Here is a 72,089-nt window from a genome sequence, read left to right on the forward strand (position 1 = left end):
AAGCAATTTTACGAACAAAACACCCCAGAGGAGACAGAATTACAAAATCTCAAGCAGTGATAGTCATAAAAAAAAAGTGTTTCAAAAGAAAAGTGCAAGATCCCCATAGTTAACAGGTGTTTGGAGAGAAAATTAGGCTTTTGAAAAAAGAAAACAACCACCGGAAGATTTTTGCAAATTTGGAAGTGCAATCCAAAAAAGCTTGAGGTAGAAGTATAGAGTGGAAGAACGGCCAAATGGCATCAGATCCAGGGCTGGCATGGATCCACCTAGTTCTGGAGCTGTAGCGGAGGATTGTAGGGCTTTGAAAGTAAAAGATCAAACTTTTTCAGATGCACCCTAAAAGTGCCATTTTTATGCTGGTTCAATTTTGAAACAGACAGTGGGCTAACTCAGGATTCTAGATCCTGAAGAATAAAAAGGAAAGAAAGAAAAGGAGAAAGCAGAATATTATATGGTATGGAACGAGTGGTACAAATGGCTAGAGGAGAGGTGTAAAGCTTAAGGAAAGACTAAATGAAGCACAGGAGTTAGAAATTAGCAATGTATAGGTAGAGATGAACAAATATGTATAAATGGAAACGGTACATAATGAAGGATTGTAAATTAAGGAATGTATGTAATAGTATCATATCTACAGATATAAAGAAACTGAAATGCGGGGGGGGGGGGGAGAAGTGTATTTACAATGGATGTATACCGAGGTGGAAATGTTGTACAGAAGGAAATTGCAAAAAAAGAGATCTTTTTTAAAAAGAACTGTTTAATAAAAAATATTTTTTTAAAAAAAAGGATTTTAGATTAATAAGGAACAAAAGGAAAGGAAACTCTCCATCTCCGACTAGCAATCCCCCAGTCTCCAGATGGAAGTCTGGGTTACATTATGCTCTGGAGCATCTTCTACATTTGAAACCTAAAATCTTTAAGTGATTTCAGACGTCTGTGTTGTATCTTACAAAACTTCCATAATGGCCTGCTATTTGTCTCTTTTACTCAGTGGTGGGTTTCAAATTTTTTTCAAACCTACTCTGTGGGTGTGGCCTCCTTTGTGGGAGTGGCTTGCCGGCCATGTGACCTGGTGGGAGTGGCTTGCCGGCCATGTGTTTGTTTTCTTTCTTTCTTTCTTTCTTTCTTTCTTTCTTTCTTTCATTCTTTCTTTCTTCTTTCTTTCTTTCTTTCTCTCTCTCTCTCTCTCTCTCTCTCTCTCTCTCTCTCTCTTTCCTTCCTTTTGTCTCTCTGTCCCTTTTTCCTTTTTTTCTTTCATCCCTCTCTCACCTTTTCTTTCTTTTTTTCTTTATTTCTTTCTTCCTTTCTTTCTCTTTCTGTGTGTGTGTGTGTGTGTGTGTGTGTGTGTGTGTGTGTGTGTGTGGTGGGTTTCAAAAAATTTTTGGAACCTCTTCTTAGGTGTGGTCTGCTTTCTGGTGGAACCTCTTCTAACCGGTTCGGTAGATTTGACGAACCGGTTCTACCGAACTGGTGCAAACTGGTAGGAACCCACCTCTGCTTTTACTGGACTTATTTATTTATTAAATTTATATTCCTAAATTATTTTCCAGCAAAACAGAAACTATAAAACTCTTCAGCTTAACACACAGTGCAAACTCTTGTTAAGTAAGTTGCTGGAGTGAAAGTTCATCTCAATAAATGGCAGGATCTGGTCAGCGTCCACTGTCCAAATTGGCTTTTGGAGGGACTATGAAATCCAATACTAAACCGAGAGGCGAGGTGGTTTGAGGTCAAGTTCAATGCCTTTATCCCCAAAGCTAAATAAATGTCATTTGGGAGAGCCAGAGCAACCCTGGAACTCTGTGAAAATCGAATTAGTCCAGAATCTCAGATAGCAAAACCTATATCATGTAGACAATTAAATAAAACAATATTGAAAGACAACATATATGGCAGCCAAAATGTATTCACCGGTAATAAAAAGCGGGAAAGAAGGAAATGTTTTATATGAACAATTCAGATAATTACATGCTTTATAATAAATTTGAAAGACAATATAAATACCTAAATGATGGAAGCCACTGAATCAGATAGTTCAACTGCTGAGCATTTCATCTCTGCTCTTATATACCTCTAAAAGAGAATTTGATAACTAGACAGATTATTTGGGTAATAAAGTTTCTTTACCATGTGGAATGGGAAAAAGGAATAATTACCCTTAAGATTAGTTGATCTGTTTGCTCCCCCTAACTAAAACAAATGAAACAGGATATTGGTAATTGAGTAATGAATGTCCTGTCTCTGTTTTGGGAAATTGTGTACGAGATTTACATGACACAGGAAAGCCAAGTACTTTGGGATGATCGATATGTTGGCTAAAAGTATAAAAGACTGTAAACAACTGCCCTTCGGGGTTCAGATTTTGCTTGACCAATCGCTACTGAACCTTTGCGCGAATAAACCTCTCCCTCTGACAAAGAGCTGGTCTTGTCTCATTTTCTGCTACACCTCAGTTGGGAGAGAAACTATTTTCATTCAGGCACATCCTGGCCTCAAACCTGTTGCAGGATGAGCACTGTGAGGAGGTGTTTGAATGCAATTCTCTTCTATATCAAGAGCCAAGGTGGCGCAGTGGTTAAATGCAGCACTGCAGGCTACTGCTAGATCAGCAGGTCAGCGGTTCAAATCTCACCGGCTCAGGGTTGACTCAGCCTTCCATCCTTCCGAGGTGGGTAAAATGAGGACCCAGATTGTTGGGGGCAATATGCTGACTCTCTGTAAACCGCTTAGAGAGGCCTGAAAAGGCCTATGAAGCGGTATATAAGTCTACTGCTATTGCTATATTGCTATATGTCGTTCTGTAGCTATTGCTTTTTTATTCACTCCCCTGTCACTTTTTAGTTCTAGATTTTCTCCTTTTACTGCTCCATAGAATTCTTATGGCAGCTCCTCTGAGGTAAAAATATGGTGACTTGGGCAACCTACAGGAACTCAGACTTTATAGAGTCCCATACGCCAAACACATGTCCATCAATACACACAACTGTGTTTATATTCCTTGGCCCAAGTATAGCTATAAATTTGATTTGCATTTCAAGTTAACAACTTTAATATCTGGCTGCGAACCAATGCAGTATGAAGTGGCGAAAATAAATTGCATCTCTATCAGAAATAGGGCATGCGAAGTGAATATACGGTATGTTCAGGGGAAGGTATAAATAGACATGAAAGATACTAGATTTGGCTGGTACACTAGGAAGAGCAAGGAAAAGTTAAACCAGTTCATGTTTTTACTGTTTATATGAAGAAATCTACGTTTTGTATAGAATATATCAAGAAGGACTTAATTTTTTTAAAATAACTGATGTTTGAAATAACTAAAACTATTAGTATTTTCTCTATCAGCATTGGTGGGAATGTTCTTATGATTAGGCATTTATTTACTGAAATTTTGTTTGTGTGGTAGTTCCTTGAGTGCTGTAATATATATATATTAGATTTTTTTTTACAACCCCTGGTAAGCCCCAATTATGGGATGAAGCTAACTGCTTCCATCATCTGTCAATCGGCTCGTCACAAGAGTCCATCACGACAGAAACCCAATATTTTTACTGTTGCCTTTGTTATATTTGTGTTTTTTTTAAATTTGTGCTGATAAATAAATAAAGGGAGACTAGTATAGATCTATTTCAAGCTATTTAGCTCTCATCAGCTAGCCATACCCTTACTGGGATTTGAACCTGGGCTATATTACGGATAACGGATAAGAGCCTGTGGCCTAATGGCTAAGAAGTTTGCCTAGGATGTAATATAGCCCAGGTTCAAATCCCAGTAAGGGTATGGCTAGCTGATGAGAGCTAAATAGCTTGAAATAGATCTATACTAGTCTCCCTTTATTTATTTATCAGCACAAATTTAAAACACACACACACACACACATATATGTGTGTGTGTGTGTGTTTGTGTGTAGATTGATAGATAGATAGATATAGATACAAATTGGTTTGTCAGACAGGTTCATGTGAGGCTCTTTAGAGCTCACACCCCCCATGTCTGTTCAGCTGAAGAACTTCGAGTCTCCTCCGGTATTATTTACTTCTTGATTGTCAGTCTAATGTTAATTCTGGTGTTAATCTCTGCTCAATCAAGGAACTACTAACTCAAACAAGCCAACAGTAAGCAACAACCTATTCAAGGAACCACCAAGAACACCCCCAGTCTCCCACCAACACTGACAGGGCAAGCCAAATGCATATAAAGAGAGCAAACCCCATTCCCTTCTAGCACTGATGTTGTTATCTAGTTTGGTAACAAAACGTCTGCAAGAAAACCACCAAGCTGAGAGAGCCTCAAGGCCCCCACAGTTCAACCCTAAGATACAAATATTCTCTTCCATTGATAGCTAAAATTAAATTAAAGGTGTTGCTAAACATTTGACCAACTGAATTGGAACCACTTCTGTCAAAAAAGAAAAGGATCATTCCAATCACCTGCACTAGACCTTAAACCTGACAGGAAAAAAAATGGATATTAACTGACATTTTTATGATTACCATAGCACAAAAGAACGAAGGGAGCCGTACCTTCATAAGCATCGCAGCAGCTCTGCCTGCCAAATTTGGCCACGGTTCTTTTAGATAAATAACTTCTCGGTGACGTGCTGTGCTGAAATTACATAAACAGCAGAAATTACTAAGACCCAGGCCCCAGGGATTTGCGGGTTTCAAGATTTTCTGCAATCAATATTCTGACATCTGCAAACATTTATCCCTAAGAGTTGATGCCAAAAAGCTGCAAAAAATTGAAAGAAATGCCATCACTTCACTTGATACACGGATTATTTTGTCGCTTTGTACACATTATTTATTCTGTAGCTGAATTTATATAGAAAGGAGGACGGTGCAGACTTGATTCTAAATTTAACAGAAAGTGTTATGAAGAGTGTTACAGGTGATAGCATGCATTAACACATATATAAGAGCTCTCTGGCAAGCCAGCTTATGAATTTATTAATATCTATTGCATACAATTATTTGCTAGAGTTATTTCCTTGTTTTTCCTTTAAGAACTTGAGAGACCGCCTGCTGCCGATCACCTCCAATAGACCGATTAGATCCCACAGATTAGGCCTCCTCCGAATTCCATCCGCTGGCCAATGCCGTCTGGGAACCACCCGGAGGAGGGCCTTCTCTGCGGCTGCTCCGGCCCTTTGGAACGAGCTCCCCGTGGAGATTCGAACACTCACCACCCTCCAGGCCTTCCGCAAAGCCCTTAAAACCTGGCTATTCCGACAGGCCTGGGGCTAATGAGTCGTCCCCCCCCCTCGAATGGTATGGTTGTTGTGTGCTTTTAAACTATGGTATTGTTTTGTCTGTCTTTTTATTCCTTATTTATACCCTTCCCCCTTGACTTGGGTTGTGAGCCGCCCTGAGTCCCCTTCGGGGAAAAGGGCGGCATAGAAATATAATAAATTCAATTCAATTCAATTCAACTCAGAGCAGCTTGCATAGAAAGGATTCATTTTATTGCAACCCTGAGGATAAGTGACTCAATGAATATCTGTGACTAAGAATGACTATGAAGTTGGGTCTCCTCAGCCTTGGTCCATCATTGTGGCATCAGACAGTGAAGTGTTTTTCTGGCGAGACCAGTCTATCAGGGCAACCTGGTCTTTCCAGTTATGGAACGGAGAATATTGCTACCAAGAAAGTGGCATAAGTATGTCCATAAAATAATGAAGAGCTGAGCTCAACTTGAAGGAAGCTTTACTTTAATTATTAATTTACCTACTATTGCTTGAAAACGGAACTGTTGATCATCGTATCCTTTTGGGGTGGCTTCAGAAATTGTTCTGGCTCTCCTCCTTCTTCCAGGGCCACTTCCAATAGCAATAGCAGTTCGACTTATATACCGCTTCATAGGGCTTTCAGCCCTCTCTAAGCGGTTTACAGAGTCAGCATATCGCCCCCACAGTCTGGGTCCCCATTTCACCCACCTTGGAAGGATGGAAGGCTGAGTCAACCCTGAGCCGGTAAGATTTGAACCGCCGAACTGCAGATAACAGTCAGCTGAAGTGGCCTGCAGTACAGCACTCTAATCCACTGACTGGAGGGATAGAGGGAGGGAAATTCAGCCCACCATCCCTACATTGTGGGATGGCTGAGAGTTCTTCCTCCCTATTTAATTTCTACATGAAGTCGTTGGGTGAGATACAGTATCTCTATCCCAGGCCCTTTGAACGATGCTGTGGATGTCCTTATCCCAGTATCTGGGAGATGTTGGGGTTGAATGGGAACAAATGGGCTGGGACTCAAGCCAAACAAGACCAAGCTATGGTTATTTAGATCCTCCAGAGACATACAAGGTTCTTCCATCTTTGGCTCTGGATGGAATTGCACTACCCTAGACAGACCCGGTGTGCAATCTGATCATCCTCCTGGATTTGCAGCTCCTGCTGGAGTAGTGGGTGGCAACTGTGGCTAGAAGGGCTTTTGCACACCTTCAGATGCTGCACTGGCTGCGCCCTTACCTGGACCGGGAAGCCCTGCTCACACTAACTTATGCCCTTGTAACATCTCATTTAGACTACTGTTAACACATTCTACATGGGGCTGCCCCTGAGGATCATTTGGAAACTTCAACTGGTGCAGAACGTAGCTGGGTGGTTAGTAAATGGTGCCAGACACATGGCACATGTAATGCCACTTCTGTGTGAGCTGCATTGGTTATCCGTGTGTTTCCAGGTATAATTCAAGATGCTGGTGGCTACCTTTAAAGCCCTATATAGCTTGGGATAGAGACACCCGAGATTGCCTTTTCCCCAACCAGATCTAGCAGAATGAGCATGCTGTAGATCCCATCAGCCAGTGTTGGCTGGTTGGGACTAGAAGATGTGTGTGTGTGTCCTGCAGTGGCCCCTGCTCTATGAAGCATTCTCCCTTCAGAGATTCAACCTTCCTCAGCCTTTGTAAGGTGCTAAAAACCTGGATGCTTCTGAGCTTGGGGTGTTGCATGTGTTAAAGACCCCTCTTCCTGGCTGCATCACTTCCTTGCCAAGTATCTTGGCTGCTATGTACATGTATTAATTTTGGAAGTTGCTATTATTTGTAACATGCTTTTAGTATTTTGATTTTCTGAATTGTAAGCCGCCCAGTCATTGACTGAGATGGGCAGCTATAGAAAATGAATGAATGAATGAATAATTCCCCATAAATATTAGATTTACATCCCACCTTGTATGTATTAACCGAGACTGCACATATAGTTTTGCCTTTTCTAATTGTATCACCCTCAGCAATCCTATAAAGTGAGTTAAATTTTGAGACGTATTGGCTAAGTTTTGAGTTAAGACGATAAGCTTTCACCCTCGACTCTGGAATTGAACCTTATCTCGTACCTTTTGGGAATTACTCTAAATTAACTGTTATTAATCTTTTTATCTTTCAATTTAGGAAACATTTTTTTCCATTCTATACCAAAAAAAAAGTCAGTACAAATCTAAGAAAACTAACCTTCTAGCTTTATTTGAAAAGAGATCTTGGAAAAGAAGTCCTTAAAAAAAAAGATAAGCATAGGCAAGCCTCTTCATTTCACGTTGCAGTAAGATTTGACTCTAGTTTTGCCATGGTTACTTGAATACAGAATGCTTCTAATGCAGATTACTGTTCTCCATGGGCGTCAGAAATGTATTCTTATTTAGCAGAGCCTAGACTTACATATAGAAAACACATTTTTATATTAGAGGCAAGATAACTGAACGTTCATTCCAATCATACTTTTTTTTTTAACTCAGAAGGGATATTATATCATTCTAATAAAGTATGTCTACCTTGCTATCTTATTATTGTCTTGGAAAATTGCTCCTTTCACTGGGATATGTTTGTAATTTGTAGAGATTACTTTTATTACAAACATGCTATCTTTTGTCTGCAGACATCGTTTTCCAAATCAGCATTTCTTACATTTTATACAATGGCTTTTATTTTATAAAAATAGCATATTATTTTGATCATTCTAATAAATGCATCAAAAAATTATTACAGTGGTACATACCAATCAATAAACTAATGCTGTATCTGTACACTGTTTTTACAAGAAAAAAGATATTGTACTCTATATAATGAAAAGATAACAGTTCCAAAGGAATATGAAATAGAAAGTAAATGATATCATATGCTCTTAAGAGGAAAATGTTCCAGGTCGTCGGAGTCAGTGTTTTCAATACTCCTCCCTAGTCATAAAATATACATTCTTGAGCAATGCCATAAGTTAACTTTTACCAATATATACCCCCTACTATATTAAGATTAAACTGTCAGAATTCCGCACCAATTCTGTCAAAAGAACTACATACATGTGTCTTACATTATATCTAAAATGAATGTTACTTTTCTTCTGCTGAAAACAAACTATGTAAGCCTTTGTCAACATCTAGCAAAAGTTACAAATCATAATAATCAATTCTCCCAGATCTGTGAGACTAAAATATATAAATAATTAATTCATTGTCTACCAGAATAATTCATTTATCATAGCTGCCCCCAGCCAAATTTAAACCAAATATTAGGTTTGTTACATGCATGATGTAACAGGATTGCTAAAACCCAACCCTTCTCAGATTCCAATCCCATTATATAGATTTTATGTTGCCATTTCTGAACACACCACAAAGCGGGGAAACAAATAAATGCACTTTGAAGTTGTTTAAAAACCTGCCCCCAAAAAACAGAAGCATATTTACTATTTTAGCTACACCTAGACCAACACTGCTCTGGAAATAACATTTCTCAGATTTTTGGTTTCATTTTAAAGAGTGACCAATTCTAATATTTTAACACATACACACACACACACACAATAGAGTGTCAAGTCTTTTTATTGCTTCACGTTTCTGAAAAAGGGATGCAGCAAAGCCTCCTTTGCTGTCATTCTTGTAGCCGGACTTAAGTCCAATAGTTTATCAAGGAGATCATAGGCGCTATTAGGAACTCTATCCCATCCTTTGGGATCAGATGACTTTTGTAAAGTTTTCTTTTCTTTACCACCATCTTCGTGAGTGCTTTGTTTTTGATATTGTATGTGCTTTTTGGATGCATGAAAGGCAGAATCTGACACGTTGCCTATTCCAACTGTTAAAGGAAATTCTTGAGAAGGATGCATCTGTACATCACCTGCCGAGTTGTCAAAGTTGGTAGTTTTCCCCCTCAGCCTTTCACAGAGTTTCTTTAAATCCTGTGCTGGGATTTCTTTGCTACACAGGATTGATTTACCTAAATGAAAAGCACTTGTTAGAAGGTTCTTCAGAAGGCACAGCCATTTTTTTTACAACAGCGTCCAACACACTTCAATTAAAGAGTTTAAATAGCAGCCGCTGGTCCCTTAGTGGAACCAAGTTTTTAAAAGTGGAACATTGATTTTGCTCTTCCAAATTTTACATGTATAAACCTGAGATGCAGGCAATTGATTTTCCAGACTGCTATTTCACAAGGAAATTCAGAACAGCAAACATTGCTAAGACAATTTACATTTACATTTTACATTTTATTATGCATTTATAGGCCGCCCTTTTCCCCGAGGGGACTCAGGGCGGCTTACAATAAAAGGGGAAGGGGAGTGTAGGACAAGTACAAAAAGAAATGTGAGCAAAAATAAATTAAACAATAAAACACAACATTCACTCGACATTCGGGAGGGGCTAAAGTAAAGTCTTATCCCCAGGCCTGACGGGCTAGCCAGATCTTGAGGGCTGTGCGGAAGGCCTGGACGGTGGTGAGGGTGCGGATCTCCACGGGGAGATTGTTCCATAGCGTCGGAGCCGCAACAGAGAAGGCTCTCCTCCGAGTAGTCGCCAGTCGGCACTGGCTGGCGGATGGAATACGGAGGAGGAGAATTCTTATAGAATTCATTGGAAATATTAGATACACAGCTATGGGTAAGTATGTAGTCAATAGTACAAGTGCATTGTACCAGACTGAGACAATATCTCTATATCAGTGTTTTTCAACCTTTTTTGTGCAAAGGCACACTTTTTTCATGAAAAAAATCACGAGGCACACCACCATTAGAAAATGTTAAAAAAATTTAACTCTGTGCCTATATTGACTATATATAAGGTGTTTTTCCCACGGCACACCTTACACTATGTCACGGCACACTAGTGTGCCGCGGCATAGTGGTTGAAAAACACTGCTCTATATAACGTCACGGAGAGAGAGGGAGAGAGAGAGGGAGAGGGAGGGAGGGAGAAAGAGGGAACACATCTCACATCGTTATTTATGTATTCCTGGAAAAAATAAGTGATGCTGTCGAATTCTGGATTGATTGTCCTGCATATGTTGGTCCCACTGTGCATGACTGTGAAGATACAGCAGCCAAGAGTCGACTTAGCCAGACCTCAACTATGCAATTCATGGCTGCACTCACCTCATCAACTGGAAACCCTTGAAACTGTGTTGCTAGAAATGGATGTGTTCTTTCACAGCCTAAACAAAGCAGCCTGTTCTATTCTGTACCTGTGCCTATAAAAGTCAGACCTACAAGTTTTTGTTTTAAGTGTGGAATTCTCAAACCAGCTGTTTCAAGCTTAAAATATCTTTGAGCTACTTTGCACTATCCTATGAAGGAAGATGCAGAAGACCGATCTACTGAGCAATTCTAATATTAGAGGCGCAGAAGACACTACAAGGTGACACAATACCCAAGAGCAAAGACTTAACTGTCACTATCAACAGTGAGTCTGTACTTTTTGTTGTTGCTTTTATGGATATGGGGGAAATCTATTGTTGTGGCCCACCAGCAGAGCTGGCAGCAGATTCAGAGGTTGGGGAGGAACATGAGGAGGTTGGAGAGGAAGATGGGCCAGTCCTGGAGTCTGGGGAAGGCTCTGATGAGGGCTCTGTGTCGGAGGCAGAGAGGGGGCCAGGGCCGTATGCCAGTTTTGAGCTGCTTTCAGAGTCAGACATTAGTGAGGCAGATGAACAGCTGGAGCCTGTTCCCAGTGTGCGCATGCGCAGAATTGCCAGACGAAGGGAACAGCTAAAGAACAGGGGTCGACTTGGGAGTAAGGCCACAGGTGGACAGTGAATGGCTCCTCCCAGAGGAAATAAAAGAGGAGCGAAAGAGGAGTGGAGTTTGCAGGAGACAATTAGTTTTCTTAACTGGCTCATGACTCTCCGAGACTCCTTGCCAAGTTTTGCAGATATTGGCTTGGCAGGTCTCAAAGCCGGACAAGGTATGTGATTTTAAATCCCCCTTGAAAGACTTTGCTGTATGTGAATGAGCATAATTCACAGTAAATTAATAAAAGGGTTTTTTGTCAAGACCAGGCGTTTGCTTCATGCTCTTGGGAAGCCTAGGTCAGAACATCTATAAACCTTTTAATTTGGTGAAAAGTTATTAGCCCCACATATCTGAAATGAATTCAAGCTGAATATCTGTGGCTCTTTGGAGTGCAGCAAAAGCAGCACTGACACTATGGCTTTTATTTTATCTGTTTAATTTTCACTGCAGTGCCAAATATGCACTATGTTTACTGAATTGCTGATTCTGCCTTAATAGGATTTTGTTGACAGATTTAGAAACATTTTCCCCCATCATGATCTTTGTGGTAAGCTAATGTTTGGTGCAAAATACTTTGCACAAATCTCTCTGGATGATTATCAGATAACTACAACTAAACACCTTAAGTAGAACGGAAAATGAGGAACGTCAGCCAGGTGAAGGAATCCTGGGAATTGAAGTCCTTCTGCTGGCAGTCTTTCTGTGGAGAATGCAAGTAATCCTCGACTTACAATTCATTTAGTGACTGTTCAAAGTTACAATGGCACTGAAAAGAGAGTGACCATTTTTCACACTTATGTTGCAGCATCTCCATGGTCACATGAGCAAAATTCAAAGGCTTGGCGACTGACTCCATTAATGACTTTGTGGCTTTTGTGATAATCTTTTGCGATATTCTGACAAGCAAAGTCACTTGAGAGACCGCCTCCTGCCGATTACCTCCCTTCGACCTATTAGATCGCACAGATTAGGCCTCCTCCGAGTTCCATCCGCCAGTCAGTGCCGACTGGCGACTACGCGGAGGAGAGCCTTCTCAGTAGCAGCTCCGACCCTTTGGAACGATCTCCCCGTGGAGATTCGCACCCTCACCACCGTCCAGACCTTCCGCACAGCCCTTAAGATCTGGCTATCCCGTCAGGCCTGGGGGATAAGATTTTAATTCGCCCCCACCCGAATGTTGAATGAAAGTTGTGTTTTATTGCTTTATTTTTTCTTATTCACGTATTGTCTTATGTTTTTGTCTTGCACTCCCCCTCCCATGAATTGTAAGCCGCCCTGAGTCCCCTCAGGGAAAAGGGCGGCCTATAAATCACAAATAAAATCTAAAAAATCTAAAAAAATAGGGGAACCAGATTTTTAGTTTTAGTTTTAGTTTTATTGCAAATTTATATGCCGCCCTTTTCCCTGAGGGGACTCAGGGCGGCTTACAGCAATAAAGGGAAGGGGGTGCAAGACAAAACTTAAAAAGAAAAAAAATCGTGATTAAAGGAAATTGGTCATAAAAACACAACATTCACTCAACATTCGGGCGGGGTGAGAGTAATCCTATCCCCAGGCCTGACGGGATAGCCAGTTCTTGAGGGCTGTGCGGAAGGCCTGGACTGTGGTGAGGGTACGGATCTCCACGGGGAGGTTGTTCCATAATGTCGGAGCTGCAACTGAGAAGGCTCTCCTCCGCGTAGTCGCCAGTCGGCACTGACTGGCGGATGGAATTCGGAGGAGGCCTACTCTGTGCGATCTGATGGGACGCAGGGAGGTAATTGGCAGGAGGCGGTCTCTCAGATAGTCAGATCCACTACCATGGAGCGCTTTATAGGTGGTAAGTAAGACCTTGAAGTGCACCCGACGATCAACAGGTAGCCAGCGCAGCTCACGGAGGATTGGTGTTATATGGGCGAACCGTGGTGCGCCCATGATCACTCGCGCGGCCGCGTTCTGGACTAGCTGAAGTCGCCGGATGCTCTTCAAGGGCAGCCCCATGTAGAGCACATTGCAGTATTCCAGCCTAGAGATCACAAGGGCTCGAGTGACTGTTGTGAGAGCCTCCCGGTTCAGGTAGGGCCGCAACTGGCGCACCAGGCGAACCTGGGCAAATGCCCCCCTGGTCACAGCCGACAGATGGTGGTCAAAACTCAGCTGTGGATCCAGGAGGACTCCCAAGTTGCGGACCCTATCTGAGGGGAATAGATTTTGCCCCCCCAGCCTGATTGATGGAACGTTAACCAAATTTTTGGGAGGAAAACACAACAGCCACTCGGTCTTTTCCGGGTTGAGTACCAGTTTGTTAGCTCTCATCCAGTCTTTAACAGCCTCAAGGCCCCGGTTCATCACGTCCACCGCTTCATTGAGTTGGCACGGGGCGGACAGATACAACTGCGTATCGTCCGCATATTGATGGTACTTAATCCCGTGCCTCCGAATGATCTCGCCCAGCGGTTTCATGTATATGTTAAATAGCAGGGGGGACAGAACCGAACCCTGCGGCACCCCATAGGTTAGGGGCCTCGGGGACGATCTCTCCCTCCCCACCAACACCGACTGCGACCTGTCCGAGAGGTAGGAGGAGAACCACTGTAAAACAGTGCCGCCCACCCCCACCTCCCGCAGTCGTCGCAGAAGGATACCATGGTCGATGGTATCGAAAGCCGCTGAGAGGTCAAGGAGAACCAGGATGGACGCATAGCCTCCATCTCTGGCTCTCCAGAGATCATCGGTCAATGCGACCAAAGCGGTTTCAGTGCTGTAACCGGGCCTGAAGCCAGACTGGAAGGGGTCAAGATAGTTAGCTTCCTCCAAGGTACGCTGAAGCTGTAAGGCCACCACCTTCTCAACAACCTTCCCCAGAAAGGGGAGGTTGGAGACTGGACGATAGTTGTTAAGAACTGCTGGATCCAAGGACGGTTTCTTCAGGAGGGGCCTCACCACCGCCGCCTTAAGTGCGGTGGGGAGGTGTCCCTCCCGAAGAGAGGCGGTGACAACCGCCTGGATCCAGCCTCGTGTCACCTCTCTGCTGTTGGCAGTCAGCCAAGAGGGACACGGGTCCAGTATACAGGTGGAGGAACTTACAGCTCGCATAGCCTTGTCCACATCCCCAGAGGCAACATCCTGAAACTCAACCCAGAGATGGTCTACCAAGTTATTCCCCTGTGTCCCGGCTGGATCTGCAGGGGTGGAGTCCAGTTCCGATCGAAACCGAGCAATTTTGTCCGCCAAGAACTGACTATATTCCTCAGCCCTTCCCTGTATGGGGTTCCCCGTCTCCCTCCTATTTAGGAGGGAGCGGGTTATCCTAAACAGGGCGGCTGGGCGAGACTCGGCGGACGCTACCAAGGAGGCAATGTGTGATCTTTTGGCAGTTCTCAGTGCCCAAATATACTCCTTGGTGCAGGCTGTCAACAATGCTCGGTTCGGTACGGACCTATCGGATCTCCACCGGTGCTCTAGGCGTCTCCTCCGGCGCTTTATCTCGCGGAGCTCCTCGGTGAACCAAGGGGGTCTCCGCGAGCCGCTGACCCGGAGGGGCCGTAGTGGCGCAATTCGGTCAAGAGACTCTGATGCCGCCGAGTGCCAGGCCGCAGCAATAGTCTCCGCCGAACTGTGGGCGAGAGCATCTGGAATGACCCCAAGCTCCGTCTGGAACCTAACAGGGTCCATCAGTCGCCTGGGGCGGAACCACCTGGTCGGTTCCTCCTCCCTACGGTGGGGGTTTGGCCTCCGGAAGTCTAGCCTCAGTAGGTAGTGGTCTGACCACGACAGGGGAATGGTCTCACTTCCCCTCAGACCAAGATCATAATTCCACTGCTCCGAGAGGAATACGAGGTCGAGTGTATGTCCCGCCAAGTGGGTAGGGCCTCGAATTACCTGGGTCAGGCCCATGGCTGTCATGGAGGCCATGAACTCCTGCGCTCCATCAGAGTGTTCGCCGAGCGAAGGCAAATTGAAGTCCCCCAGAACCATTAGTCTAGGGAACTCAATTGCTAGCTCGGCTATTGACTCGAGGAGCGCAGGGAGGGCCGCTGCAACGCAGTTGGGAGGCAGGTACGTTAGCAGCAAACCCGCTTGACCCTTGAGGTCCAACTTCACTAGCAGGGACTCACACCCGACAAGCTCCGGAGCAGGGATCCTACGAGGAGCTAGAGACTCCCGGACTACAATAGCCACACCGCCACCCCTTCCCTGGGCTCTCGGCTGATGAAGCACCTGAAACCCGTCTGGGCACAGCTCTACGAGGGGGACTCCTCCCTCCGTGCCCAGCCATGTTTCAGTAATACATGCCAGGTCTGCCCCCTCGTCTACAATCAAGTCCCGGACGAGGGGAGCCTTATGGATAACAGACCTGGCATTTAGCGACAGCAGCCTGAGACCAGGGTCCTGATCGCTCACGCCATCTGACCTTGGAGTGGGACTCATAGGGCCGGAAGGAGGGATCTCTGCAATATAGCGAACCCTCCTTCCCCTGTTACTAAGTTAACAACTGCAGTGAGTCGCTTAACAGTGGCGAGAAAGGTTGTAAAATGGGGCAAAACAAATGTTTCACTTAGCAACAGAAATTTTGGACTCAGTTGTGGTCATTAAGTCAGGGTCTACCTGTACCACTATTGAGAAATGGAGCAAAAAGAAGTCTGGTTTACAATTCCGGGAAAGGAGAATACAAAGCTTGAGGAGGAGAGATTCAGAGCCAATAACGTTGATTAGACTTAATTAGCCTCATATTTGCCTGCAGTCTTTTCATTTCACAAACTGAATGCCGCTAATTTAATTTGTATGTTTGTTTCCTCTGGGATTATTTAGAAGCCTGACATGATTTAAGGAATTTGGTCCTGACATTTAGATGAATGAATTCCAATGCTATTTTATCTGAAGCTATGTAGAAATCCATGAACATAATCCTAATTATCTACATATAGGCAAATAATACATTAGTTACAAACAGGTTCGAAAAAGAATAACAAAACCTGCGTACCAAATGTTTTAGCAGCTTGAATGGTTTCTCTGGAGCCACGAATAGTCATGATCTGTGCCAAAGCTGTTAAATCGTCGCTAGCCTTGTAAAATGGATACCGACCACTCAACAGAGAGAGAAATATAATTCCTGCAGACCACATGTCAATTGCTGCAAATAGAAGCAAGGCTTTAGTAACAATGACTAGTTGTTCCAATTTATTCCCAATGTTAAAAAAACAATCTAAGGAGTCAAAGCATATTATATATAGTATGTTATATAGTTAAATATAAGACTGCTGTCTTTCCCAGGATTTCTTTGGCTTTTCATATTTTATAATCTTTCCCAAATGAACTTCAGGAAGAACCAAGCAAGGACAAAGGATCTGCAATTATAAATATTCAATGCAATTTATGAAGAGAAAAGGGTAAAACAAGCCGTTGCGGAAAGATCGATGAAGGAATTAGTTCAAAATTAAGTGATAGCAAAATGTTTCTCATAAGCCTGAATGTATATGACTTTTTTTTTTAGGAGGAAACGTGGCCTCCTCACTATCCATTTCATTGCAATAAAAGTATTGATCCTAAAAGACATCAATAGACATTAGACATTACTGTTTCAGCAGCAGCAGTTTTTTTTTAAAAAAGAAAACATATTGTAGAATTCAGATACGCTGACTAAAACAGCATCAATTTAGATGAGGTTTTCTGACAGACAGGTGGAGGTAATATTAATATTCCCAAAATGCTTAAGTTCCTTATCTAACAGCTAGTTTCCATCTGCTTAAAAATAACAAATATTTTTGTCAGTTTGAAACTCTAAAAAAATCTGCCTGCAAGAATATTATAATTAAGCTTGCCAGCATGCTAATGAATGCTATATATTCAGAACTAGGGCTTTAAAAAAGTCAGCACAAAACTAAAATCACTTGAACTTTCTACTTTTTCTCTTTTGTTTAAAATAGAAACATCGTAGTAAATATTTTGGATAGAGATAGTTTCCATCTAAGGTTTTTATTTTAGTTAACAAGTTTTAACAAAACAACATTTTAACAGCTTTAATAGATTAAGTAGTTTGTGTGATTTATTGTACCTGTAGTTTGATTAGGGCACTTTGTTAATACTTCTGGTGCTCTGAATCCAGGAGTACCTGCCCTTGGGGCAACCTGCTGACGTCTTGGGGTTAAATAGAAAAAAATTAAAAAGTAGTAGCATACAATTAGAACATCCCATAACCAAAGTACTTTCTAGATCAGGCCCACTCTACTCATTGAGGTCAAAGGGCTGTATGGATACATTAAAAATCCTCATGGGCCACACAAAGAAATTACTGGAATGATGATAATGTAGTTTGGGGAACAGTGGAAATTCTGGAGCCGCTGGTGATAGAATGTTGTTTGTGATTGCTGTAAGTTTACTATTTTTTATTAAAAAGGTCTACAGGCCACACAAGGCTGCTTGGTGGGGCACATGTTACCTGTATATTGTGCGGGCCTGATCTAGGATGTACTTTCACATGGTGTTATTAGACATCTAGCAAGATAATAGGACAGATTTCCAACATTCTGCGATTCAACTCCCGAATTCTCTGCCAGCACAGTCAAAGGCCAATTTGGAAGCCTAAAAATTGAACATGTCACACACCCAGAGGCACCATGTTAAGGAAGATTGTTCTAATATCTTGCTTTCTGGCTGCAACATTTTAAAATGTTTACTTCTCCTATATTGGGAAATTCACCACGTGGATGACTCTGCTTAAATGTTTTTAAAAAGCCTCTAAACAAAGCGCCCTCTGCAGGAGGAGGCGAGAGAATCACGTGCCTCGTTTGCATACGGAATTTTTCACTTTTTAACCCTTGCTTAACTCTTAAAAGGCGAAAAATTCCTTATGCAAAGGAGACCCATAGTTCTCTCGCCTCCCCCTACAGTTAGCACTAAGCAGACTCAGAGTCACTGTGACTTGGAGTCTGGCAGCAACTACCTTGGCCTTTTTAATTATTTTAAAAATTGTTTTCCTTTTCCTCGTGAGACTGGTGAGGCCCCGCCTCCTCTGCCCCCAGTGACTGCACGTCCCTGTTGGGAATATATACATACAGCTCACACTTCTTTACATAATATTCATGAATAGAATTGCAAAATGATTTGCTCTGTAGTTATAGCATTATGATTCTAGAGAACCTATCTCTTTAAGCTTATCCTAGATTTTTGACGTTATTTTTTCTACTGTTTTATGTCTACGATTGTCGTTTGATACTTATATGAACTATCTAGCTGATACCCCAAAGGTGCTTTTTCAAGAGGCAACGGGACTTTCTGGTTTTTCTTTGAAGATGTTTCACTTCTCATCCAAGAAGATTCTTTAGCTCTTCTGAAACATCAAAACCAGAAAGGCTTCTCGAAAAAGCACCTTTGGGACAACTATGACCTGGATTACTGGGAATCTCCACAGATATCTAGCTGATACTAAATCAGTTTATATAGAAAGGAGTAGCAAGTAGATAATAAATCTACTTTTCTATACCTATGCGTTCTCTATCTGACATCCTCCCAAACTGACATCGCTATAATGAAGAAATGGAACTGAAAGGGGCTCAAATCTTTATTGGTGTTTAGAATTCTTGTACGGAAAGTGTACGCCATTATAAAAGCATGTGGGTGAAATAAGTGTTTGATTCCCCCCCCCCCACTGTTGTATTTCAAGGTTCTAAATGTAGCCTGTGCTTAGCAAAGCCACTAATGTATCCATAATTTTAATGCTGCTTGGCAACAGAGTGAATATTTTTTTCCTGCATCAAAAATGAATTACCTTGAAAGACAAATGGTGCAGACGCTATCTTTTGCGTAACAGTCACAGGTCAAGTGAGCCTGGGTGCTGCTAGCGGCTTTCTTGCCTAAACCATTATTCACAACTGAAGTTGCCTTCTTCTTCACCGACAGTTTCCTCACTGGAATATCCATTATCCTGGGTTGCTTTACAAACAGTAAAATAAAAGTTGCATGTTTAATGCAAGGCATACTCAAAACACAGTACTGATTTATTTTATGAGACTGATAATAGTTTGCCACACTAATACACAACTATTTAAAAGAGTTAACTATAAAAACTTACTCAAAAAAACATACCAAATAATGTGGATTAAAAAAAAAACAAATAAAATGCCCTATTCCCTAATTGCTTAGAAGAACTCAACCAATCTAGGCTTCAAGTTTTATAATAGCACTAGCATTTAGACTTATATCTCTCTAAACAGTTTTACAGAGTCAGCATATTGCTCCCAACAATCTGGGTCCTCATTTTACTGACCTCAGAAGGATGGAAGGATGAGTCAATCTACAGGTAGTCCTTGGTTGAGTATGTTAATTGGGACCAGAATTAAGCCATGCAGTTGTAAAGCATGACATCCATGACTGCATTATTCAGTGACAACAACCACAGCAGTCCTTGTTGTATTAACTGAATCCCAGATGGCCATTAGGTAAGGATTCACTCTGGTCCCTGCCAGCCCGGGGCCTATGCCTTCTCTTGAACACCATCCACCCATGTGTCTGCCCCCCGCCCCATCTTTTCCTTTCTGGCCACTCTACACAGTGGCACTCCCTTGGTGATGACACTACCGTGTTTCCCCAAAAACAGGACATGCCCTGATACTAGGCCCAATTGAGCTTTGCAGGACATGGACTAAAATAAGCCTCCCCCCCCCCAACTACTAAAATGACCCTGCCATGAACCTGATCTTATCCAGGGAAGGCTACAGTAATTTCAATGCCCCTCGCGGTGGCCCTTCAGAGTCGGGCCACGCCCAGCCGATCCACGGATTCTTCGGCAGCCTGCTGCCTGGCCTGTGCGCACTGCCTGGCCTGTGTGTGAAGTGTGAAGGTCTCACACTTTGACGGTGGCTTCGGGCCTGAACCCAGTGCCTCCTGCCTCCACGGCGGGCACCTCTTTGGCTATTTGGGAGGCGAGCCGCCACCCCAAGCTTTCCTGGCAAGGCAGAATTCCTGCCCACCGGTGGGCCCGTTTCGATTTGTGAAGTGGTGGCGGTGGTGCAGGCATGCATGGGGCAGCTGCCTTGAAGAGCCACCTGTCGCTCTCCCCTATCCTGGCTGCCGGGGGACTTCACCCCACCGGTGCCTGAGCATTTTCGCCGCTGCCGGGCTCTGATCTCCAGGCGGCTCTGCATCAGTGCCAGAACGCAGCGCTGATAATGAAGCAGATGGCAGCCACCTGCAGCCAATTTCAGTGCCTCAGTCTGCCTGACCTGTAGCAGGTCGGGAACCACTAACACCCTCACACTGCCAGTAGCCACGGCCATAACCAGTTTCCGCACCAGCACCTGGGCAAAGCTGCTTTTGAGGCGCAGGAAGGTGCTTGGTTCCTGCCACCTCATCCTCTGGAAGGTAACGGAGATTTGCAGTTCTGACCGGGAATGGGTGGGTTGCAGGAGCCTCCACCCCACCCCATCTGCCAACCCCCAAGTTGTACCCAGAACATCTTACCTTTCCAGCTCCATCACGTTCCTTGCCGTCGTGTCCAGGGAAACACTTTGTAAAAAAACCTTCTTGCGAGTTCAAGACGTTTGAACTTACAAGAAGGGTTTTTTAAAAAGATGTTTCTCTGGACATAACGGCAAGGAAAGTGATGGAGCTTGAAAGGTAAGGTGCACATCTCGCTTCTCACCCATCCCACTTACCAGACCCCCCCCCCCCCCGGATAATAAGGCCAAGTCCATATTTCGCAGGTCAAAAGAAACTAAGACCTTGTCTTATTTTCGGGGAAACATGGTAGGACTAAAGTACCGCCTCCGAACTTTACCAATCAAGGCCAGCCACCATGACCCTCAGCCTATAACTCAGTTCTGGCACCACTAGCACTGCCATCCCTACAAAGTACTGCCACAAGTTCCATGCTGCAGCCAGTTCCCAGGTGCAAAGCTTCCAATATCCCAGCCCTTTAGTTGATGTGGCACAGGGCCAGGGGAGGTGGCAGAGTACAGGGTGGCCAAAAGGGCAGAGATGGGAGGGGAGATAGGTGGGAGAAATTAAACCACCCCTGTACTCACAAGTGCAGGTGGGCTGCCTAATGCCTAGATGTTGATCACGTGACTGAAGAGAAATTGCAATGGATGCAAGTTTGGGAACTAGACATAATTACCATTTGTTCAACACCGTTGTAACTTGGGACACTGAATTAATGAATGGTGGTTTCCCAAAGACAAACTGTTCCTCTGAATATGCACTGGATTTATCTGTGATTAAGAATACTTACTTTAACTGTGGAACGGCCTTGAAATGCTGAGCTTCGTACGTTGAAATTTTTCTCCCCAAAAACCGAACGCTGAACACAATGACAGTCTGGATCCTCCTGTGAGGTCAAGAAATGACAATGAGGATTCTATCTCTAATTCATAGCAATAATTAATGAGCAAATACTAAAACCTCTGTAGTTTATCAATTATCCTGTTTTTAGTCAGGAGTCAAGGCTGAAGTCATAATGATCCATCCTCCCATTTTTCAAATACATCCCTGTGAGTGAGTGGGAAATTAGCATGGCTTTAGAACTGGAAGAAGAACCAAGAAGAACCTGTGCTCTATTGATAGTACTCTTATAGTCAAAAATATAACAGATTTAGAAGATCTATTAATGAAAAGCAAGGAGCATGGTAAAAATATAGGACTAAAATTAACTGTAATGATCAAACTAATGCCAGGCCAAACAAACCTTACAATTAACGATGATGGTACTGAACAATGGATAGCTTTTGCCTTTTAGGATTCACCATTAACAGTAAAGGAAGCTTTGTGAAACACACCATAGCTAGAATTTGGCAGACCAATCACAAAGGTCTTGCAAAAGTTACTCAAAGACCATGATGCATCTGTACCTACAAAGATCAGAATTGTGCAAGCTATGGCAGCAGCCCCCAAACTTTTCGGCTTTGTGGACCTGCGAAAGAGATGGGGATGGTTCTGGGCAAGTGGCGGGCGGGCGCATGCGCAGCTCCATTTGCACGCCCACCACCTGTACAAATAGAGCTGCGTGCACGCTTACCCACTGGTCGTGCAAGTGAAATTGCACGTGCTCACCTGCCTCTTTCGTGGCCTGGTTGGGAATCCCTGAGCTACAGTACTCCATGCAACACAGAGTTCTGTACAAGTGAAAGTTAAGATTCTGAAGAAGCAAAAGTAAAGTAGTAGTAATGCTTTTGAGCATTAGCAGTGGAGAAGACTTCTGAAAAAACCATGGAGAGCCATGAAAAGAAACAAATGCATAGCTGAATAAATCATCCCAAAGAGGCACAAATGACCAAATTATCTTACTTTGGAGAAATTGTGTGAAAATCTAGTTTTCTGAAGCAAAATCTCATGCTGGGAAAGTCAGAGGAAAGGGAAGAAATTGCCAGCAATAATGTAAATAGACTCAATTATAGTGGTGGTGGAAAAACTGAAGGACCAGCTAAGGTCAGATCATCCTGAAAAGTATCTGTGACCTGATGACATATAACCAATCAATCTGCATGGTAGATGGGCTGAGAAACTGTACTTGGGGTCAAAGGCACTTAGTAAGCTGCTGGGATTGAGGTGGATCAGAACCCTATAAATAAACTTAACCTAACCCGGGTCTACCCAATATCAGTATAACAGCCTAACCACTTCACCATACATGAGATAGGAACTTGCTTTCCAAGTCCATATTTGGTTGGTCATACATTGCCACCTGCTGAGACAAACCCCATAATCATTCAGGATAATGCTTGGAGCAGTTACACCTTAATATGAAAAGATATGTAATGAAACAGACCCAGATTTTTTTATTCTGTAGTAACCAATCTGGAACCCATTAATACACAACACTCTCATATAAAATACTATATAAGGATAATTATTTCAGAGTAACAAAATCCAATTTTGTATGATATCTGATATAGATATTCCTTCAACATTTCATACAAATACAAAAACTCTGAAACAGAATGAAATATTATTCTGGTATTATATCTCCCCCTGTTGGATAAAGTTACTTATTAAATAAATCCATCCAGCAAAATTATGGGGAAAAAAAAAGAAAAGAAACTAGAACCTTTCTTTTGTGTCCTTGTTTAATCTGTGTTTGTGAAATGGAAGAAAGCCTTTTATTAGCTGTTTTTGTAGCTGATTGATGAACGAGCTGCCTTGATGTTGGGGAAGTAACTTGGCTTCCCACGGTTAACGGAGATTTGTTGTATGCAGAACTCCTTTGCTGAGTTTCCGATGGAATAACTTTAAGAAGTTCCACTTTTGTCTCAGGAGTTCCTTGTGCCAAGCCAAAGTCAACCAACGCATATCTGAAGACAATTAAAAACATGAAGTTAATGATAATACTCACTTTTCCTATTAACAGAATCTAACAACTTATTCCTTGTTTAATAGTACCGTGTTTCCCCGAAATTACGACATGTCCTGATAACAAGACCATGCCATATTTTTCCTGTGGGCAAAAATATACGCCCTCCCCCAATAATAAGCCCCCTGGACAACCCCCCCTCCAGCCAGGCAGTGCCACTCACCAACCTAGCGATATCCCGAAGGCGCAAAGCCGCAGGAGCCGGGGGGAGGGGGCAAAGGCGCTCACATTGTTTGACACCTTTGGGATACCGCTAGGTTGGTGGGTGGCACTGTGCCCAGCTGGAGCGGGGGGTTGCTGGGCACCTGGCAACGCCCCTTTCCAGCCAGGCAGAGCGCCACGCACCGACCCAATAATATCCCAAAGGCGCTAAGCCGCATGGCACTCTGCCCAGCTGGAAAGAGAGGTTACACGAGCACTTGTTCTGCCTTCAGCTCACGTGCCTCCCAGCCTCACCATGCCCAGCTCTCCCTGCAGGGCTGGGCCAGGGTGCCGCCACTGCTGCCCCGCTGCCACCGCCATGCTCCGAGCACAACCGGCTTCCAAACTCCAGAGATCCTCTGGGACTATGCTCTATGGTTGTGGGCTGGCTGTTGGGAGACTGGTGGGACAGAGAGTCTTCCCGAAGCAAGCCCACAACCATAGAGCGTAGTCCCAGAGCGGCTGCGGAAGACTCAGCAGCGGATCTCCGGAGTTTGGAAGCCAGTTATGCTCGGAGCAGGGCGGCGGTGGCGGCAGCAGGGCCACGGCGGCACAGGCGTCCTGGCCCAGCCCTGCAGGGAGAGCTGGGCATGGTGAAGCTGGGAAGCACACGAGCTGGAGGCAGAACAAGTGCTCGGGCAAACTCTCTTTCCAACCGGGCAGAGTGCCAGGCAGCTTAGCTCCTTTGGAATATTACTGGGTCGGTGAGTGGTGCTCTGCCCGGCTAGAAAGGGAGGTTGCCGGGTGGCTGCTCATGAGCGTGGTCACTTCATGGCGACTTTATTGCGCTACTGCGACAGCGCAACACAGCTGTTTGCCCCTGAGGATGTGCCCAGCTCTTCGGGCACCTGCTCGCAAGAGAGCAGCCACCTGGCAATCCCAAATCAATTACCCCCCTCCCGATAATAAGGCCTAAGCAAAATTTAGGGGTCAAAAGAAAATAAGACCCTGTCTTATTTTCAGGGAAACACGGTATCCAGATATTGAAATACACTTTTTATAACGTTTAATAACAAAATGAGAATCACATACTGAAAAACTGTGTATGCATGAACAAGTCTACCAAATGTGGCAAAATTGATTTGGAAATTTACCATTTTACCAAACTGGCAGGCCACGACCTCAATGCATCTCCTCCCATCTATCATAAGTACTTGTCAAGGCGTACAATTATTGTTTTACTAAATACATGATTACTAGATTTAATACATTCTACCATATAAGATTTTCCTGAGCTTCAAGATCACCACAGATGGGGACTACAGCAAAGAAATTAAAAGACGCTTGCTTCTGGGGAGGAAAGCTATGGCAAATCTAGACAGCATGCTAAAAAGCAGAGACATCACCCTGCCAACAAAATGCGTATAATCAAGGCTCTGATTTTCCCATTTGCCAAAGAAATGGGGCCTTCGAACTATGGTGCTGGAGAAGACGCCAGCGAGTCCTTTGGACTGCAAGGCGATCAAACTGGTCAGTCCTAGAGGAGATCAACCCTGACTGCTTGTTAGAAAGCCAGAACCTGAAGATGAAACTCAAATACTTTGGCCACCTAATGAGAAGGAAGTACTCCCTGGAGAAGAATCTAATGCTGGGAACGATTGAGAGCAAAAGAAGGGAGCGACAGAGAATGAGGTGGCTGAATGGAGTCACTGAAGCAGTCAGTGTGAGCTTAAATGGACTCCAGGGAATGGTAGCAGACAGGAAGGCCTGGAGGAATGTTGTCCATGGGTTTGCGATGGGTCGGACACGACTTCACAACTAACAACAACAAGCCGTATAAGATCATAACACATACAAGGTAGGTCAGACTTACTGTTGCAGTTGCCTGTTGTACAGGAAATTACTGGGTTTGACATCACGATGAACGATACCAAAATGATGAATGCGCTTCAAAGCTCTCAAGAGGTTAAACATGTAGTTTCTTACTTCTTCAAATGAGAGAGAATCCAAGATGTCCTATACAAAGGTTGCAATAAGTAAACATGCATTCACTTGCAATCAAACTCTCTTAATTCTTTTAATAAAAAGAATTCAGAACTCACCGAAAATGATTCATGTTCCAGATAAGGCATAACGATTACCACGTGATCATTTTTTCTAAAACAATATTTAACTCCCATGACATTATCTTGTCCTCTACCAAAAGGGGGAAAAAAGTTCCCTCACAAAGAGGGAACATAGTATTGTTAGCATTTTTCCACAGATCTTTTCTGAACAAATACATCATTATTCTTTAAGGAAAATCATTTCAGACTACAACTTTCCATTGATGACATGCAGAAAACAAGTCTATAAAAATGGCTCATGTCATTTTTCAAAACTACTTTTGTAATTTTAAGGACATTCACAAGCACTGCAGGCTACTGCTAGATCAGCAGTTCAGCGGTTCAAATCTCACCGGCTCAGGGTTGACTCAGCCTTCCATCCTTCCGAGGTGGGTAAAATGAGGACCCAGATTGTTGGGGGCAATATGCTGACTCTCTGTAAACCGCTTAGAGAGGGCTGAAAGCCCTATGAAGCGGTATATAAGTCTACTGCTATTGCTATTGCTATTAAGATACACAATAAAGATGATTTCATATATTCACATCTATGCTTGTATATGTTGAAAATATTTTCAAAGGGCTAGATATAATGCCCTAAAATATATCCAGCAAAAAATGTATGCACATTTAAAAAAAACAGTGGTGCCATCATTTCAACTCTTTTTGTAACTTTTTATATACATATAGCCGCGATGGCGAACGGAGCCATTTGTTAGGGTACGCAAGACCAAAAAAGATTCACCTCACTGACCTAAAGAAATACTTGGTACATGGAATAGTAGAGTTTAGGTTATATTATTTGACATTTTTATTTCTTTAAATAATTTTAGGGCATATTACAACCTCACCACTATTCAGTATTAGAATATAGATAGCCTTTGACTAATGACCACAATTGAGCCTAAAGGTTCTGTGGCTAAGCAAGGCAGTTATTGAGTTTTGCCCCATTTTATGACCTTTTTGCCATGGTTGTTAAGCAAACTGCTGTGGTTGTTAAGCGAATCTGGTTAACTTTGCTTGTTGGCTGCAAATGGTGACCACATGACCCTGGGACAGTGCAACTTTCATAAATACATGTAAGTTCCCAAGGATCTGAATTCTCATTATGTGACCATGGGGATACTGAAATGGTCATAAATGTGAAAACTGATCAAGTCACTTTTTCAATGCCATTGTAACTCTGAATGGTCAGTAAACGAAATGAAATAAATGAAATAATATATATAGTACCTATATATTAGTTCATGGTCTATTTATATATACAGGTAGTCTTCGACTTACAACAGTTCATTTAGTGACCATTCGAAGTTACAACAGCACTGAAAAAAGTGACTTATGACCATTTTTCACACCTATGACCATGCAGCATCCCCACAGTCATGTGATTTACATTTGGATGCTTGGCAACTGACTTATCTTGATGACGGTTGCAGTGTCCTGGAATCATGTGATCCCCTTTCTGAGCAAAGCAAAGTCAATGGGGAAGCCAGATGCACTTTTACAACCATGTTAATAATTTAAGAACTGCAGCGATTCACTTAACAAATGTGGTGAGAAAAGTCATAAAGTGGGGCAAAACTCACTTAACAAATTTCTCACTTAACAATACAAAATTTTGCACTCAATTGTGGTTGTAAGTTGAGGACTGACTGACTAACTGTCTCTCTGTGTGTGTGTGTAGAAGTGAAAACTATTTCTATATAAAAAGCACATATCAAAATAATTTAAATGCTAAGAAGTCCATTGTGAGTCTTGTGGAAATGTAAGATCTCTGTGTACTTCTGTGTCCATACATACCCTGCTATTATGAGACACTGAAGTTCAGCGGCAATTCGTACAGGATGACTGGTAGGAATCAAGTGTTTCAGAGCCACTTTTTCTTCACGGCCTCCTCGTAGATGGCCTATTGCCAAGTAAACAGAACTAAAAGTTCCTACAAAATAATATAGATATATTTAGCAAAAGTTTAGTAGTTTCCAGTAGGAATTAGTAGTTAATTTTGTTTTTCTATAAATTCTTCCTGTAAACCACCAGACCCCCATCAAAAACCTTTTGGATCCTTGCATAAGCGATTTTAAACTTTGTTTTTTTTTCCTTTTCTTTTTTAAAAAAGCACTGTACAATTGGAAAAATATGAGCCCTGTTATTGTGATACATAGTTCGGATGAACTTGTAAGAAAGAAGGCTATATGTGTTGTACTGGGGATATACACTTGGATTTTTAAAAATAAAAAACAAAGAACAGGCCAAATGTCCAAACATCTTTGTTTTTTGAGATTCTCCAAACATGGATTTATATGTTTTTGAAGTATAGGTACAGGGAATAGATTATATACAACCCAGAGAAGAGCCTGTTAGATTTTTATTTTGAAGACAAGAGATTTAATCACATTGGCTTTCTGTATCAAAAATAAAGAAAGAGAATACAAGCCAAACGCCACATTTATCAAATTCATCCATACTGCAGGCTCTACTGTCCACTCAGAGATTATTTTGGGGGGGGGGAGGGAGGTTGGGGGGGCAAGAATCATTCACCTTAGTTGATTTGTCTTCCCAAAACAAAGGTAGATGACTATTGCAGATACTTTTATAGAACTTCATTCCATGAACCACAGATTCAGAAAAATTGCTGTAAAACAACTGTACTTCTGTAGTGATCTTACAGTTTTGTAAAGTTTAAAGTTCTGGATACACTTTCTGCTCTAATTCAGACATGGCTGGTTATTTATTTAAACAATTTCCATTTTTAAAAAAATCTGCTCTGAGTTAAAGTAAAAAGTGTATTGAAAAAATAAGTTACTTGAAATAATAACTTTTCTCTTCTTTTATTTTTTCCTTTAATGACATTTTCTTCCTTCTTTGAAACCTCTTCACCTAATTTGAAGCTCTTTCAGCAACACAGCTATCTGAGCATGTGATACTATTGCAGAACTACTTCCTTGTTCTTCAAAGAGGTTTCTAATCCATCAGAGATAAAAGAAAAAAGGGGTACTACTAAAGAAAATTCTTGGACAACTCCTAAGCAAGCAACTGTACTCAAGCCATATTCCTGAATAATGTCAAAATAACAGGAAGCATGAAATTGGATATCTCCTATGTGTACAGATAGTCAACCTATGACCACAATAGGGATCAGAATATCCATTGGAAGCAAGGCGGTTGCTAAGTGAGTTGCACCCAATTTTTTTGCCAACCTTTCTTCCCAGGGTTAAACAAATAACTGCAGTTAAGTGAATCACATGATCATCAAGGAAATCCAGGTTTCCCATTGACTCTGCTTATCAAAAACCAGCTGGGAAGTTTGCAAATGGTGACCGTGAGATGCTGCAGCTTTGTAAATACATGCCAGCTGCCAAGTGCCTGAATTTTGATCGTGTGATGAGGGGGATGTTGCAACGGAGGACCAGTTTTAAGTCATTTTTTTCCCCAGGGCTGTTATTACTTTGAACAGTCAGTAAACAAATCGTTGTAAGTCAAGGACTACCTGTATTGTTCCAGAACATGGATCAGCCTCACAAAAGTCAGCTACAAACCCGATGATAGCTGGAAGTGGTAAATCTGCTTACTGGGTAGTTCCACTTCAATTGCAGGAGGAACTCACATGGGTACATACTTTTCTTCTCAATAAAGAGAAATTCTTGCATAAAGTCCCCCACTTAAAAGCATAATGAAGCCTGCTTATCATAGTCATAAGTTATTACAGTTGTAAAGCATGTTACCCAGGAGGCTGAGCTGATTTTTATGATCTCCTTTTTGTGCCAGTCATTATGTTAATGCCATGGTCATTAAGTAAACCAATGGTTCACTATGGGTCAATTTTGATTAAAACTGGAAGTAAATGCTGATTTTCACCAAGTGTCATAAAACGTGGTCATATGATCACAGGATCTGCAAATAGCTGTAAATCAGGAGTGGGTTCCAGCTGGTACTACTGCCGGTTCGCTCGTGCAATAGAAATTGTTCTGCGCATACGCAGAACTTAAAAACAAGATGGCGGTGGAGACTGGGGAACCGGTTCGGGGGTGTGGCAGGCCTGGGTCACTGCCGGTTCCAGCGATCCAGACTGCCAAACTACTACTGCTTTGGCCGAACTGGTCCTAACTGGTAAGAACCCACCACTTCTGTATATGTAGACTGTCATGCATCGTAAGCGACAGGTCATAAGTCAAGGACTACTTGTATGGAAAACTAGTATCTTGGAACAACCAGTTTATTTCTTAGCCTTTTCTATTGGTAGCAGTGGGAATTATGGGGAGTACTCAGTCATGCAGGTTTCCATCTATATAGCCTGAAGAAACATTGCTTGCTGTTTACGAATGCTACATCTCAAAGACAAGAGACCCATTGCAATTGCAAACAAAAGTTTCAACCAGTTCCCAGAAGGGGAAAAAAGACAAAGAGAATCTGAACTATGACATAAGAGAACCAATGAATTAACTCTCTTTCCTACCTACTGTTCATTGTAGGATGCTAAGAGAACCTATCTACCTGGCACGCTAGCAATATGGTAGAGGTGGTTAAGAAGGTCACGGGTGGCGTAACATGGCCAGTAATTCTCCCTGTATTCCAAAGCACTGATTAGTCTTCTTCCGCACTTTTTAATTCTTTTTAATGGACACATTAATTACAAAGTTTCAGATAATCCCGTCTGTAATTTGGCATAGCAGGCAAGTAATAACAGTGAAGTCAGAAATAATTTATATAAAAGGGGCTATGGAAAATTTGGATAGATGATCCTCTTAACTTTTGATGTTCAAAAAACTTTGAAGCAAAATCATATTCACCTTCACCAATTTTCCCTTTGATTCTGAACACATTTGCAAGCTGAGGTACTGCTTGATAAAGCTTTTCAATATCTGTAAGTGCTCCTATGGAGAAATTTTTAAAATAAGTCATTTTAGAAACTGAGATCATTCTCCCTTACTTTTATATAAGGTTTGCAACATAATGATTTAATAGTGAAATTTAAAGCATTAAAGCTGTCCTTTAAGTAAGAGCTGGGAAACCTGTGGCCCAAAATGCAGTTGCTTAGCATTTCAAAAAACCATAATAAACATTAATCAAAATTGAAAAAATAACAAACTTTTACATAATGAAGTGTAATAGGCCTGATTAAACATCATCTCCAGTTTATAGTGGCAACATGCTAAAAACGGATACTGAAGTATGACTTAACGCCCCAAAAACTTCATTGAGAAACTTTATATGGCCATTTAAAAAAGATAACTCTGTACTGTGAACATTCAATTTACAAAGAGAATTTTAAAAACATGACCAAAGTTAAAAATAATGCAATTCAAAGAAGCCAACAGTGTAACAATTTCACAAAATAGACACATATTGAACTCCACAAATGTCCTGACAGAGAGAGTTGAGCCCTGAAGCATAAGAGGATCTGGCAGTTCAACTTTCCCCCCATCACACTAGAACCAATGGATGAAGGAGAATCACTACAAAATCCCTCCCCTCCCCCCCACAAAAAAAAGACTGGCCCAGAAAGATACCACGACTGATGGTCTTGAAAGCCATTCAGAGATCAAGGAGGGCCAGGCAGAATGCACCACTCATTTTGAGCCCTACAAAGACAAGTGTAACTAATGCTATTTTGATGCTTTGGCATGCCTGAAATCTGACCGAAAAGTCCCAAATAATCAGTAATTATTATTTTGAAATGAAGACACAGCAATGGACTATAAACCAAAACTTTACAGGAAGCTTGAGGAATTTAAATCCAATTCCGAAAAATTGAAGCTGTAGCTTTTCATGTTTTTATCACTAGATGGCACAGCAATGATATTGTATTTAGTTTCTGGGTATCTGTAAGAGAACACAAGTTGGTAGCTAAACAACTATGAAGCGGGAAGAAGAGGAAGGGAGACTGAATAGCTAAGATGCTGTTTGGAGTCGTAGTTTATGTCTGTTCTGGACTGTTTCATCAGAAGTTTCAACTTGCCATTTCTGCCGTTACTGTCCAGGAAATTTTGTCCTGCCTGGAGTTTCAAAGTAGTAACAACTTCAACATAAACATACAATAAGTTACTTACAAGCTCTTCTACAATTCCAAGTAGTTTCATGTATTGTGGTTATATTTATAAACAGATTCCATGTATGCATTAAGGCAAAGACAAATACACATCTCAAGGCTTAGACTGGTGTGTGAACCAGCTTGTTTTTTTTAACCCTTGTGGCTTGAATCAGATCAATTATTTATGGAAAGCAAGTTATTAATGTTATAGAGCCGAGGTGGCGCAGTGGTTAAATGCAGCACTGCAGGCTACTTCAGCTGACTGCAGTTCTGCAGTTCGGCTGTTCAAATCTCACCGGCTCAGGGTTGACTCAGCCTTCCATCCTTCCGAGGTGGGTAAAATGAGGACCCGGATTGTTGTTGGGGGCAATATGCTGACTCTGTAAACCACTTAGAGAGGGCTGAAAGCCCTATGAAGCGGTATATAAGTCTAACTGCTATTGCTAACTGCTATTTAATTAATTATATTAAATTACTGGTTTATTTAACATTAAAAAATATTAAATAAACTATTAAATTTGAATTTATGTACAGTATTTGATTGAAATCTTCAACTTTATTCTTCTACAGGTTTTGTTTTGTTCGGGTTGTACAGCAAACCCTAGATCAATTTTTAAACTCTGTAAAATTTATATCAATTCCTGTTATGTCTGTGAAGATTCTCAATCATCTAGATCAGGGGTAGTCAACCTTTTTATACATACCGCCACTTTTGTATCTGTTAGTAGTAAAATTTTCTAACCGCCCACTGGTTCTACAGTAATGGTGATTTTATGAAAACCTAATGAAAACTTTTAAATAATGCTATGAATTTTTTTTTTAAGTCAATTAAATTTAAAAAAAGGAAAGTACTTCAGTATCGGACAAAACCCCTACCGCCCACCATGAAAGCTGGAACGCCCACTAGTGGGCGGTAGGGACCAGGTTGACTACCACTGACCTAGATCACGGTTGTCGCAAAGGTGCTTTTCAAAAGGCAACTGGACTTGGTTTTTTCCCTCCCTTGAAAATGTTTCCCTTCTCATCCAAGGAGCTTCTTCAGTTCTGAACTGAACGGTGGGGAATTGAAAGATTTGTGTTCTTTGCAGTTATCTGGTTAATTATCTGAGAGCCGTTGAGGCCACCTGGAAGTTTATCAGTTCTCTCAGGATCAACAGAATCAGACTGTAAATGGAAGAAGGCGGGGCTTAGCAGTGAGAAGATGGAGTTTCAGGCTACTCCTGAAATTCCTCTATACCGAAGGATTTTTGGACGGGTTCTTTGAACTCTAGCTGTCCCGTAGACGACAGTGAAGGTGAGGAGAGACCCAGGACCTCAGAGACACCCGCAAGTCTCTGGGGGGCGGGGGTATTAACTCCTCGTGCCAATTCCTTTCTGGATTAGCTGCGTGCTAACTGAAACTGCAGGTTGCCCCTAAGAATGGTAGAAGTGATGTCATCTGGTAAACTGATTTTACCATCCAAGAGAGACTGTTCGCGTTAAAAACTTAAGCTAACTGAAACCAAAGAACAGGGAAATTTAGCGGCGAATTGGCTTTTTTTAATGGATTTATGGCTGGTGGTTACTTTACTTCTTAAATGCTTTAAGAAACTCCTCGACATCCTCCCCCCTCTGAATCTCCCTAAGTGGATCGTAAAATTTATTTTCTACTAATTAGCCCGTCACGATTCAACATTTTTATTACTTTATTACTTGGCTCTGTTTACGATCAGATAAGATTGCACAGCCTGTAAGAGACTAAGAAAAGTGCTTCGAAGTCTGTGGGGAAAAAAAAAAAGAGCTTGCAATTTTTAACTACGACACATCATGGCGTCTCAAAATACCTCTAAGATTTCATTTCAGATTCTTTTTTCCGCATGTAGAGGGCTTTTTGATTCTTATCAAAGGCTGGAAAGAAAATTGGATCATCTGATTTTAAAATATGAAGTAAAAACTGAGATCGTTGAATGTTTAAATGTTCCTGAAATACAAATGGAAAATGTGAGAAATGGTGTCTGGTCTATCTCAGAGGAAGAAAGGAGGGGGGGAGCTATAAAGAAGACTCACTTAAAGAGACAGAGTGCAGGAGGAATGGAAAATCCACCCTTGAGAATTAAAGTTAATTTGGAAAATTTTACAAGCCCAGGACAACATTATTATTTCATCACTGACATTCAGAGTCCAAAGGTGCAAAAATATCTTTGTCTGGATTTGCTTATGAAAACATTTGGTAAATTTATCCAACGCGTGGCAATTGGCTTGAGAAGTTTTTGCTATTGGAGAGACACTGGCTGACAGATGGAAGAACGTAATTTAAAATTAGCTAAATCTGATTACCTTAATGTGTAATAGATATAGCTGAATAATGACTGATATGGATAGTAATATATATAATTTGGAACTGGCTGATAGATTGAAGAATACAATTGAAAACTAGTTAAACCTAATTGCTTTTTCTTGTAACAGATATAGTTGAATAATAATTGATATTGATAGTAATGTATATAATGTGGAGTTGATATGATAACTAACAACTGGATATGAGAAAACATCTTTAGATTATACATAAAGAGTATTAACTACAATAATTATCACTATTAAAAAAACTAAATAAAATACATACAATCAAATGTTAATCAATACTGGGAAAATGTTATGATATATGATATAATTAAATATTATGGAGGTCCAGCTAAAATAGGATATGAGGATTTGATGATAATAGAGGATTTTACAAATAAGTAAATGAATTGTCAGCATGTGTTATGGATTAATTCTTTAGCATAGTTAAGGATGAAGGATATTTAAATAACCATAGGTAATTTAAACTGGAGGTATAATGATGTTGATATGGTAAATATTCGAGTTAAGATATTTGAATTAATATAAGTTAATGGAAGAGAAGCACCAAAGCATGTTGTAACCAGTTGATATACTTCCTTTTTTTTTCATAATAGACACCTGTGTTTTGTTTTGTTTTCCTGCCTTGTCACTTGTCGTTTTTGTCTTTTTTTGTATTATTTTTATTTTTTATTTTTTATCTTAATTTTTATTTTTTATTTGTCCCATTTTTCTTTTGATTTTTTTCCCCCACCGGTGTGGGCAGGTATTGTTCAAGATTATTACTTTTATTAATATTTCTAAATAATAATTACAGTTAAATGAAAATGGATATATAATAATGCTTGAGTTAATATGAGTTATGTTGGTTGACTGTGGAGGAGATGTACCAAAACTTATCTGTAATTGATTGATACATTTTCTACAGATGTAAAGAAAGATGCTGTACCTGTTTTAAACTAAAATTAAAAAACATTTATTAAAAAAAAAAAAGAATCAGACTGTAAATGAGCATGGAACCTTCTTGGGGCTGCTGATAGGACTGTGCTACAGATAGGAGGTATTGTACTCCTCTCCCTCTATGGAGAGAGGCCTGTTCAATTTTAATGCAGATGGCCTGACCATTCTTTCAAGTCAGTGGTCCTCTCTGTCCAGAATGTGGGCCTTGCTGTCCTTCAAAAGAGTAACCATTGTCTTTCAAATGCAGATGGACTGCTGAATCTTGTCCTGATGGATTTTTTTCCCTATGCTGTGCCATGCATTTGTGAAGTGGGTGTTTTGCTTCCCCAATGTTCAGATCTGCACATCTCACTGCATTATACTGCGTATACCACATTGTTCAGCTTGTATCTAGAAATGTTTTATCTTCAGGGTGGACAAACTTTTGCCTTAATGTATTCTTGTGTTTAAAGTGTGCACGTATATTGTGTTACTACTCCTTCACTGGATTCCTTCATAGGAATTCCACTCACTGGTATAGGTATGTGAATGATACTTGGGTCAAGAGTAAAACATAGGAAGTGGAAGCTTTTACCAAACACATCAATTCTGTGGAGAGGTATATTAAGTTCGTGACCCAACAAATGCGCGCATGACAAAACCGTGGCGCTAAAACCGCGACATCATCAACATGATGTCATCAATGCGGCGACAACAGCGCGCCAACAGAAGCGCGATTTAAGTTAAGGTAAGGGTTAGGTTTAGGGTTAGGTTTATAGCGTGCTTCTATCGGCGCGCTTCAGCGCTCATTCATCGGCGCGCTTTAGAACTCGCAGTTTTGTCACCGCGGTTTAGTCGGGTGCACTTTTGTTGTTCGCCCTTTTGTCGGTGAACCTATTAAGTTCACATGGGAAGATGTTAAGAAAAATAGTCAGCTTTCCTGGACTTAGCAGTAATATTAAGGAAGACAGACGTTTCAACACCGAACTATACAGAAGGCCCCCACCCAGAGATCAGTATTACATTTTGATTCTCACCACCCATTGGAGTACAAAATGGGAGTGATCAGAACCCTACATCACCAGGCTGAAGGTTTGCCTATGAGTAAAGGGGGAACAGAAAAAGAACTGAAACAGATCAAGGAACCTCTCAGAACTTAAGCTTTCATCAAATCTAGAAAAAGATCCAGCAGGAGTTCCTCCATAACAAAGAAAAGAACACCAAACAAAGCAACATTGTCATTCCATACTTCACGGGTCGAGGGGATTTTCAACCAACCCAGCATAATGTGAGAATGAAGTCAGAACTGAAGAAGCTTTTTGGATGAGAAGTGAAACATTTTCAAGGAAAAAAAAATCAAGAAAGCCCAATTGTGTTTTGAAAAGCACCTTTGGGTTATTTCTTGGCGCTATAAAAATTTAAGAATCATTTGTGGAGTGTGAAAAGACTAATCAAGATTCCAAAAAATGAGAAGGAAGCATAAATTATCAGGAAAATGCTAATGAGAAGATTTTAGACTAGTGCTAAATATACATACCTTTTTTGTTGCTCTCGTGTTTTTTAAATGAGTTTTCAGCATTTGAGGGAGGTTTTTCATCTAGATGAATTGCCTCCATGACCAACTATTTGAAAGGAAACAAATAATAATAGAGAATGAAGTTTAAAGGCCTCCCAGTCGTAAGTGGAGGATTTTATGAATCCTCAACATGAAGTATTCTCAAAGAAATGACTGAGGCTTCCTAGGAGTTAACAGAATCACATAAATCTACTTTTTTCCTGCTTCCCCCCAAAATAAGTCTGGAAAATGGGCGTGGCATATGTAGGCCGCGGGACTTTGACGTTGATGTTCTTTTTATCCCACCTTTATTACTTTATAAAACTCAATGAGGCGAACATATGTAATGCTCCTTCCTCCTATTTTCCTCACAAAACAACCTCATGAGGTAAATTGGACTGAGAGAGGGACTGTCCCAAAACCACCCAGCCTTTTACTCCAAAGGCAAGACTCAAACTCAGGTCTACTGGTTTCTAGTCTGATGCCTTCACCACTAGAACCAAACATGCTTATTTTGTGTAATATAATTTAATCCTGGATACTTGGGAAGTTCCTTAGGGGCTTAGTGAGGCTGTACTAATAAAGCAGTAGGTGGCTTTATTTAAAACTGAACTGCACTCAAAAAAGAACATCAATACATTGGATCATCTTTTAGTAGTACATAATAAGATCAGAATGCTGCATTAAAAAAAAAACAATTTTTCTGGTAATGCAAAATTCCTGATCTGATTTTTGAGAAACCAGATTATCCTTTTCCATCGAAGTGTACTACAAAGGCGATATTTCCCATAATACTCAGCCAGACACATGACACCCAGAACAAAGACATTCTCGGGTTTTGGTGTAAAAAAAGAGCGGAATATTCTACGATGGGAGAAAGAAGCGTTGTTTAAGGGGAGCCAGAAAGCCCCAGACCCCCAATTTACAGGCCCCGCACAATAATTCCCCAGCCGCCAAGGGAAAGGCTGTCATCGTTTTCAACTCCTTACTGGGCTGTTTTCCTCCTTGTTCTCCTCGTCCTCTAAAACACGCGTGACTCCTGGGCTTAGGGGCTCCAAAGTGGGCTGTCCAACAGTCACGACCCAGCCGATTTCCCCTGCAGGATCCCGCATCTCTCGCGGCGTGTTTTTGCTTCGTTTTTCTCTTTACCGCCAACAACCCCCCGTGTCGAAATGCGAGCCGCCCTTTCGGAGGACTCCCGGTTCCCCCATTTGTACCTAGCGCCAAGCGGCGCGGTTGGCCGGAGAAAAAAAGAGGGGGGGGGAAGGAGGCCGGCCCGTGTGGACGAGACCGGGAGGAGAGGATACACGTGACAAGGGGCAAGTGCTGGGCTGGCTGAACTGGTGCTGTCACTCAGACGACGTCTTGGGAGAGGCGGGAAGTTGCTTCACATGCAGTTGATGGCGATAGGGGAGAGGAGAAATGAAAGCCGCGTCCCTTTCCTTCCGCTGGGTTAAGGGCGGGATAGAGAGGAGGAGGAGGAGGAGGGCGGCGGTTTCCTTTTTTTTGTCTCAATATTTTAACATCTGACCTGTGCAGAAGAAATATACTGAGGGAGAATATGTGCGTGTGTTGTGTGTGTGTAACAGGGTTTTTTTTTAATGGTAAAGAGTTGAGGCATTTAAAGCAGCGTTCTTGGACTGAGTTGGTGGACCGAGCGAAGGGAGGTGGGGAGGCTGGATGTTTCTATTCTTAATTAGAATTCCTGGACGTTAAATCATCTACATTCGGTCATTAAAAAAAAAAAAGAACAGGCCTGGAAGCAGCAATAGCAATAGCAATAGCAGTTAGACTTATATACCACTTCATAGGGCTTTCAGCCCTCTCTAAGCGGTTTACAGAGTCAGCATATTGCCCCCAATGACAATCCAGGTCCTCATTTCACCCACCTCGGAAGGATGGAAGGCTGAGTCAACCCTGAGCCGGTGAGATTTGAACCGCCGAACTGCAGTCAGCTGAAGTAGCCTGCAGTGCTGCATTTAACCACTGCGCCACCTTGCAGCAATAGCAATCGCACGTAGACTTTATATACCGCTTCACATTGCTTTACAGCCCTCTCTTTAACGGTTTACAGAGTCAGCATATTGCCCCCAACAAATAGCGTGTTTATTTTTAGAATGAGTTCCCATATAGGCTTATTGGAGATATACACTGCAGTGGCTGGGTTCACCCTGTTTGCACATGATGCTTGCCTGTTTCCCATCTTAATATACGACAGGGCTGTATTTTCCAAGCCTGGCAGCTTTTTAAGATGTCTGGACTTCAGTTCCCAGAATTCCCTGGCCAGAATTTCTGGCGGGCGAATTCTGGGACTTGAAGTCCATGCATTTGAAAAGTTGCCAAATTTGGGAAAACACTGGTTTTGTACAGTGCGCAAATCTGCTCACTGGGATATAAGATGGCAGACTTTACCTTGTTAAAGCATAAATGCAATGTGTGACCCCCTTTCCCCATGAATTTTGGGTTAGGTGTTTCCTTGTCTGTGGCTGAAGATGAGGGGAAAAAATATTTGGAAATGGGGGTACTGATTTGAAAAGTATACATAAAAGTCGGCATCTTTTCTGCAAAGGCTTTCATCCTTTTTTTGAATCTCTTGGAAGTTTCTGGTTGGTTTGCTGCCAGAGGTAAAATATTTGTTAAATTTATATTTAATGAATAAAACAACACTAGATAAAACACAGTTGTTTAAAAACAGGGCTATAACTTCACCTACAGCAGGCTGAAATAAAAGAATGCCTTCCCACAGATAATCACAAATTGCCTGTAGTTACATACCCTTGCATTCAGTTGTTTTATCTTGTACAGCGTGGTCTCTAGTCTCTGATCTGAGAAGAAAAAGTTACAGTGGGGAAGAAGCTTTATCTTGTAGCTATCTATATAAATAATTACTGTAGGATAGCCTGGGCTGTACCCCTCAGTGGCTTGAAGCTTTGTTCTCTCTCAAAACATTTCTCACTAGAAAAAATAAAAAAAATAATGGATTTTTAAAGTGCAAATTAAACTAGAAGGCAAGGAGCAGCCTCTGGGTCAGAGATCGCCAACATTTGGGGTTAGACAGACAGTTGTAATTTTGATAATGTTTTGTGGGCATTATATTGTGTTAGCTTTCCCATTGACTAAATGATTGCCTTAGTATCAGTTTACCAAGTTCCTGAATCTTCCTATATACGCACCAGGGATGGGTTTCAACCGGTTCGCGGCGGTCCCTGTGAACCGGTTGGTTGGCGAACCTGAAAGTAAGTAACTTCCGGGAACGGCGAAGGGCCCACCCGCCCGTCCGTGTTCCTTACCCGGTTTTGACGAGTTCTGCGCTTCCATGCATGCGCAGGACGCATACAGTGCCTGCGCGATCCTCCAGGAGCAGCTGGAGCATCGCACAGACGCTAGTACGCATGCGTGCACCGCGCGCGTGCATGAGGACGCCGCCCGCCCCGTTCCAACCGAACTGGTTGGAATGGGGCAAGAAACCCACCCCTGATATGCACTGTATATTTGTTAGAAGATTGGCATAGTTCCAAAGAAAGCTACTTGGATTCTCATACTCCTTTAAAAAAAATAGATATGGCAGAAGTTTGATTTGACAAAGAAGGGAGGTGGCCACAGGTATAGGTGCTACACTAAGTATCTTGAACCCATAATCACAAAAAATCTTCCAGAAAAGCCAGGTTTTAAACTAATCTTTGAAAGGCCATAGAGTAGAACCATTCTTGCCTCAGAAGGTAGGCCAAACTCTTCAGCTCATTGACCCCTTCATATAAGTTCAGATTGTTCACTGACTTCTAAACATTATAAGAAATAAGTTGTACTTGGCTAATAATACTACAAGTAATAATAACAATAATGGATAGCCCCATTGATAATTGGTGGTTGATACTGCTTTGGGGGACCCTGCTATAAGCTGTCCAAAGGGGTTCCACCACAAATGCGCGCACAACAAAAGCGCGCCTGACTAAACCGCGGTGTCTAAACCGCGGTGACAAAACCGTGCGACGAATGAGCGACTAATTAGCCCTAAAGCGCGCCGACAGAAGCGCGCTGTAACGTAACCCTAAACCTAACCCTAAACCTAACCCTAAACCTAACCCTAAACCTAAATGTAAATCTTACCTTAAATTAAATCGCGCTTCTGTCGGCGCGCTGTTGTCGGCGCGCTTTTGACATCGCGGTTTTAGTGCCGCGGTGTTGTCGGCGCGCTTATGATGTTCACGCTTTTGTCGGGTCACGGTCCAAAGGAGCCACCAAGAATTCCTACTGCTCACATACCTCCTTGGTGTCATACCTCCTCACACTTTACTTCCTAATGGGACGGGACCTTCAGCAGGCACTCCTGTTTATCCAGATCAGGTAGACAGTAGATTTAGGATCTCTAAGACACCAAGACCAAAAACCATATATGAATGTATAAGTATCACCTTGAATTATACTTGGAATCAACTCAGCAACTACTGTAGTCCACATGGAAGCAGTGTTACGTGGCAATACTATGGCTATTCAATAAGCATACAAGCAGCTGCATTTTGCATCAGTTAAAGGTTCTGGGTAGCCTTCAAGGGCAGCCCCACGTTGAGTGAATCCAAGTGCAAGGTAACAAGCAACAATCTTCAGAGGATCTATTCTTGCTAAAGCTCAAGATGGTGCACTAGCTAAAGCTAAGCTAAAAGATTTTTGGTGGACTCCCTGATTGCAAGTCTAAACTTTTAGACTTTTTTTTAAAGCTTTAAACTTTTAGAGGGAGAACAATCCCATAAAGAGGCAAGGATAGTATTGTTATAGAATCAGTTGGCTTAGCAATCAACATTTACTGCAAGCTGTTTGCATGGCTTCTGAGCCTGTTTCCGTGCAAGTCCTTCCTGACAGCCTCCAGATACTGGATCAAGATTTCCATTGGATTCAGTCTGAGACAGAAAAGTATACTTGAGTACTATCAGCATATTGATTATATCTTACTCAGTGATGGCAGATAACCTTTTCTAGTGGAAGTTAAATAGGATACTGGAGAGATCTGGCCCCTAAGGTACTCCAAATTGGAGTCCCTGTATATTCAACATCTCCCCTTCCATAATCCCTGATTGGAACTATTGGCTCAGAAAGGAGTGGAATAATTCCAGAAAAGTGTCTCCCACTTTAAGCTGTCATAGGCAGTTTAGAAGGATCCTGTGGTAAACAGTACCAAAGGTTGTTGAGAGTGACAGTGGGACAGAATGGTTATATTACCACTACTCGTGTTGTCAGAAGTCATAAATGAAATGACCAACGTAATTTCTTCCCTGTACCACTTTTCCTCTGTTGTTGTCCCACTACTTTTCCTACATTTTCTCCTCAAAGGGAGGTCATGCATTGGACAATAGTTACCCAATATTGTTGGTTCAAGGGTAGGTCCCTTAAGAAATGGGCAAGCCAATGCCTCCTTCAAGGCAGGTGGAACGTTCCTCTCCACAATGAAACACTATAGGAATAGGCAATCTGAAGAAACAGCCTAGGCCATTATCTCTGACAAAAATTAATCCCACAGAACACTATAAACTATTGGGCTTCTTGTCCTAAAACATTACATTTTCATAACAATAATCAGGTTTATTTTACAAATAGTATTACATATTCTGTTCCCATAGCAGAAAATGATACAGGAATGTATTTACTGGTACCTATATTTACAGGCCAAGTCCATTGTCCCCAACACTTCGGGAGCATGATTATTCCATAACTGATAGAAATATTTTATGTACTGATTTGATGGACTCAGTTAAAGTAATGATCAAATGATTACATCACAAAGGACATTGTTTTAACAGCAAAAAAGGTGAAAGATTTATTTTCTCAATAGATTTTTTAAAAAAATTGAGATGAAAATACAGGCAAAATTGGGCTTTTTACAGCACAATTAAGTTATATATAGAATAATATTAATAAACAAATGGTTATTAACTGAACGCTATCAGTTTAAAAAAGACATTCGCAATGTTAGTCTGGGATAATTTCATTGTCAATAGTTTTTATGAGTTTAGAGAAACTAGGGTTTTGCTCTGGGAAGATTTCACACTTAATAAGCAACAGTAATGATATTGAAAAAGAAGAATAAACTTCATTACAGTAGTCAATAAAATGTAGGTAGCACTAATGAGTCATCTTTGAGAAAAAATATTTTGGATCTTATATTAGAATGGCTTCCATGTTTATCTTTGGAATATAAGTATCATAATATTTTAATATGCTTTGAGAAATGTTTGTATTTTGAAGTATTCCCATAAGTTAAAATTATTATGATTATATAATATTTTCCATATTAATCTTTATTCTATAGTGCTTTAAAAATTGTCTGGTTTCCATACATAATTATCTAGGTTATACTTCAGAATTGGGGGAAAAGTTTACATATTATATGTCATATATTCCTAGTATTGGTACAAGTACTAGTAATACTAAATATAACATTATTTTAGTTTTCTGCATAACTTTGGATTTGCCTAATTCAGATGTCAAGGAGCTGTCCCATTCTATTTTGCCTCACAGTTGGTTCTGAGGTAATAGTAGACAGCCAAATGGAGTCAAGTATAAAACACGATTATAACTGGCTTTGAAATGTGCGAAAGATATGGAAGCATGGGAAGTATTTTAATGATCTAAGATAAGATTCTGCTTATGTATAAGAAAAACAAGAGTAGAATTTTCAGAGCTAATAAAATTTCCAGACAATCAATATACACCTATTTTTTGGAGTATAAGACACACTGGAGTAGAAGACGCACATTTGTTTTTGGGGAGAAAAATAGGGAAAAAAATCTGCCTATCAGGTATTCATTTTTATTCCCATAGCACCAGAAAAGCAAACAAACATAATAGTAGCAATAGCAATAGCAGTAGACTTATATACCGCTTCATAGGGCTTTCAGCCCTCTCTAAGCGGTTTACAGAGAGTCAGCATATTGCCCCCAACAATCTGGGTCCTCATTTTACCTACCTCGGAAGGATGGAAGGCTGAGTCAACCCTGAGCCGGTGAGATTTGAACCGCTGAACTGCTGATCTAGCAGTAGCCTGCAGTGCTGCATTTAACCACTGCGCCACCTTGGCTCTATAATAAAATGACACTTTTTGCTACTTTTTTTTCTTTCCCTAGACAGCCGGGGAAAAATCTTAATAAGCTTAACTAGATTTCTGGGCATGTATATATGAACCTCTAGGATTATCAGTTCACTTGAAGGAGAAATATGTCATAGTTTAAACAAAGCAGATTTCTGAAAACAGTTGTTCACAAACATATGGATTTGGATCGTTTTCCTCAATAAATACATGAACATGCATAATGTGTTGATTCATTTGTTTAATTGTGTTTTCTTTAGGACTTGTGTGAAGAAGAGATCGTGGTTTAGGTGATATTTGTGTAGAAAAATTAAAAATTCAAAAGGGTTCACAAATATAAACATCATTGTATGATTAGAGGGTCGTTTAAGGCTAATATTTGTGGTTATGTAGCAAGTACTCATTCTAACTAACCAACACCTCACACAGTTCCTCCATCTTTCCAGAAAAAAAGCCACAGCCATGAATCAACTCTGTCTCTTTCCTTTTTCAATTTTCCATCTTCATCTAATCTATAAAGCTGATATTTTTAAAAGGGCCCAAAAAAGAGTATCTGAACTTTATCCACTTCCTTCAATTCATATGGACCCTGTTGCTTGTGCTGTTGTCTTTTTTTTGGGAAGGCAGGCATGTAGATGCCAGCTATGAAATTACATAATGTGGGTAAACAGTACCTATTAAAATGTCTTTTCCTAAAGGAAAGTAAAAGACATGTTTGCTTCTTTAGTCAAGCCATTAATTAAATTTAATGTTACTCTTAAAGCAGTGGCACCTTTTCTCAGAGGTGAGTGGAAATCTAAACTGGACTTCTTTAACTATAGAAGTGAACTGTCCCCTTGTGTGCTTCAAAGGACTTCTCTATCTCTTTCAAAGAATACATAGCCCTACTAGAACCAAATTGTTTAGCAGACATCAGTATCTTCTATACATCTAATGATGGTACATACATGATAAGGCTACCGTGATGGAACTTAAAAGGTGCTTGAGCTGCTGGGTGCCCTAACCCAAGTCCATAAATTGCTTGATATTGTGCTGTCATTTTGCTGCAGGTTTCTAATAGCAAAAGTCTGGAGACTGAAACTATATTGTTGGCCTTTCCTCTTTTCATGGTGTGACAGTGGTGTATGAAGTCTACGGCTAAACAGTTTTTGGGCCTTAGTGCTTCCAACAAATATTCCTGGCTACTCTTCATTAATATGTAGCCTGATTAATTGCAGGAATCTGTCTCTTATTTGTTTGCCACGTACTGTATATACTCGAGTATAAGCCTAGTTTTTCAGCCCACTTTTTGGGCTGAAAAAAGCCGCCTCGGCTTATACTCGAGTCAGTGAAAAATTTGCCCGAAATGGAGGAGAAAAAGGGGCGGGGCCATGCCACTGGGTGACACTCGTGAATGGCCCAGTGCCCCTGTGAGTTTCCCCTCCCTCTGTGTCAGTTTGCCGCGCAGCGCGCACCGCACCATCCCCCCTCCTCACGTTCTAATGTAATGCAGGGCTGTCTTACGATTCCCCTTCCTCCCCCTCCTGCCGCTCTGCAACGATGTCCCACCTCCTCCTTGTTATGGCAAGCAGCCACATAGCGATGTCCCACCTCCTCTGGTACAGTGATCCAATGATAGGAATCACTGTGCCGTGTGTCATAGGAGGCGGGACATCGCTCCCGCGGCTGCACGGGACATCATCATCACAGCGGGACATCATCATCATGAGGTGAGTGAAGTATTTCATTGAATACACCGCTAGTTTACTGTTTTTCTTTGAAATAAATATTCAAAAACATTATTGGTATCTATTTTTATTTTTGAAATTTACCGGTAGCTGCTGCATTTCCCACCCTAGGCTTATACTCGAGTCAATAACTTTTCCAGTTTTTTGTGGTAAAATTAGGTGCCTCGGCTTATATTCGGGTCGGCCTATACTCGAGTATATACGGTATTTTAAGAAGTGTGGAATTCAGCTCCCATAATTGGAGTGATAGTCTTTCTGTTTAGGATCACATCACTTCTGTTTTGTCCAGTAGTTGATTGCATAAGATATTTTTTTTAACCCAAATTCACTTTCACTGTATTATTACAGAAAAGGGCATCGATCTTCTTCCTAATTTTTGGATCCTTAAGACCCAGTTGAAAATGTTCATTTCCTCTTTCATCCTATGCCTATGAACATTCTCTTTATCACTACAGTAGCTGCATAGACAATTTTCTATCCTTTTTCCTTGTGCAAATGCCTATAGTATTTGTTCACTATCATCAGCATTTCCTTTATCACCCTTTGGACTACAGATTCTGATTCTTCTTTGTCATCTATAACTTTCTGGTTAAAAAATTTGTCCCGCTCTTCCACACTAGTACAGTTCTATGGACATTTATTTCTCTTTTCCATTTCCATTTCCATTTCTTGTTTTTAGTGGAGTCATCTCAAAGGCAAAGATTATGTCTGAAAGAGAATTTACTTCTCTTCCCTTACATTATTAGTAAATGATTTCAGAAAGCAAAATATCAACCTTTTTAAAAAGCTTTTTAAAGCTAGGAATGTCACCAAACCAATGAATTCCAGATGGAAACAAAGTACAAAACATAAACTAAAGATGAACCAATTCAACTGAGAACCAAAAGTAGCCGGTATATGACAGATTATTAAAATTCAAATTACCCTGTTGACTTGTATTGATGTATGCTGAATTAAAGAACTGATCTTTTGAGCAATTCAGTGGTCAGTAGAATTCATGGCATGCATTTCCTCTGTGGGTATTATTGGGCAAATGTGCTTACCTATTAGAGCTGAAAATGTAGAAATCATAGTTCCATGATCACTTTGAGCTCTATCAAGTCACTGGTTTGGAGAAAAGAACAACATCTGGGCTTGTCAGAGCCGGTTAACTTTACAAGGTAGCTCCTTGTAGCAAGACTTCTGGTCAAATACAGACTTTCCACTACATTTAAACTGAAGTTTGGAAGCATAAATACTTTTTTTTAAAAAGCACAAACTACCTTAAACTTTGTCATTTAGTTAACACATCAAGTGAAACTATTTTTAAGGCACAGAAAAGAATGCTGATATAGAAAAACAGGTGCTTTTTCTATATGCGCATTCTTTCAAAAATTGCTTCCAAGTATATTTTAATGTCCTTGTTGAGCCAGCTGGCTTTAAACATTTGTATTATTGCAGTAATGTATTCATTTGTTTATAACATATATAAATTGCCTCACTGCAGATGCTGTAGGTTACGTATAAAGTCAGACACAGTACAAAGCACAACATAATTAAAAAAAAAACCTGTGAAAAGGCTAAGCAATTTAAGAATTATTTATTTGTTGTTATTATTTGTATTGGTTTTAGTATTATTTGTATTGGTTTTAGTAAGAAGGAGAGATTAATTCTGAAGATTTTTCCAGCAAATGTTTTTCCAAAAAGAATTTAAAGGGAAATTGATTATATAAGGGGGGAAAGTAGACAACTGAATGAGAAAGAACAGGTTGGGTTCAATGCTGTCAAGACTAAGATTTAATAGATTTTGGGGTCTCCTAGATTCCATAGTTGACATATTTCCATCTGCTGTGTCCCATTGCAGGCACCCAGGGCGGCCTCGATGTCTCGCCTCCTTGCCGCCACCAGCCCACACAACCTTCCCGCCAACCGATTGACCTTGGAACACTCTTCTGGATGGCCTCTCCTTCACGTCCTGTTGCCGGCTACAGCTGCACCCCCAGAATGGTCACATGGCAGTGGCATGTGGGCTGCTGACTGTCCCAGGGCCCGCCCGGTTGCTTCTGGAGGGGGCAGGCAGACGGACAGCATTTCCCCCACCTCCCTGGCCGCCTGCAGCCTCAGTTGGGCGGGCAAAGGAAATGGGTGGACGGGGCAAGTATGGTGTGGATGGGTGGGGTGAGCGTGCAAGCAAACGGCGACTGGGTGGGCGGGGGGAGCAAGCAGGGAGTCGGGTAGGCCAGGGGAGGGAGCGTTCCGGTACGGGGCCTCTGGAAGATCAGGTACGTGAAGGCACACTAAATTTCACCAAGCGGTATGCCCATACTGGTGTGTACCGGCTGAAACTCACCCCTGCACCTCAGTCAACTCTTGTTTGGACTACTGCAACGTGCTGTACGAAAACACCCAGAAACTTCAGTTGGTCCAGAATGCAATGGTGTAAATGGTTATGGGCCCAGTTCATTATGCCAATGCAATACCACTGCTTTGCAAATTGCATTGGCTTTCAGTAGGTTTCTGCTTATAGTTCAAGGTGCTGATTATTACTTTTAAAGCTATACATGGCATAGGCCAGGTTACTTGCTCTGTACGGAGAACCAGGTGGGTAGAAGCAGAGGTGAGACAGGTTGTGAAACAACAACCATTTATTTATCTTACAGAATGCACTAACAGCAGGGCAACTCCAGAAACCGGCAACAACAAATTCCTGTCTGATAGCTCTTTATATAGCAGCCGTCAGACAGGGCGAGCAATGGTGGTACAGCATTCTCCCACCCAGAGCTTCTTAGCCAATCAGCACCACCTCCTGGTTGGCATGTTCTCGGCACCATCGAAACTGCGAGGACATAACACTACTTGTTGGACTGTCTTCTCCCAAGAACATCTGCATACCCAGCATATTCCCACAAGGAGGATGCTACATCTTCAAGTTCTCACTCTAGTCCGTTTGCTTAGAGGGCACTATGCTTGGGGATGATTCGTTGCCTGTTTGACAGCCAGCATATATTAAAAGCTGTCAAACAGGGTCTCAGCTGTTACCGTTAGCGGTAACATTGTGAATTGCCACGTTTGGCAACCTGTTAGCATTAAACACAGCGTTGAAGTCTGACTTGCTTCAGTCCTTATACCCCCCCCCCCCCGTTCTCCCAACTAGAACAGAGGACATGGTCTAGATTTTGTCTTTTAAATATTTGTACTGTAGGAGACCAAGGCAGCATTTCGGTGTGTGCCCATTCTCCCTAGTGATCTCACTCATATATAACATGGTCCTACTCTGCTTTTCTTTAGGAAAGCTGTTAAGAGTGGGGTTTCCCCCAACCTTTGGGGCGAGTTGACAAGAGTGCCCTTTTCATTACAATGCCTGGTTGCCATTTTATAGTTAATCTTAACATTTTAATTGTATCTGTTTTAATATTATGTGATTCTTTTTCTTTGTTTTTGCTTACTGTTTGTTTTTATTGCTGTACACTATCCAGAGACACAATATTTGGGCTGGGTGGGCTTATCAATCAATCAAATCAGTAAATAAAAGAGACCATTATTGGATCAAGCCAGATGTGGGTTCCTACCAGTTCGCACCTATTCGGTAGAACCGGTTCGTCAAATCTATCGAACCGGTTAGAAGAGGTTCCAAAAATTTTTGAAACCCACCACTGGCAAGGATCTTGTAACTTGACAACTTTAAGACTTGCATGCTTCAATGCCAGAGTTTCTGAATAGCTACTTGGACCGACCTACGTACTAATTCATAATTTCATATCCGGTCACATGGGTGGCAAGCCACTCCCATCCAGTCACATGGGTGGCAAGCCACTCCCACAAAGGAGGCAACACCCACAGAGTAGGTTCCAAAAATTTTTGAAACCCACCACTGGATCAAGCACATGTTAATCAAGAAATGTCAGCTATCAACCAACTGAGAACTTAGCGGGCTAAGGGCAGCAACTGTCACTAATTTAATGTGCTATAGAGCAGTGTTTTTCAACCACTGTGCCGCGGCACACTAGTGTGCCGTGACATAGTATAAGGTGTGCCGTGGGAAAAACACCTGCCTATATTGAATATAGGCACAGAGTTAAATTTTTTTAACATTTTCTAATGGTGGTGTGCCTCGTGATTTTTTTCATGAAAAAAGTGTGCCTTTGCACAAAAAAGGTTGAAAAACACTGCTATAGAGTGTCCATTTTGAAGGCCTTAAAGCGTTTCTGGTCAAAAAATAACATGTGAACCACAAGTGGAAAACATTGGTGCAAATTACATTTGCCATGGACTGGTGAGTCGAGGATCACATCTTTTCCATTTCTGAACTCAAGAGGGGTGGGTATAGCTTGCCCTATATTGGGGAAAAAATAAGGATCAGCTTACAGTGGATTGTTCTTTTAGAAGAGTCTGTGGAGAATTCACCATAATGTTCTGCTGTGTTAAATTTGGATTTTCTAATTTTTCCTCAAAGGATATCTAATCCATCTTTCCCTAATTTGGTACCAGCCAGATACACTGGATTATTTGATTCTGTCTGAAGATCAGGAAGAAAGAGTCACACAGGGCATAAAAGGTTTCTTCCTGCCTTCTGCCACCATCCTTCCAGCTGATGTGGCTTTTTGTTGGATTTGGTATATACTTGCAAAGAGAAAAAGCAGATCTTTTCCAATATGAACACAATGCTAAAACACAAACTAGATACAGAGGGTGCCTTATGTAATTGGAATACCCTTGTACTACATATGAATGCTAGCTTTGGAGAAGATTTAGTATGTTTAAAAACTTGGTCTCATTAAAAGTTTTGAATTTGTTCCCCTGACCCAGTCATCCAGAAATACAAAGGAGTATGAGCCAGTTAAGCATATAAACTAGGGCAAATTATAAATACTGTGTACAAATATTTCCCTACAATTATACCACATGTATCATCCATATACATAAATCATATATCATTATATTTTCATATTGAAAAACATACATTCACCCCAGCAATAAATAATACTGCAAGAAAAAAATATGTTAAAATAGCATTTTAATAAAATATGCAAAACGTATCTGAAATTTCAAAGCAACTGCTGCTTGTGAAATGTTGTCTTGCTACTCTCCTGAGGAATATTCACCCTGAGAGCTGAAAATAAATCAAGTTTTCTTCTCTCAAACAAACAGTTCAAGTTTTTTTAAAGATGGTCTTTATTTAAATTAGATTCGATAGTGAGCCTTGAATAAAACTAGCTCGTGCTTTTTGGTTATATACCTTGTGCACCTTCCCTCAATTAAATTAAATTTTTATGCTGGAACTGAAAGTGGGCTTTGTTTTTCTTTTTCTGCTTTTTTACTTATTAGATTTATTCTTCCAGGAAGAAGTTTGTTAAAAGTATAAAGAAACTTGTCTCTTTGGGGAATGTAGGCCAGCCTATACCTGTAGGTTGTTTTGGAAATATATGAATGTTCTTATCAACATGAGCACCAATTCTTGCACACATAAAAGGTATATAATAGAACTTAACGTATCTCCCTTTAAAAAGTTGGGGAAGGAGAGAAAATTAAAATAATTCAATAAAACATACATTCATTTGCAATATATCGCATAATCTTATAGTGAATGACAATTCAGGGTAATGTATATGTGGATGCCATTAAAAAGAAGCTGCACAACACAGAGAAGAATCACAATTATTGCAATGATTGTTGGGGCCTGCTTTAGCAGAAAGAGGAACTCCAAACAATATAGAAACTGAGAGACTGTATGGTGGGAAAGCTCAAGACTTAGATTTCTTGAACAGTTTTGGAGGGCCTAGATAGATTCTTGTCAGTAGTGGGATTCAAAAAAATTTACTACCAGTTCTGTGGGCATAGTTTGGTGGGCGTGGTGTGACTTGGTGGGCGTAGCTTGGTGGGTGTGGCAAGGGAAGGATACTGTAAAATCTCCATTCCCTCCCCACTTTAGAGGCAGGTTACTGCAAAATCCCCATTCCCTCCCAATCAGCTGGGACTGAGCGGCAGAGAATAGATGCGGGCGGGGACAGTCAGAGGTGGCATTTACCGGTTTTCCAAACTACTCAAAATTTCTGCTACCAATTCTCCAGAACTGGTCAAAAACCTACTGAATACCACCTCTGATTCTTGTAAATGAAAATGACCATGTAATAATGTCAGATAAAAACTGGACTTTCAGAGGTAGTTGGGCAGTGGAAGAAATCCATTTTAAGAGAATAAATTGTTGTGGTAACCAGCCTTGATAGACTTAATTGACAATAGAACATTATATAGGGTCTCATTTTGCTATGTGTGGTAGTTTCTTTGCTTCCCTTGGACTTAACTCAGATTTGGCACAGCTTCTATTCTTCTGATGATATCATGACCCATACTCAGGGTATAGATTCTGGGTTCCACCACAAAACCGCGGTCGTCTAAAGCGCGCTCGACGAAACCGCATACCTGACATCATCACAGCGCGACGAAAAAAGCACGCTGTGAGCGGTAAAGGTAAAATTAACACGTAAAACTAAACCTAACACCCCCAAACCTAACCCTAAACCTAACCCTTAACCTAACGCTAAACCTAACGCTAACCCTTAACCTAAACCTAAACCTAACCCTAACCCTTAACCTAACCCTCACCCTAACCCTAACCCTTACCTTTACGTGAATCGGCTTGCTTTAAAAGCGCTTTTTAAAGCGCCCTTTTTTCTCCGCGGTTGTCATTGTCGCGCTGCTGATGATGTCAGCGACGCGCTTTAATCGGGCGCGCTTTAGTGGACCGCGGTTTTGTCGTGCCACGTAGATTCTGAACCTGAAGAAGCTGCTCCAGCTCTGAAATGTCAGCCTTAGGAGACACCAAGTCAAGAATTACATGAGACTGATCAACTACAAGCACCACCTGGCTAGTTAAAACAGTCAAATAACAGTGACAAATGGCCTCCCAGGCCCGAACCTAGTGAGTAGAGAGAACAGAGATGTTCCATGGGGCTTTTTGCCAAGCAAAGGAGTAAACCTCTTGATTGATGATGGTTGACCCGCAGTTGATTTAAGAAGCAGCTCTCATCCATGTTCCCTTTGCTGCAAAACAATGTCTGATCTCGGCTTTTGTGTGACATTCCTACAAATCCTATTTGTATAGAAAACCTTGAACTTCTGGCCTAAAAACTCTATCCTGGCTCCCAAAACTCTGGTTTGGGTTTGGACTATTCTTCTGCGTGCTCCTATTAAAAGCAAACATTTCAGGCAAGCTTCTGTTTGTTTACATTCTTTGTTTGCTGTTATATCTTCAGCCTTGAACTTAAAATGCTAATCTCCGTTGCAACTGTGTTTGAGTGTGTGTGGCTGGAACCTGAAGCAGGACACACGAGATAGGATTATAGAACACTCTGCCTGTGGGTGAGGATGGTTAGTCTGAGTCTGATGGGATTAGAAAAAGGACAAAAGAGAGCAATCTAGGTCACAGTGAAGTGGGAAGGTCTGGAACACAATCGTCATTTTGAGATGCTAGTTTGTTTTCTCCATGACATTTCCACTCTTTCACTACTTCTAGCAATAACTTTAGGGATACTAATTGAACATTTTGGGAGGAAATGGAGAACTAGATATTTCAGAAAGAGCCAGGAGGACAATGCAGCAACAGCTGATAGATCAGTTGTAGGCTTGGTCCAGTGAAATCTCTCCAGACAATGAAAGGATGACAGATTGCCCATTTTTGCTCCACATGGCTACTCCTCAGAAGGAGACTGCAGAAAACAATGGTCCTACAGGTCTGGATATCAGACAAGAGAAGTCAACAATATTTCAACCAGGGTGGAGACTTTAAAGACACTGGGTTTATCTAATCTCATTTTCTAATCATTTTTGGATTTATAGTAATTTCAGCATTTTAAAAGATTTTATCAGTTTATCAGGGAGAAAACATTTATTGTTGACTGTAACTGGCTTGCATTTTTGGAAGGCTTTAAGACTCTGCTACTTCCTTATGTATACTAGCTTGTATACTACCTTCCAAGTCTCTTTACTCACTCTACCAACTTGAACCAATTTGATCTAGCAGTTAAGGCACCAGGTGTGATGGAATGTGCTCCTGAGAATTGATAGGCGGTGATAGAAATTGCCACAGATTGGTTTAGGGTCTGGGGTTAATGTAGATACCAAGAGGAAATGATGGAATCCTAGATATACACAGATGTCAGGAGATAATTTAATTTGAAAGGCCACTAGGTTTTTTAGGAAGTTATCACCCAGCCCTCTCCCAGAAAAATGAAATATCCTAGGAAATATTGAAAAGGCAGAATATTTATCTTGATGTGAAAAGAAAGAAACATGTTTTAAAAGACCGAATAGCTGTCTGTAGCTTCCTGCCCATCCCCACTTTGTCAATGGGCCATTAAGAAGGCCAAGCTAATCCACTTTACATAATAAAGGCTTCTCCACTTCAGCTGCAGGGGGATGGGATTAAAGCATGATAATATTGGCTCCAACTGACCATATGGCATCTGAGAACTCAACCAAACCTGGATTCAAAACACAGCCTAGAGAGTTGCCCCTGCATGGCCCCATGAGAGTCTGACAACCAATCAGAATACATTTCTTACACAGGAACAGGAAACAGAGAGATGGGACTGAACAGGTTATAAAAAGCCTAGCAAGCCCCTCCCTCAGCCCTTCTCTTCTTCTCCACCAACATTGAAGCATGCGATCACTTTTTCTGTTCAGGACTCAACCCATGTGGTCCACCATTAAAACCATCTTTCCAAGCAGCCTCCATGTCTCCAGTGTCTTTTTCCCCACTTGGAGCCGAACCCAGAAGGACATTTCTTTCATCAGTTTATAATGGAAATGACTAAAAATGAGTCCAGAAAGCTATAGTCCAGTTTTTGCTATGGATGTTGTATTGTGAGATGTTTCGACTAAATTATGACAGCTAGAAGAGCCAGATTGATGGAGTCTTCAAATCACTTGCAATCTTTATTAGCCTATTCCAATTGGATGCAAAAGACTTGGTGATTAGCCACAATTCTAAGAAGTATATCCTAATAAATCAATGGATGTCCATTCAAATTCACACTTCTTGCCAGGAGTAGCATAAGGTGCCTGGGTTTGAGTAGCTCCCAGTTTGGCCCAGTTTCCCTTCTAGACTGAGCCCAGTCTATTTCACATTTGAGGAGGTCTAGCCTTCTTGGCAGGACAGTGGCTGGTAGGTGACCCTGCCCTGCGTAATATAGGAAGAGTCCTTCTATTGCCATCTGTCCTTTTCTCTTGGCTGAGGCAAGGTGATAGAAAAATTGCCATCTCTCTTTCTGTTAGGTGGGCTAACAGATAAGAAGTTATAAGATGGTAAATAACTTCTTATCTGTTAGCCCACCTAAAACCACATTTGTGATTGGTGTCATATAACTTATCTGCAGATTGCCCTATTAAAATGTTGGGGATCTAACAAATGTTTATTATCGTTATTTGTTTGAGTAATAGGAAAGCTATTGTCCCCTTTTGTGGATCATTCCATTTTACAAAACACCCCACTGTTTTCCAAATGTTACCAATGTCTCGTTAAGTTTAAGTACAACAAATAGCACTTTTGTATATCCATAAATCACTAAGATTATTGCAAGGTATTATGTATGTGACATTCTTCTTTAAACTCTTCCAGTCTTTGAAAACATCCACTTTTAAATTCAATAGCAACATATTTTATTATTTCAAATACTTCAGTGTTATTCAGCAAGCAAACTAAGTCTAATTCTTTACATGCTGTTCTACCTAACATAGAACATCTACCTAATGCAGGTCATGCAGAGATATCCACTAATGCATTCCAAATTAATTATTCCCAGTGGTACTATCAGGTTACTAAATATTGGTTCGAGTTCTTGACAATAACTTTTTACAAGAAAATTGCTAAAATATTTCTGTGGGCTATATATTCCGTTCTGCATCTAATTTAAACCTTACTATCATTTTGTTCTTGTGGGAAGTTATCATCCAGCCCTCTCCCAGAAAAAATGAAATATTCTAGGAAATATTGAAAAGGCAGAATATTTCTCTGGATGTGAAAAGAAAGAAACATGTTTGAAAAGACAGAATAGTTGCCTGTAGCTTCCTGCCCATCCCCACTGTTAATGAGCCATTGAGAAGGCCAGGCTAGTTCCTTTTACATAATAAAGATTTCTCCACTTCAGCTGCAGGGGGAAGGAATGTTGGAACTTTACTCAACTGACCACATGGTATCTGAGAACTCATTCATACCTGGATTCAAAACACAGCCTAGACAGTAGCCCCTGCATGGCCACATGGGACCCTGACAACCAATCAGAATACATTTCTTACACAGGAACAGGAAACAGAGAGGTGGGACTGAACAGGTTATAAAAAGCCTAGCAAGCCCCTCCCTCAGCCCTTCTCTTCTTCTCCACCAACATTAAAGCATGTGATCACCTTTTCTGTTCAGGACTCAAGCCATGTGGCCCTGTCCAACAATAAACCATCTTTCCAAGCAGCCTCCATGTCTCCAGTGTCTTTTTCCCCACTGGGAGCCAAACCCAGAAGGACATTTCTTTCATCATTCTTCCTATTTTCTGAACAATGGAAAGCAGGTGAATATGCTATCCATGTTTTTATTATGCAATTAACAGCATTCATATTCCTTACAGTTTTGGAAATATATATTTAGCTGCCTTTGCAAAGCTGTATTTATTTCTACATTTATAAACTAAGTTTTTCAAATGTGGGACAATTCCGAGGGGTGAAGCCAATGATATTGAGGACAAATGTATACCATTTTTGTTGAATTCAGCTTGATTTTCTATTTTTTTCAGCTTGGTTTTCTATCCCGCACCCCCAACAGATGAAGCTTCTTGGATGAGAAATGAAATGCCTTCTTCGTCAGGGAAAATACAGTCCAGTTGGGTTTTGAAAAAGCACCTTTGAGATATTTTTTCCTTGTAATTTCTTCATTTCCATATCACCAACATACTTGCACCAGAGGTATTGCTTATAATGATTAAAACAATCCTATAAATACTATGAATTGTACAGGCACTTTTCATTTTTCATGGGTTTCCAGAAGAACAAAATTGGATATACAGTGCCTCCTTGTGGTAGTGCTGAATCAGACTGGCCAGATTCCCCCCCCCCCCCCTTTGCTTGATATACATCTATTGACTGCCAATCTTGCATGGTTATGTTTGAAATTGGTAGAAACCATTCAAACCGTTTGGAATGGAAAATTCATTTAAGATAAAATATTCATTTCTACTGTCACAATGAGTCCAAGCCGAAAATTTTTTTAATTCTTCTACCATTCTAGGCTTAATTTCCCCTTCTCATGATTTTTAATAATTGTTCTGAAAGGAATCTTTATTGCAGCCAGTCAAATCAGAGATTTAAAATGGCAAATTGTTTCACAATTTTCTCAATTCCTTTGCATAGCAATATTTTTTAATTAGCAAAATTTGATACATTTCCATTGTCAATTTTAGAAAAAAGATACCCCTAACTGGTAAATGTCTCTGCGGTGTTGGTGCTATCAAATTAATTGGGCCTATATTTTTATACTGCCATTTTTACTACACTTGAAAGAAAAAATTAATATCTTCTCTCATGGGAAAATTGCTGGGCACTTAGATGAATTCTACAATCACCTGACTTGAAAGTCCTTTCATCTGCTTATATTGCATGCCCAGAGTATATTAATTTCTGCTTCCTCGCTTCGTTTTTGTTTTGTTTAAGAACAATATTCCCAACAACCAAAATTGTAGTCAAATATTTAGTACTTGGGGACAATGGTAAAAATGAGAAAAATTGATTTGACATTACTGGGTTTATGTGAAGTCTGCAGTTCTTACAATCAGTCTAAAGCGTGCTGAACTCTTGTAAAAGATCTTTCCAGTATTGGAAAATATATTTTATGGCTAACAGTTCCTTGTTAAAAACATCATAGTTCAGTTCAACTGGTGAAAGCAGTGTGGAATAAATGGCAGAAGGCAAGGGATCTTTTCTTCTTTCAGTTGTGTCTTAAAGGAGGATACCACCTAAGGCAAAGTCTGAAGCATCGATTTGCACAATGAAAGAATGAGTGTGGTCCAGATGGTGCAGCATAGGCTGGGAGGTAAAGATTTGTTTCCAATGCTAATATGCTTCTTGAGTCAGCAATCCACTTAAACAGAATCCCACCCCCATTTTTTAGTAAGGTTGAATTAAAATCTTCAGCAAAATCAGGTATAAAACACCTGTAAAAATTGCAGAAGCCTAAACACCATTGCACATCCGTGATAGTCTTTGCAGAATAGCAGAGCAGAATAAGAGCCACCTTAGTAGAATCCATCTGCAGGCTGTCTGTAGAGATCCAGGCAGGGATGTTAAAAGCACGTTTTCAAACTTAGCAAATAGCCTATATATGCACAGTCTTTCCAAAACATTTCTAACATGATTGGTGTGGATAGTGAAATTGGGAAAATTAAGAAAAAGCATCTAAATATACCATGATATAAATGTCCAGGACTCAGAAAATACATTGTTCATGAATCTCATGAATACAGAAGGGTAATTAGACAGTCCTTGGGGTATGACCATGCATTAAAATCTCCCACAGCATGTGTCAAAGCCGGTTAAATACTCATGGTTTTCCTTCCTATGGATCAAATTCCAAGCCCTTCACAAGTCAAGTTTAGTTTTTTTTTAAAAATGCCTTTGGAGATGTTCCAGAAGACCAGAGATAAATTACAGTGAGTTAATGATGGTTATAATTTTCAAAACTGTGAAATTATAAACAATCTCGTATTGTCACTTTAGTATTTTGGGGTCAGACAGCAAAGGAGGAATACACAGGGGAACGATACACCAGCACAATTGCAGTTAATTAAAATGTTACATATTAGTAAGGATTAGCTGCATTGTTAAGTGTCTAACAGATATTTGGCACTTAGTTAGGGCAAAAGCAGGAAATAATTATCTAACTGGGGTTATAGCTAGGAGTTTGATATCTCACCATGCATACTTAGAAAGGCATGCTGCTCGGTAAATAGAACAAGCTTGTTTAAGCAGCCTCTTTTTCTAGTATCAACTAAAAAAGTGTGGGTCAGTCACAAGAGATCCTCAAAAAACCACTTTCGATTTGGCAAAGTAGAGCAGAGGCAGAAGACTAAGAAGTTCTAATAAATCCTTTCTTAAGGTTGTCATCAACAAATTTCTTTAAAGAAGCCAACTGTGGTATACACAGAATATTGGCTTGAAGCAGCTCCAGAAACTGAAGTGATAGCAAAGTCCCAGGAATAGGTTTAGAAAGCATGAAATACAATTATAGCAGTGGGGGAATGGGACTTTAGCTCCTCCAACTAATGATCTTACCACTTATTTTAATGTAAGAGACACAATTCTTCAAATATCACAAATATCAAAATTAAGAGTTTCTAGCCAATCCCAAACCCCAAGATAATGGGAACATATTAGGCATTAAGAAAATTTTAAGGTTTCTATGCAATCATTGATGAGATAAAAGAGAGAACATTCAACAGTATTTTCGAGCAGATAAGATAAATTAATGAACAATATTCCTATCAATAAAATTCGCCTTTTGACCAATAGTGCAAAAAGATACATAATTGGGCTTGTTGGAAAGTTTAAGATCACAGGTTAAATGTTGCTTTTTAGCATTGAATAGCTGACTTTTATTTAGTTACTGGATGACTCTCTTCTGAACTCTTGAAAAGGTTCCCTCCCCCAAATTTAGGACATCTATTGGCAATGTAGGCTTTCCGCAGGTAGTACTGCATTGCTGATACAGAGCCAGCAAGTTTAGCAAAGTAGGCAAGGAAGAAGTCATCTGAGGTGACACAATAAACTGAGACCCTACCTGTCATCCCCAGCTTGGCACCTTGATGGTGTCATCCCATCAAAAGGACTAGGAAGGAGGAGGGGGGGAACAAATGGGCAATAAACCTGTATGTAGCTTGTGAGAATTAGGGAAGGGTACGACAGCTGAAAAAGAGCAGAGATATGTGGAACCAGTTCTGTGCCAGGCATCTCCAAGGTTGTTTATCCTGAGTATGGAATGTTACCAGCACAAGCAACTCAGCATTCCCAAAATATCACAACAATATCATATTGAATTGGATTGGCTGGATTGGACTGGTCATGGAAGGTGAGATGGGTTGGAAGGGAGTAGTTTTGTATTGTTGCATGGGAAACCTCAGATTCCACCTGATCGTACTGCAAGCAGCACCTCTTAGTAGAAGTACCTTTCACTTCAATCAAATGGAGTTGATGGTTTTTCTTTCTTAAGGGATCAGACTGGGAAAGGTCTGACACCACTCTATTGCTTCTTTAGAGCAAACAGGAGGATTCTAATTACTGGTATTCTCAATGACATAGCTGGGACAATAGAAGAGCCAAATAATTAGGAAAAAAGGGTGAGCAAATATGGAAAGGTGTGTGTGTGTTTGTGTGTGTGCATATACTTTTTTCCCCTCATAGCCTTCATCTATAGTTACATGGTGTGGTGTCATTCCAACTACATGCTGAACATCCTGTGAAATGCTTTGATTTATTACTGTACTTGCCTTGATATAATCTGCAACTTTCCCAATTAGAAATGACTTTTCTTGTAGAATTATCAAAGCCATAAATCTCTGGATTAAATTACACAGCTGCTAACCATTTTTAACTCTTCTCTGCTATTTTTTTTTAAATAATTGTACTGAATTGGGAATTGAAGTTGATTTAATTTTGGGGAATATTATTATTTCTCTGGTAGATTGTCTAGTGTATTCATCAGGCGCCAAGGTGGCGCAGTGGTTAAATGCAGCACTGCAGGCTACTTCAGCTGACTGCAGTTCTGCAGTTCAGCTGTTCAAATCTCACCGGCTCAGGGTTGACTCAGCCTTCCATCCTTCCAAGGTGGGTAAAATGAGGACCGGATTGTTGTTGGGGGCAATATGCTGACTCTGTAAACCGCTTAGAGAGGGCTGAAAGTCCTATGAAGCGGTATATAAGTCTAACTGCTATTGCTATTGCTATCTGTTTCTTAAGATGTAAAAAGGACAGATCTGGTAGAGAGGCCTGACCTTTTCTAGTCTTAGTAAATTTAAGTCATACAACTAGTATCTTATCTATCAGAAATATATAACCAAAGAGGTGAAGCTTTGTGTCTTGTTTTACAAAGTTGGACCTTTAGACCTGCCTCAACCCTGGAATTACAACCCAGAGATGATTTTGTAGGAAGTTATCACCTAGCCCTCTCCCAGAAAAATGAAATATCCTAGGAAATATTGAAAAGGCAGAATATTTCTCTGGATGTGAAAAGAAAGAAGCATGTTTTAAAAGACAGAATAGCTGCCTGCAGCTTCCTGCCCATCCCCCTTTGTCAATGAGCCATTAAAGCCTGAGCTAGTCCACTTTATATAATAAAGGGTTTCCCCCTTCAGCTCCAGAGTGATGGGATTAAGGCATGATAATATTGGCCCTTTTACCCAACTCGCCACATGGCATCTGAGAACTCAACCAAACTTGGATTCAAAACGCAGCCTAGAGATTTGCCCCTGCATGGGCCCAAGGGAGTCTGACAACCAATCAGAATACAAGATCAAGATCAAAGGGCAGAGAGGGCATAAAACCAGGGACTCAGCTTCTCTTCCTCCCTTCCCTTCCCTTCTCTTCTTCTCCACCAACACTGAAGCATGTGATCACCTTTTCTGTTCAGGAATCAAGCCCTGTGGTCCTGTCCACCATTAAAACCATCTTTCCAAGCAGCCTCCATGTCTCCAGTGTCTTTTTCCCCACTTGGAGCCGAACCCAGAAGGACATTTCTTCCAACAATTTATTCATAAGACTTTTGCCGCCTGTATTTTATCAAATTTATAGCCTATTGGTGATTATTTCTCATCTTCTTACTGAAATCTAATGATAAAGGAATTCCTTACATTAGTAACAGTCCTCTAGAGAAAACATTTTCTATTTGTAGAATCTGATTTTTGTATTCAAACAGTTTCCAGCAAGCAATCATTTTATATCATTATTTGCCTCTGAAAGTATCAGCCACAAAGTAGACCAGAAGATATAACCAGATAAATGAATTTTACTTTACTGTAAGGTTATATTAATAGAATCTTGTAAATCTGAAAGTACTTCTCTCTCCCACCTGTTTTGCAGCCCAAGAAACTAGAGAGAGTATCTTCTGAGCTTGCAGTGGACTAAACTGCCTTTTATCTGGCCATTGCTTTGCCTGTATCTCATTGCCCAGTTCTTCCAACGTTATTCCCATATACCATAACAGAATGTGAAAAGAGCTGGATTTGAGATAAACTGTCATATATATCCTCTAGAATTTATATAAACTCCATGCTCCTTATTCTTACTATTTTTACAACATTAATTATGTAACCCCTTTCCTAGTTTGGTTAGGAATAAATCTCACTTGGCTTGTGTGTAGGATTGTAAATTGAAGTTTAAAAGGGTTATATTTCTGAATAGAAACTACATATGTTCTAACTGCAGGAGGTAGGAAAGACACGATCAAGAAGAAGTACCGTACCTCTGATCTCTATTGCTTTCACTTTCATAGGGTGTGGAGATCCTCAGCAACCCTCCTTGGGTGAATGCACAGGATGGGTTGATTCTGGTCAAGAGAGATGATGTTGGAGATCCACAGATGCTGATTCATGCATGGGTTTAAAAATTAAAATGAGCATCTTGAATTAGATCCAGAAGCCAAATAAGATACAACAAATGGCTGTTAGAGAAAGAGGCTTTCTAGTGTTTTTTTTTTTAAAAAAAAACAGGCTTGTCTGATTACATTGTATTCATTGAAGATATTTTCCCTCCCCCCCCCCTCGCCCCAGTTCAGTTTGTTTTTCAGGGTTTAGTGCTATTGTTGACTATTGTGTTCTTTTTAAAAAAATTATAAACCATCTGAATAGCTTGGCTACTATGTACATATAAATATTGTAAGTACACAAATAAATGCACAGTATATTAATTCATACTAATTTACTTTATTAAAGTAAATGCTGAGTACTAAAGAGAATGGTGCAGAGGTAAGGACCTTTTTTCTGGATAGATAATGCATTTGTTGCATTGTTTCTATTGCATACTTATAAGCTGCAATTAGGATCTCCTTGAAGTTTTTTATTTTGTTACAAATAGATGTTCTTTTTGTTGGTTATTATCAACTGAGTAAGAAGACTGTATTTCTGAAGCTTTGTTAATAAGATGTGAATAATTCAAACTACTCTGTGAAAAATTCAGAGTATCTTATTTGCATATAAATGAAATGATGCTTTAGTGTCAGAATCGAATATTAAATACAATATAAAGTTTTACAATGGTACCCTAACACTGATATAAATAATAAGGTCAGAAGTTAACAATTTCTAACATCTTATCTTTTTGCAAATATATGACTGAGAAGCCAAATCCTCTTTGCCATATTGATATGACCTGTTCCAAAACTGATACATGAATTAACATGTATAACACAAACAAATCCTCAATGACATTAGATTGGGGAAGACAGATGCTAACCCACCAAAATATATAGAAATTGAGGTTACATAAGTAAAAAGAAAAGATTGAAAAAGAAACAAGTATTAGATTGTGGGTGTATAATAGAATAGCTTATTTTAAAAAGTTAATGGTATAAAGAGTTATATTCTAGGTACCTAATTTAACTTCTGTTTGAGATCTACAACAGAATTCTCTAGTTTTTCTTCACCTATGAAAGGCCTTCAGTACTTGGACAATGCTACCAGAAGTAGGTTGCAAAAATCCAAGCAGCCACTAGATGGAGCAAAGAGACACAGAAAACACTTTTCTGTGGTTTAATAGTCATGCAGATTTATGCAACCTGTTCTAATAGCCTTAGGCCCAGGTCTCCACTTTGGTTATATTCATTGAATGGGCTCCTTTAGTGTGACATGGTTCCTATTAAATGCAGACTTGTTTTCCCAGATTTATGTTTTAACTTTATTCTAAAACTTTATTGTAAAACATTTATAATATAATTGCCTATAAATTTTGTTGGAAGTATTGTTAGCAAATATAACAAATTCTGTAGCTTTACTCCCTCTTGGTTCAAATCCACATTACCATTTTAATAGTGTTGGTTAATATTCCAGTATGTTTTAAGATAGCAATTTACGTAAAATTATGTCCTAATGAGTGAGTTCAGTAGGCGATACTCTCAGATAAAATGAGTTCTGGACTTTAACTTACAATTTCCAAAATGTATAGATAATACTGGTATTGAGGAAGAGGAAATCAAAAGACATAGATTTTGTTATTACTAGAAAGAATTATTCATTGCTTTTGATTGACTGGTATTGATCCTAAACTACTATTGCTCAGAATATTTTTTAAACAGAAGTAGTTTGGTTTCTTTTGTAGGTAGCACTTGAAATAAGTATGAGAAACTGTTTTCTTCTGAATATTTATCACAATCTGAATTTCACTGCATTAATGGTTTGTCTGAACAGTTTATATAGGTATTATTGTTGAAGTATGAAATGATTTCATAGTTATTTTTCACTGCTTTCGTGTCAAGCCCCACATAGCTTGCAAACTCAAGAAGTGAGAACCTCACAGATTTTAGAAAGACATCTTTAATTCTAGTCAGGAGCAAGAACGGTCTTGAAAACTGTAAAAGTAAGTTTTCAGGCAGACATTTAGCAAGCCAATTAAGGCAGGATCTCTTTGAAATGTTTCTTTCCCACAGCCTCCACATCTGGGCTCAGTTGCTTTTTCTCATTCAAACTGAACCCCTCCTCCTGCTTCCCACAGTCTCTCACATTTTGCTGTGAAGGGAAATGTTAAATACTCTGTGTAGCAGCAATGTAGTTATAATAAAAAATAATAATTCTGGATAGGAATTAAAACTTAATTGCACAATGGGAGAAAATTATTTTATTTTAATATAATATATTTATATTTATACTGAAACTGTAGCTTTAATTTTGCCATCAACCTTATATTTGAAATGGATATTGCTTGATTTGGCCCGAGGAACTAATCAAAGTTTTAATAGTATGTAGATGGAAAATTTCCAGAAATGCCACTGCTAAACTGGTAAACCTGGGGGAAAACATTGTAGAAGGCAGTGACAACCATTTTTTTAATTGTTGCTAAGAAAACAATATGGACTTGTCTATGAAATCGCTAGAAATTGTACTGAACGCAAGGGACTATCTACAACAATAAGAACATACTTTTACTTCTGCAATGTACAGTTTTCAAAGATGGCATTTATTTTTGTTATAGTGTAAAGTCCTCCTTTACTGCATTTGTACTTTCAAATCATTGCAGAAAGTTAGCACCTACCCCGCTCCTAGAAGCATGAAATATTTTAGGAAATATTAAAAGGGAATATTCCCAAAGGGAGAAAATGGAGAAACATGTTTTTAGAGGCAAAAAGCAACCCCCACTTTCCTTAATAGTCCACAGCAAATGTCCGCATTTAAGAGATAAAGAGCTTATTGAAAGAAGACAAGAATCTATATAGCATTATTCATAAGCAAATAGCCTCACCCAAGAGTCAAAACAGAATGAAAGCCATTAAGCCACAATAGGGATTGCCCAACACCCATTCAGAACACAAGCCTTCACTGCATCACACTCAGAGCAGCCCAAACTTCAACCAAGCTTAGCTCAGACAAAACACCTAGGATTCCTACAGAGCCAGCTATGACCCTTACATAACTCCTACATGGCCCCATAGGAATCTGACAACAGCTAATAGAATACATGTTCTTGCGCAACTCCATGTAGTCAGCTGCACCAGAACTTTAAATGCTGTTGGTTCTGTCAATCATTAAACTATCTTTCCAATCAGCCTCCATGTTTCCAGTGTGTTTCTCCCAGCTCAGAACTGAACCAGATGGATTCAATATTGTGTGTTGCAATTACAGTAGACTCAGAAACTCCCTACAAGCTTACAGGGAGTATGACTAAAGCTATTTTACATCTGTTTAAAGTATGACAAACAAGTAACAAAAGGGATTAATTTATTTACTTCAGTAAAATTATTTTAGTGGCAAATTAAGTTGTTACTCTCGGGTATGTCCATTATGCTTTCTCCTGCAAATCTTTGTGCATTCTTTCAGTTGCACAATAGATTCTGTTAAGATAAATTAATATAACATTGCTTTTGTTAAATACTTATAGGTGGAACCAGCACTTCTAGTATCTTAGCATATCCCACCTTTCTCAAATGTCACAAAATTCCTCCCACAGGAATGTACCTTGAAAATTAAGTTTTCCTACTTAATTGCTGCAATTTCTGGGTTCTTAGTATGTAACTATACTATATGTATGTAGTTATGTAGTTCTATGATCCCTTTCAACTAAAAGTCTATGCCATCTCCAAACTAATTTCAGTTAGCACAAATGCAATGTGACCAGGCTTTCTTTGAAAAAATAAAGACAGACCTGAAAAAAAACACAAATCTGAAAGAGATTCATAAGGATTTTTAAATGTTGTCAATGTTGCCATACTGGAAAAATAATCCAAAACTCCCATCAGAGGGCAATATTTAGAGAAAAGGACTAGGAAAGTATTCACCTGTTCTGACCTGGTAAAAAAAGGTAGATATCCTTAGGGAAAAGCAGTCTCGCAGATAACCTAGACCAGCGGTGTCAAACTGGCGGCCTGTGGACTGGATGCGCAGCCCACATGTGCAAGCCAAGCCCATCCCAGCTCCAAAAAGGGGAAAAAACATCGCAATACGTCACATGGCGGCAATGTGACACTGTGGGTTTTGCACCTGTGACCTAGATCTGTGACCTATGAGCCTTTAAAGGTGATGATCAGAACCTTGAATTGCAGCCAGAAATAAAATGAAAGCCAGGGTAGCTCACACTGGCTTTTGTTACAAGGACAAACCTAGGGCACCCATTACTGTGTGCTTTCTGGACTAGTTTCCTTGTGGCTTTCAAGGGCATATTCAATCAAGCAACTTCAGTTAATGGAAGATGGTGCGTCTGATCTCAGTTAAAAACTGAGCTAGTAAGGTGCTGCTAAATATTGCTTACCTGATGCAGGAGGACCTAGCACTCTCATCATCATGCACGTAGAACTGCTGCAATGCCTGAAGTTACTGAAAACAGAACTTTTAAAAAAGAAAACATCATTGGTAACATCATCAATACTTCTTGTTCTTATTTCTCTTTCCCGCAGCTACCCGCAGAGATCCGAACCCTTACCACTCCCCCGGCCTTCCGTAAAGCAACCAAGACCTGGCTGTTCCGGCAGGCCTGGGGCTGTTGATTAAAATCCAGCCCCATTTGATTGAATGGATGACATCTTATTTTAAATAATTGTATTTTTAACATTTTATGTTTTACTTTTGTTGTGAGCCGCCCAGAGTCCCTAGGGAGTGGGCGGCATACAAATCTTATTAAAGTTGCAAAGTTGCAAAGTTTCCAATTTTCATTTTATTTTTACAATTTGGATTGTATATTACTTAAATTCTGTCAATATATTATTTATTTATTAGACTTATATACCGCTTCATAGGGCTTTCAGCCCTCTCTAAGCGGTTTACAGATTTTTAGCAAATTGAGTCAGCAACTTGCCCCCACAGTCTGGGTCCTCATTTCACCCACCTCGGAAGGATGGAAGGCTGAGTCAACCTTGAGCCGGTGAGATTTGAACCGCTGAACTGCAGATAGCAGTCAGCTGAAGTGGCCTGCAGTACTGCACCCTAACCACTGCGCCACCTCGGCTCCTCCTTGTGACATTGTGATTGCTGAGAGCCACTGCAGCAGGATAAAAAACAAATAACTAAATAAAAATAAAGTGCTACAATAAAGGCTAGGTCTGGGGATTACAATTGTACATAAAAATAATTTATAGGGGGTAAATGTGACTTTTACAACTAAATTGTTAATAATTACCATTTTTTAGTTGAAAGCCTTTTTCTTCACTGTATGGAACAAGAGGAGGAGGACATAGGATTTTGATTCTTCTAGTTCTTTCACTAATCCATGGCCTGTATTTCATGTTCCATACATCAGCTCCCATTGTTATGGAGAACAAGTTATTTTAATTATATAAACCAGAAATAACAATTCAACCCCCTTCTTTCTTTCACATTTTCCCCTACTGGGGAAAAATAGACATCAAGTGTTTTTAAAGTTCTTCAAACTGTCTGACTCATAGCCACAGATGTATTCCTTAAGGAAGTAGCACATGCGGTAAAGTTTAATTATCTTTTCACAAAGCATTATGTGGCTGAGTAAGTAAATATTCAGGTTTCCATTTTTTTCCCTCTGAGCAAATATCCATTGTTATTTCATAGTCCAAAAGTGCAAATCCTGAGTGAATTTGTGGCTTGGCACTTCTTATTTTCAATATTGTTTCCCCCTCCCCCCCGAAAAAAAGGGGTATACAGATGAAATCATGGCTGTAGGTACGAATTGTAGGTATTTCTGTCTGTGGTACCATCTATTGTGGCATCTTGATAATTAGCCAAAAGGAGAATAATAGCGTAGCTCAGACTTTATTTATTTATTTATGAATTTACTAACAGTATTTCTTTTGGGGTGGCAATGGTGTAGTTGTTATGACAACATCTTAGTGGCTATAGAATAATTAGGAGTTGAAAACATATTTGTTTAACGAGATGGAGCATTGGAGTAAACAGGAGCCAAATGGATGGCTTGCTGAGGTTCTGATGGAATCCAAGTCTTTCTTGCCCCCAATTCTTTCTGATCCATGACTTGTCATCAGAGAAACTTTGCTTAACAAAAAGAAATTATGTCAGGCAATGGACTCAACACCTCAAAGTCCCCATTTTGGCCATATCAACCAGCAATGTGCATTTATTAAGCTTCTATACGGATCATTATCCATAAAAGACAAGTGTGTGTTTGTTTGTACGTGTATGTATGTATACATGCATATGTGTGTTTGTATGTGTGGGTATTTACAGGTAGTTCTTAACTTAAGAACCATTCGTTTAGCAACAGTTCAAAGTTACAAGGGTACTGAAGAACTTTACAAGTGTGACTTTACATTGTATCACTGTGTTTACACTGTGACTTTACAAGTCCTTGTACTTACAACCATTGCAGCATCCCCAGTCACATGATTAAAATTTGGTTGCTTGGCAACCGGCATGTATTTTCAATGGTTGCAGCATCCCCGGGTCTTGTGATTGCCATTTGCGACCTTCCCAACCAGCTTCCAACAAGGAAAACCCATGACCCGTCAAAACCGCGTTCCACAAAACCGCGGTCGACGAAATCGCATATGTGACGTCATCACAACGCGACGAAAAAGATCGAAAAATTGAAATAAAAATTAAATTACAGCAAGCCGATTCACATAAAGGTAAGGGTTAGGTTAAGGGTTAGGGTTAGGGTTAGGTTAAGGGTTAGGGTTAGGGTTAGAGCGTTAGCGTTACGTTTAGCATTAGGTTAACGGTTAGCGTTAGGTTTTTCGTTACGTTAAGGGTTAGGTTTAGGGTTTGGTTTTTCGTTACGTTAAGGGTTAGGTTTAGGGTTAGGTTTAGAGTTAGGTTAAGGGTTAGGTTTAGGGTTAGGTTTGGGGGGGTTAGGGTAAGGTTTTCGCTTTATTTTTACATTTTTCGATCTTTTCTGTCACACTGTGATGATGTCACATGCGCGCTTTCGTCGACCGCGATTTTGTCGTCTGCGGTTTTGTGGTAGAACCGGAAAACCAACGGAGGAAGCTTAATTGCATAATGGTTACATAATTCATTTAACAATTGCAATAGTTTGCTTAACAACCCTGGTAAAAAGACATCATAAGACTGGGCATGACTCATTTAACAACTGCCTTGCTTAGCAATGGAAATTCTGGTCTCAAGCGTGGTTGTAAGTTGAGGACTTTGTGTGTGTGTGTGTGTGTGTGTGTGTGTGTTTATGCATTTCCTGAACAGGAATAGAGTTTAACTGAAAATGACAAGCTTTGGGACTTGAGTTTCCTGAACCAGCAGAAGTCAGGCAGCCCTGCATAAAATGTTCAGCCCCGGGAGAGGAAAAGGTTGTCACTTCAGTCCTGGGAGATTCCCTCTGGCAAACATACCGACGGTATTGGTGAGGTCCAGAGGGAGCCGTGTTTAGTTCTCTTAGGGCCCAATTTGGCAAACGCTTATACACTTGGCTAACTTGAAGGGAGTCTTTTGCATGAGCAATCTGACTCAAGTGTGTAAGTGTTTGCGGGACACAATGAGTCAAATGGATGGGTATTGAGGTCAGTAAACATTGTCAAATCACCCCCATCACAATATGGCATCCAAGCAAACTGCCTTGCTTATGGTGGCTTACCGTAAGACCATTAAAAATGCATTGAACAGGAATATTTTGAATAGTTATGGGGGGGTATTTTTCATTTAAAAGGGATCGGGATAAATAAAAACAATCTCTTAGATCTAAGCATTGAAAACAGCCACCAAGGACAGTCAAAAGTCATAGGTACCAATCTTTCGCGTGTGACTAATAGGCATTGTTCTGAAAACTTAAAATAATGTTTAGACAGAACTTGCAGGCTTTTTAGAAATATCTGATTCTAAAAGGAGATAATTCTCCACATAAGGAGGCTGAGCTTTTCTTTCTTTTTTTACACTGCTTGTATTTTTTTTTAATTGCCATGGCAATTCAGTCTTGAACACTTTTGAGCATTAAAAAAAATATTTGTATTTGTTTTTCTCAGCCACAAGGTCCCTCGGAATGTGTTTGTCTTTTATTCACATTTCTTCACAGATGAGCTAAGTTTTATCCTTATTCTTAGAATGGATTTGACTTTCTGGTGGTGGAGATTTTTTCTGCTCACATTGCTCCAGAAGAATACACAGGTTTATGACTTGTTATGTGATCTCTGTGAGGGAAAAAGACTCGAAACATATGGATGATCAGATGTTAAGCTTGGGGGAAATCAAAAATTAAACTGTCTCCGAGCTGTTAAGAGTCTCCTTTGCTATATATTTTATGTGATGTGTGTATTGTATGGGTGTAGAGGGAGATGCCATCTTGGGGGGAAAAAACTCTGAGGAAAAAAAAATTGCTCTGAAAAACGAACTGTTTATATAGTTGCTTTAAAGTCTGGTCAGCTAAAAGCAGATGTTACAAATTAAGATGGAAACTTGCCTGAAGCCAAAAGGATTGGAGAGCATACTTTTTAATCATTAAAAAAAAAGTGGGTCTGCTTTTGAAAACTGTGATGGATGAAATCCAGGAAGTTTAACAGTTTAAAATCCAAGTGACTTCAGCAGAAACTCTGTGGTTGAAATCAGTACTGGAGTTTTTAGACTCCTTAAATCAGGTTGTTATTAATTGTTTTTTTTTAGGTTTATCATAATGTAAACTACAAATGAAAATAAAGAGGGTAGGGGAATGTGAAACAGAAAGAGAAGAGTAGGGTGAAGGTGGAAAGAAAAAAAAGCATTAATTTCCAACTTTTTTCTGGGCAGTGAAATAAAAAATAAAAATTTCAGCCTTTTAATATATCAATTAAACAAATACTAGCCATTTCTATTACGAATGCTTAAATTGGGTTGCGTTCACTGCATTTCTGAGGTTAACTATGGCTGTTTTGGTTTCGTATATGGTATTGTTTCTGATGGCTTAATATTTTAGAGGCTTACTAAAAGTGATTCAAATATTAATATCTGAAGAGATACTGATGAGCCACCTACTATGAATTACTGTCAACAACTTTACCCTGAAGGACAGTTTTATTCATATAAATATTTTAATCACTTTATGGCAAGAAAGACATTTTTTAAATGGAGCACTAGCCAAAGCTCAGAATATAAATGAGCCAGTTTGTATAATTTCCCCCCCTGTAACAGCAGTTTGCTTTTTATTGGGTGAAATAATTCTGAATAGAATATAGTTACCTCAGATCCTACATGATAAATCTGGGCTCATATTTATACATCATTAAACTGTATTTGCTTCACTATTAATTTCTATTGATTTACAGAACCACTATTAGAATAGCAATGTTAAGAGACTGATTGTCTTTCTTAAAACCCTACATTAAATGTATACGGGAATGCCTATTTTAAATTTAGCAAATGATTTTTAATGATTTGAACCTAGAATCAAAGAATTAAGAGAAATAAATATATATTGTTTCTTTGTTTTAATTATTTCAACTCAAAAATATTGGAGTGGATTATATAACAGGTTACAATCATGGGAGAAATTTAGCATCATTTCTGCTCCTTTTTCCTCACGCCCAGATAAAATTGCCAGACTGCAGAGCTGCAGTTGTGATTGAATCAACAACATGCTCCCTATCTTTAAATCTAACCATCTTCAGCCCTACATTTAGGAATCTAAGAAGGAGGGTTGGCTCCCTGAGCCACAATTTTAAAGATTTTTCCTCAGATAACTGTTTTTCCCTGTTATTTTCCCTCACACTGAGGTATATTAAGCTTGCTTGTTTGGTTTTTCTTCAGCTACTTCGAGGTCTCTGATATTTTCTGTTTAGTTTTTAGTGGTCCCATTTTTGGGGGTATCTTCCTAGTCAGCTCCTTCCTTCTCCCTCCTTCCTTTCTTCCCTGAAATAAAACAGGCCATGTTTATTGTTAATTCTACTCTCGATAATATATCACACTGTGGCTTGCCTTCCCTTTTGGCATCTACCACCATGAACACATGAAACTAGAAAGCAAATATGTATGACACTGGGTTATGTTATTGTTTCCCAACATGGGCCACCTCTAGAAAGGGAGGACTTCAACTCCTTGAATTCTCCGGCCAAGATAGCCCTTGCTGAAAATTCTGGAAGTTGGTCATATTGGGAAATCAGATAATCAGGCTAGAATCCGGTTTCATGAGTTCCAATTTTAATAGTTCTTGTAAAGAGATTGGGCTGTTCCCTAAGTAACTTGAAAGTTCCATAATAATACCATAAAAATAGCTTATGGAGTCAGTGTTATTTTCACTGCCATGTATGAAATATAGTATAAT

General features: G+C 40.3%; 1 protein-coding gene across 3 annotated transcripts; it reads right to left on the reverse strand.

The window, feature by feature from the left end:
* Positions 1-8,805: 8,805 nt before the first annotated feature.
* On the reverse strand, positions 8,806-39,204 carry CDC7 (cell division cycle 7). 3 transcript variants are annotated; one of them, XM_087719320.1, is made up of 12 exons: positions 39,186-39,204; positions 36,393-36,477; positions 30,357-30,440; positions 27,370-27,505; positions 25,570-25,663; positions 25,341-25,483; positions 23,024-23,267; positions 21,212-21,307; positions 18,752-18,915; positions 17,039-17,121; positions 15,968-16,117; positions 8,806-9,215 (listed from the first exon to the last, which is right to left on the reverse strand). In XM_087719320.1, the coding sequence occupies exons 2-12, from the start codon at positions 36,469-36,471 to the stop codon at positions 8,821-8,823; spliced, it is 1,668 nt and encodes a 555-aa protein (XP_087575446.1). In that variant the 5' UTR covers positions 36,472-36,477; positions 39,186-39,204; the 3' UTR covers positions 8,806-8,820. The 3 variants fall into 3 exon arrangements, with proteins under 3 accessions (XP_087575446.1, XP_087575444.1, XP_087575445.1); XM_087719318.1 differs by lacking the exon at positions 39,186-39,204 and adding an exon at positions 37,400-37,651; XM_087719319.1 differs by lacking the exons at positions 30,357-30,440; positions 39,186-39,204 and adding an exon at positions 37,400-37,652.
* Positions 39,205-72,089: the final 32,885 nt, after the last annotated feature.

The sequence above is a fragment of the Thamnophis sirtalis genome, unplaced genomic scaffold (genome assembly GCF_051295495.1).
Source record: "Thamnophis sirtalis isolate CommonGarterSnake01/CBP01778 unplaced genomic scaffold, rThaSir2_p1.2 scaffold_7, whole genome shotgun sequence".
Taxonomy (NCBI): Eukaryota; Metazoa; Chordata; class Lepidosauria; order Squamata; family Natricidae; genus Thamnophis; species Thamnophis sirtalis.

Excerpts from the sequence above, each read along its gene's own strand:
- CDC7 (XM_087719318.1), bottom strand. The coding sequence starts at position 37,522 with ATGCGGGATCCTGCAGGGGAAATCGGCTGGGTCGTGACTGTTGGACAG. Across the intron at positions 25,664-27,369 it reads CAGTGTCTCATAATAGCAGG|AGGACAAGATAATGTCATGG; the intron begins GTATGTATGGAC and ends CCCTTTTGGTAG. Across the intron at positions 25,484-25,569 it reads TGGAACATGAATCATTTTCG|GACATCTTGGATTCTCTCTC; the intron begins GTGAGTTCTGAA and ends ACCTTTGTATAG.